This window comes from Miscanthus floridulus, chromosome 2, assembly GCF_019320115.1.
Source record: "Miscanthus floridulus cultivar M001 chromosome 2, ASM1932011v1, whole genome shotgun sequence".
NCBI classification, from domain to species: Eukaryota; Viridiplantae; Streptophyta; class Magnoliopsida; order Poales; family Poaceae; genus Miscanthus; species Miscanthus floridulus.
The window spans coordinates 174,231,940-174,304,028 of record NC_089581.1 but is presented as its reverse complement, the minus strand read 5'-3'; the positions used below and the strand labels follow the sequence as shown (position 1 = coordinate 174,304,028).

The following is a 72,089-nucleotide window of genomic DNA, read 5'->3' as shown; positions in this document are numbered from 1 at the left end:
TCAATCATTCTACCCAATTGTAATCTGCCACTCATTCTACTCGATTGTAACTAGAAAAATGTTAGATTAAGTATGAAATAAACTTGAACTGAGTCCAACATTCAATAATAAATCTTAAGATTTCATTAATATCTTATACCCTACATACAATCTATGGGTCTAGGAAATATGACATTACAACGATCCTCATAACTTGCTTTGCCTTGGATAAGGGTCATTTGCACCTATCTCAATACGTTCAATCAATGATTGATCTAGATGCAATAACATTCTTCCATTTGCATCTATCTCCTTAACCCATACCTGACTAAATAGGAGAATGGAGATAGGGAATAGCCTCATGAAACTTCCTCTAATACCCCCTAGGAGCAGTGGGAGGAAGAGGAGAAGTAGAGCAATGAGGATATCTATTCCCACATCTAGATTGCATTCGTGAGCCTGAATTGCTCTGGCTTACGAATGCAATCTAGATGATGCTCGGGCCCTTGGTCCAATGAAACTTCTAGAAGATCCATCAGTGCCAGGGCCCTTGCTCTAACGAAAACTCTCTATGGTTTCGATTCCACTTGCTCTAACCACATATAGCGATTCATAGTGGGACCGTACCATGGAGTCGTTCCTCCCTACCTTTGCGAAACATCCTCTAAGAGCCACGCCCAGGTGATGGCGGAAGCTAACCTTGAAGGCCTTCTCCCAGCAGCGCTAGAGTAGATGGGCATCTAGGGTAGCCATGGCAATGGGAGACTAGGAGCAATTGAAGACTTTCTCTAGTTTGTCTAATGGTAAGGGAGGAAAAAGGTTGGGATCAGAGCGCGCTTAAGAAGCTCGCCTTACCTTTGCTTAAATAGCCCCACCTCAAGATGCGAGCGGGGAAGGAACCATCAAGATCTGTGACTTGCATGGTTACCCATGTGGGTCACGAGCAATGACACGGCGAAGATGATGGGAAGTGGAAAATGAGACGGTTTACATTCACTTGCACATTGCATACTCATTTACTAAAGGCCAGTCTCAGTGGGACTTTCATTTTCATTAAATAGGCCACGTCTCCCACACGATCTTAGTGGAACACGCTTCTCCCAGAACGCTTCTCTCATAACTTAGGATGACTTAATAGACTATATGTACAATGGTTGTCCTTTTAAGTTGTCTCATAGTAGCCCATAATTCCTTAATTAATGTATAGAATAAAAATAGGAATGTGAGTTACGGGCTTGGAAATTGACACGAAAGTGTTACCATTCACACCATCTATAGGCGGTGGTGATGGCTACCGGTGATGGTGAATGGGTCCTTCGAAGACATTAGCACCTAATAACGATAGCCGTGTCATACAGTGTCATACATGTCAAAGGCGCACAAATGGTACATCCATCACGGCCACGGCCGTGGGCTGAAAGCAGACGATGAGGTCCTCTCGATCGTGAAAGGATAACCATGGCGGGAACCCCAGCTCTATCCCACACAGGCCCCCATGCCAAAGACACTGCTCCACTATCGCCCCCACATACAGGTGCCACCGTGTGGACGATGGCGACCGCTGCCTGGTTGAGGGCATCAAAGTGTTGGCTGTTTTCCACCAACAACTGGGCAGTGACACGGGCATTGTCGTTGGCATCCCAACGACACAGGATCACCTTCGATGTCTGTTAGGCCAGGTCATCATTGGCCCAATGTAACTCTGCCGCATCGGCCTACGTGACGTTGAACTGCTCCTCGATGGCAAGAAAACCCTACAACTAAACACATGACGTCGCATCGCACAAAGTGAAAGAGCAAGATCATGCCCAATATGACTTACCAGTGGACTGTGCTTGGACCTCGGCAGTCACATCCTTCGTCATGGCTGTTTCATGCTCTGACGTGACAAGCGCCATCTACATAGCATTGAGGCAAAGCTGCAGTGGTGGGTTGTTCTGCGCATGGATTCGGTGAGCGATTGGCCTCGCCAGTCACATCATGGCTTAATGGCGCCCACTCATGAGCAGTCATGCGCCGTGGAACATGGGCGTGCAAATCAAAATGGTATGGAAAAGATGGAAATGTGTAAGGCCTACTTGGTTCACGTCGCTACGTATGCAACCGTCGCTTCGCCTTCCCTCCTATTGCTTCACCTGCCTTAGCTATCCATCGCGGTTATAAATACACTAGAGTGTTACAGCGAGGGAGGCATTCGCTTTAGGTTGCCTGCTCTACCACTTCATTGTTCTTGTTCTTGCGTGCTTTTAGCCTTTTCTCCGCCCATCAAGATGGATCACGGCAAGCATCCTCGAGAGGAGTCATCGGTGGCTGGAGGGCCACTGTCATGTCTCCAAGCCTACCTGTGCGGGCAAGGCTAAGTTTTCATGCAATGTTTTGAGATTATGATTGACCTGTGCCGATCGATGACATTTCTAGGGCTATTTCCCACACCGCATTCGAAGAGGCCACTAGTGCCCCTCGTGTCATGACCCCACCGACGACGAGGTCGAGTTCTGTAAGCTCGTCCACTCGGCAAACGAGGCCCACCGGCACTACTCTGATGCCACCCGTGAGATGGGTCAGCTGGAGCGCTGCCTTGATGTTGTTGGGGGTGGCGCTTGCCGCCTCGAAGAGGGAGACTACCACCACATAGTCGGCGATCGCTGATGCCTAGGCCCGTTTCATGGGTGAGGGTTCTTTCCGTCTTGTCGTCCTATCTGACACCCGTAGCTTCTAATCTTCTCGTTGTCTTGTTGCCAGCGCTAGAGGAGCAGCTAGTGGCCTCTCACCATGAGAAGGAGGAAGCTCGCCTCCAGGAGTTCCTCCTGATGGAGGACCACAAGTGGGCTATGGTGGCGGGAATCTAGCTGGGAGCCAGCGTCGCCATCGCTACCATGTAGCTCTGCACCGACTAGGACTTCTGTCGGGTGGAGCCCGGGTTCTCGGGCCATGCTGGGCAAGCAAAGCAGGACAAGCTGGTAGGTGACTTCATCATCATCGCGGCCACTGTGAATGTGGAGGACATCCTCCATGGCGGTGGACAAGGGCCTTAGGTTGTACCTAGGGCTTTATTATAAAGAAATCTTCTTAGCTCGTATTTCTTGATTTCTTTTCTTTTGTGCACCGCCGTCTTGTCGTGCTTGCCAATGATCTGATCGTTCTAATGCTGTAGTCACGCGACCTTTCTTGGGGATCGACCCATGAGGCTTAGCCTAGTGCAACTTTGTTTTCATGACCGAAGTGTCATAGAATATATCCGATGGCATCGCACCCTCCATCGACCTCTTTTCTTTGGGTCGACCCACCCAAGGGGAATGGCCTGAAGTCCGGGTATGACTCCGTGGAATTGTAACACCCCTAGTGTTACGAGCTTGCTTAGCACCGCGATTTAGGCCTAAGTAAAATTTTTAAAACCATGCCACCCTCCCACCACCGTTGCGCCCGCTGTGGCCACTTTTGCTGCCACCGCGTGAGCACGAGCACGGAAGGCCACCCAGAGCTGCCCTGCCAGCGCCACTACCATTGTCCATGCTGGCCTGCCTACTGCCTAGAGCCAGCGAAGCGCCCTATCGCTGTGCATGGTCCCAACGCCTGGCGCCGCCTTCGGCCGTGTCGTGGCCGCCTTGGGGTCGTGGAGGGACCCACGCTAGAGCCGGCCATCCCATTGTTGCCGTGGCACACCTCCCCGCGTCGCCACCAAGGCCAGCGATTGAGTCCTCTTCCGTGCTCTGTTTTGAGAAGGGGAAAAGGCGAGAAACGTGAATAGAAGCTAACACAGGGTTTTAGTTGTGAAATACATGACTTAAATGAATAGTGTTGAGGTTCGGTGGGTGGATTAAGTGGAAGTACAGGGGCCTACTCACATAATGGTGCCACCACCGCTGGGCTAGCCTACGTGGGCCGGCCGCTTTTGGTTTGCTGGGCCGTGCCACTGTGCACCTGGGCCGTCTGCGCCACTGCCACGCCTGGGCCGCGCATCCACTGGACCGGCCTATGGCTGCTGCGACTAGGCCGCACCCCCTGCCCGCTAGGGCTGCATTGCCGCTGGACCAGGCCGAACGGGTCGTTGGGCCGATAGGGGGTGGTCACCGGCCTTTCAGTTATTTGAATACTTTTCTAATATAGGTTTCTAGTAAAATTGTAAAATCAATATACAATGGTATAGGAATCCAAAAATCGTAAAAAAAAACCAATTTTGTTAGTCTGCTAAAATCATGATCTACCTGTTAGTATATTTTGTTCACGTAGTCTGATAATATTCTTAGGAGCTATATAATTAATTTGGGATACTTAGTATTGTAAAAATATAAACTTATAGGAATTGTTGTGATAAATCGGTGATAGTGTTGACTCTGATAATTTTATAGTACAATACTGATATTATTAGCTACTCACTGTAATTTTTGTGGCTTTAGAATAATCAGTTTGCTAGGTAGCTAAAGATGCTCTATTTCGAATAAGGATTAAATCGATAGGATGAAATAAAGAAACAACTCGGGTTTGTATAACCAGAACAATTGTTGGGAAATAACGCCGGATTCGACAGCATGGATATGTGGCCTAAGTACGATCATCGTTAGAACTATCTCGTTAACTTGACAGGCGTAAATCGTATTTTATGAGTCACGATTGTGGTCGATTAAATACGTATTTGCATTACACCGCATTGCATATCATATAGGTACGATGATGGGTCAATGGATCAATTGAAGGATGATTGAAAATCCAAAGATGGTGTAATGGTATTCTCTCTAGGAGATGATGCAATGGGCTTTCTATTCAGTTGATGGTGGATGATCTGAAGATACAGATACTAACTTTTTAATATATCTTACCCAGGCAAGCCCCGGTGCATAACCCCTACTTTTCTACAGTTTAAATTATATTTGTGCATTAAGTTTTAAGGAGTTGAATGAAACCCACTTGCATATATATATATATATATATATATATATATATATATATATATATATATATATATATATATATATATATATATATATATATCTTTATCCTATGAGTCTTACTAGTATGATAGGATCGTGTAGATTGCTATGCTACAGGACTCCGGTAGAAGTCATGTGATGACTGTCACTCGCGAGAGATAGGAATTATATTATTGAATTATTATCACTTGGAATATATAAAAATGGTAGAAAGGAAAATGGTGACCGGGTAGGGATATGGTTTGGGTTTTGGTGGGTGTAAGAGGTTATGTTGTCGTGGACGCAGGGCATGGCTTGGTTACACTGTTTTCCCTGTGTGTGTCGGTTAAGGACTGATCGTTGCATAAGGCATCATGGGCAAGTCACAGACTTATTATCCCGAGCACATACTTGGGTATGGGTGCTTGGAAGACTTGTTGCTCTCTTGTCGTGGGTTCCAACTCTTTCCAGACCGACTGTCAAGGTTTCTTTTTGGTGGAGGAGGTCCTTGCACCGCACTGAGTCTAAGACTCGGGGGCGGGGGCTTGGAGTTCTAGTTTGGACGGGGACCTAGGACCCTAGGATAGGAGGGTGATGAGTTGGTCCTGCTTGTGCCTTGGGTACAAGCGGGGCGTGTGTTTTCAGGGTACCCAGCTGGGGGCATTGATTCGCTAATCGCCGGACGATCCGGTATGACTTGTTTCGTGTCTAGCACCGTAGTAAGAACTGAAGATGAAAGATGGAAGATGGGAAAAGAAAATCTGATTGCTTACCACCTGCTTGAAAGTAGCACAGATGCTTACATAGAATGGTTAGTTAATGAACCAATGCGGATATTAATAAAAATTAAATATAAGGACGCACGCTTAGTAATGCTTCCTGCAGATGCAATAAACCACAAGCCAGATAGCCTTGCATATCCTTGGAGTCTTTTCTTTTCTTCTATCTAGTAAGTCTTGCTGAGTATAATTGAGTACTCAAGGTTTTATTCCCCGTGTTGCAGGTGACAGGTGGAGTCTAAAGCTGACCTTTGCGTGTGGATTTCCTCCTGGTGGGCTCAATGAGGATTTCTTTACGCTGCGATCATAGTTGTTATTTATAACTCTCACCAAATGTTTTTATAAATAAAAGTTTTATAATCTATTGTCATAGTTTACATATCAATGCTTCCTCATGTCATGTTTAGATAATTATTTCCACTGTAATTCTGATCACATGTTTATATTCCGCTGTTGAATTAAATTGTTCATAACTCTGATAATATGATTACATTCCGTTGTTATAATAATAAATATTGTACTCTAATGTTGTATTAAAAGTGATGTAAGAAATGGTTAAGAATGATGTAAGCTTTATTCTCTCATTTGTGATCCTGATGGTAAAAATGTGGATTTTCGGGTTCTCCCCTGCGGTGTGCTCGACGGAACCAAGTAATTTAGTGTCCTCCCTTGAGTGCTTAGTGTCTAATGGAAGACGAGCACCCCTGGGAGGCATTAGATTGGGCAGTTCTACCACAGGTGGCATCAGAGCATAAATGAAGAAATAAAACTTCAAAACCTCTTTCTAAAATAAAATTTGACAATAAACTCTTTTCAAAAAGTTAGGGCGTCTTTATGCGAAGTTATATAAGTAGCCCTATTATTATGGTTATGTATCCAGGATAGATGACACCCTGCTAACTTAGGCAGGTTTAATCAAGTTTTCTGTAGGTACACTAACCCCGAGCATAGTCCAATAGTATCGACTAGCTATAGGGAGAGAACGATGTGTTAAAAATCTAAGAACAGTTGCCATATATGTTGGCAACAGTGGAAGGACGTATAGGACGTACATTCATACATATCCTATTTATGCATTATAGTATGCTTATTGCTTGTAGATACGCCATCCATAGGTGTCACGCGTGCCATATTGTGCACAACTAACTCGTTCCTGTTCCAGAGTTAGGTCTGCATTGTGGCTTCGTGCTCCACATTTGCCCGTGGTTCATGCCTATCGTGACCCATGTCTCCCTGTACCCCTTTTCTATGCTCTTGTCGGACCCTTGCCCTGCAGCCGTACTAGTCAGTATTGGCCTAGGACATCACTCGCCTTGAACGCGCAAAAAAATTTGGTCAATTCGTCATAGTGATCCCACGCGGGAACCCTGGTGGACCGCGCTAGGACCACTGAACACTCTACCTTTATAAGCAAAGCCTGACTTAGCCATCGATACCACCACTCGACACACTTTAGCTCACTTAGCTTTTCCTTTGAGCCAGCTTTTCACTAAGCCTTCCTCACAACCACCGCCAGAAATGGTAGGAGCCTGGGTTAGTAGTTACTGCCTAAACATTGAGGGTTTTCCCAGAATCCTGCATGCCACCCTGCAAAAGCTCAGAGTCAAAGATCATCCTGAGTATGAGGGCCATGAGTATGAGGAGCGTGGCACCGAGCGGTGTGAGGTTACCATTTACATCAGGAAGAGTGAATAGTTTCCTGACCTCACTGAAGCCTAGAGTGTGACCACAATTGGGTTCGCTTCGTCGACACCTACTAGGTTGTGGCTCACAAAGCCTTGTGGTACCTTTGCTAGATCAATGAAGAGCCCATTGCCTGTACCCCCATGAGGTTCTTTCTACCTTTGGACAAGAATTGATGGGCATGGAAGGCTCGCATGGAGGCCTTGCAAGGGCAGGATGCACAAGAAGATAGTCCTACCATAGTGCACTTGACAACGTACCTACTTGCTCTAGATGAGCAGTATGACTGGCAAGCCTTGGAGCTGAGGATCTGCCTCCGGCGAGCTAAGGAAGCTAAGATCTTCAACCGAATGCTCTAGGTGCAACTTGCCGAAGCGCATGCCAGTACCGCAGTCGTTGAGAGCTAGGAGACTGCCATGTCAGAAGCTTTGAAGGAGGCTAAAGACCGACATGTTCATCAGCTATGTGCGGCCTATCTTGTCGCTAGGGCCAAGCAGAGGACGCTGGCTGCTGAAAGGCAGGATGCCCCGATCTTGGAAGGGATCCATATCCACCCGCCAGAAAGAAGGAGAACCAGTGATGTAGAACCTCTAGCACCCCCACCCTTAGAAGTATCAGATGTAGAACCCTTGATTCCTCTCACTCAGCCATTGCCATGAAAAGATGTAGATCCGTAGCCTGGGTGGTAGAAGAATCCGCCATGCCCAGGAATGAGATGCGTGGCTAGAGTTGCTTAGTTGCCTTGGAATGTTGTACCCATAGTAGTAGTGCTTTTCGTCGCTGTCCTCCGGTATTGTACTCTTGCCATTGTTTTTCGTCCATAGTTGTTGAGATCGTCCAACCATAGGTGAATGTTGTGTCATGAATGGGAGCCTGAATGCCTGTATGTTGTACCTGTATAAGACCGTTCGGAATATGCATTTTGTTTATTTCATTGTGTGTATTGCGTCCATCGACTTTAAGTCCCATTAGACGTGCTTAGAGTTTTCAAGAGCGATGTTAAGTGAGTTACAAGAGAAGCTACCATTCAGATACCAGCAGACCAACCATGATTGGAGAAAATTGGACATTGATTGACTAATTGTGGTTGTCCCAGTAGAGCACTTGAATCTCTTTAATCAAATCTACTGTTGGATTTGAATTCCTTGTCCCTTGTTGTGAAGGGAACCCTTGTTGTTTGAATTTTCCCTTGCGATACTCCCCTTACTCTATGGTCTATGACCCCACCACCTTCATGGTGTGTAAATTGGTAGTGGTTGCCTGGTTAATAGCTTATGGTGCCACGACGAAACTGAGGGCTACCTATAGAACAGCTACCACATGGTGACGCTGCTCGGCACGCGCTAGTATCGAGGTTGTTGCCCAAGTACCTTTGCTAAGTTACACCGCCATACCACTTTTACTATAAATAATTTCCTTGGAAATGTTCAGGTGTTGAAACGGGAAATCCACAACGGGTTGATGACATAGTGTTCTCTCTAAAAAAGTTGGTTTGGAGGGAGGAAGTATGACATGGTCTTGTTTTACACGAAAGACGGATGTGGTCAAGTAAAGGAAAGAAAAAGAAGAGTAGTAAGGAAAGTTAACCTCGGGTAGTCGGGAGTGATTGTAAAAGTCTAAGTGGATGTCATGTCCCAAGCCCTGTGTTTAGTTGACCACGCTACGCATGCTGGGTCATTTCGCTGCGTGCCCCGCGAACGCTGTCTATATCGGGCATTTAGCACCCTATTTTCACATGGCCACAGCATCGTGTTGCACTCGTCGTGTTTGTGCATTGTGTGTTTCTCCTTTTCCCAGCATCTGGTTAGCTCTTGACTCTCATGCCTCGTCCCTCATACCAGACCCCCTTTTCCCTCTCCTTTTGTTCTTCTTTTGGGGACACGACTGTCCACATGCCTGCCTTGTTGAGCGGACCTCCCCCTCTCCTCTCCTTTATTTCCCATTTGCTCGCATTGGGAGCGCACCATGGTCGTGTTTATCCCCATAGCATGACCCGTCTGTGCATCCCATCCACGTAGTCTCCACTTCCGGTGTGTTGCGCCCCACCTCCGTTCACCACTATAAAATACCCTTGGTCCTTGCCCTTCTTTTTCTTCATCCCCATTCCCCTCGCATTTAGAGCAAAGCTACGAAATCTAGTCGACAGTGTGAAGCTAGGTTTGTCAGTCCAAGGTGATGGTGTAATCTGACAAGAAGAAAGGATCTGGTTTGTCGAAGAAGTTTAAGTTTCCTTTGGATAGTTCAATTTTAGGGTTCGCAATGTTTTACTTCTTAGTCGACTATTTCTGGATCTGTTAGACCTATGCTATGTTTTGGATACTCATTATCTTGTTGTTTCTCCATTGCCCTCATCTATCTTGACTTCTGGATTAAGTCTTGGTTGTACCTGGATGCTCTTAACCATGTATCCCTAAATCCCCATGTGGTTTAGCATTCGAAGTCATGTAATCGTTCATGTAATCCCTGATCTATGAAATGTAATCGCGTTTCCTCTCTTCTAGTTCTTGCTTCGAATCTTAGGATGAGATTCTTTTTAATGGGGGTTGGTTGTAACACCCCTGATGTTACGAGCTTGCTTAGTACCGTGATTTAAGCCTAAGTAAAAATTTCGAAATGAGTTTCTCGGATTTTTGATTTAAAACGTACTCGACATGATGAGTGAATCCTATGTGACTTAATGTTGTGGACTCGAATCAACGCCCAAGTTAAATTATTCAGTGCATAAAGATATTTAGGAATGTCGAACGACGATGCTAGCGAACGGTTTGTTCTGTTATATTAAGCACGAAAAGTAACTTTTTAAATAAAATAAAATCCATTAATAAATAGAACAATATATATTTATATATACTCATGGGTTTATTTTGTTAAGCATGAACTAACAAGAAAGAGAGCACAGCAACTTCGTTTATTTTTCTGGCGTGCAGCGTACTCGCCTGGCATTGCTATTGATCACTGCCTCATTCTCATCATGACTCTACATTTCTCTACATTGTAAAGTCTCCACATCCATCCGCATCCATGCTCCCTGGCCTTTGTTTTTGCTTCTCTCTCTCTGGCTTGATTGCTCCTGTCTGCATTTGCCGAGCCGCTCCTTGTTTTCACTCCTTCATTGCTTGTCTCTGTGGCCATGGTCTTGTCTGTGCCAACCGGCATGCCGTGCCAGCCACGTTGGGTCAGGCTGTCCTGCTGTCATGTTTAAGAAGTAACTGAGCCTGCACGCGTCTCCTTGCTTTTCCTCTATCTGTGTTTGCCTCTACCATTGTCTTCTCTGTCTTCGCGTCCTGCTGAGCTACGTCCGGCGCTGTGCTGCTCGTGCGTGTGCCCCCTCTGGACAAGTTGGGCAAGGCGTCGCTGCCCACATTAATAACTCGGCCACCGGAAGCTCTAGTTCGCTCTAATTGCCTCCTGTGCCATGCCGCCCGTCGCCGGTTTCCTCCTCCCATTTTGTTCTCTGCTACCAAAGGGGAGGCGTTCCAACTCCTGGTCGCCGCCCTACTTGTTCTCTCGCTCAGCCCCTGCTCTGCTTGCCTCGGTCGCTAGCGCGCGCCATGCCCACTACCCACGAAGGCGCGCCCGTGCCCCACTACCTTCATTGGCCCGCACTGGTCCAGTAGCGCCGTCGTGGCCACACTCCCGTTGCCGGCCGTCACGTGCGCATGTGTGCCTGGGTCTCATGCCATGTCCTCACATCAAACCAGCTGCTCCTTCATCATCAGGTGCGCTCGTGCCAGGTCCACCTGGTGCTGTAGCTACTCCTTGCGCCCACCGTTGTCTTGCCCCTCACGTGTGCGAGTCCCTCGGCCCATGCTGGGCCCGCTATACCTCCATCAAGCTTTGTGCCATGGCTAGGCGTCCCATTGTGGCCACGCCATGTCGCTCCCTACCGTGGCCGGTGTGCCGCCACCATGGCTCACGCGGCCAGGCTGTCGGGGGCCAGTTCTGGTGTTGCCGCGACCCCGCGCTGGACTGAGCCACAACATTACTCCTCCTCGCATCCCGAGCCATAGTGCCACCACCGTAGCTCTGCGGCTCTTCCCCTCTAGTCACACCATGGCTGTGCACCGAGGTTGCTGTGTCGCGTCCCCGTTTCCACCCAGGGCCAAGACCGCTGATGCCGCTACGGACCATGCCACCCTCCCACCACTGTCGCGCCCACCGTGGCAACTTCCGCTGCCACCGCGTGACCGTGAGCGTGCATGGCCGCCTAGAGCTGCCCTGCCAGCGTCGTAGTGCCACTGCCACCATCCGCACCGGCCTGCCTACTGCCTAGAGCCGGCAAAGTGCCCCACCGCTGTGTGTGGTCCCAACACCTGGCGCCGCCTTCGGCCGTGCCGCGACCGCCTTGGGGTCATGGAGGGACCTGCGCTGGAGCCGGCCATCCCATCGTCCTTGTGGCACACCTTCCCATGTCACCGCCTGGGCCGATGGATTGAGTCCTCTTCCGTGCTCTGTTTTGAGAAGGGGAAAAGGTGAGAAACATGAATAGAAGCTAATACAGGGTTTTAGTTGTGAAATACATGACTTAAATGAATAGTGTTGAGGTTCGGTGGGTGGATTAAGTGGAAGTACAGGGGCCTACTCGCATAATGGTGCCACCGCCATTGGGCTAGCCTGCGTGGGCCGGCCGCTTCCAGTTTGCTGGGCCGCGCCACTGCCCACCTAGGCCGTCTGCGCCACTACCGCGCCTGGGCCACGCATCCACTGGACCGGCCTGTGGCCGCGCGCCCCGCCCGCCTGGGTTGCATTGCCGCTGGACCAGGCCGAACGAGTCGTTGGGCCGATAGGGGGTGGTCGCCGGTCTTTCAGTTATTTGAATACTTTTCTAATATAGGTTTCTAGTTAAATTGTAAAATCAATATACAATGGTATAGGAATCCAAAAATCGTGAAACTAATTTTATTAGTCTCCTAAAATCATGATCTATCTGTTAGTATATTTTGTTCACATAGTGTGATAATATTCTTAGGAGCTATATAATTAATTTGGGATACTTAATATTATAAAGATATAAACTTATAGGAATTGTTGTGATAAATCGGTGATAGTGTTGACTTTGATAATTTTACAGTATAGTACTGATATTATTAGCTACTCGCTATAATTTTTGTGGCTTCAGAATAATCAGTTTGCTAGGTAGCTAAAGATGCTCTATTTTGAACAAGGATTAAATCGATAGGATGAAATAAAGAAACAACTTGGGTTTGTATAACCAAAACAATTGTTGGGAAATAACATCGGATTCGACAACATGGATCTGTGGCCTAAGTACGATCGTCGTTAGAACTATCTCATTAACTTGACAGGCGTAAATCGTATTTTACGAGTCACGATTGCGGTCGATCAATTACGTATTTGCATTACATCGCATTGCATATCATATAGATACGATGATGGGTCAACGGATCAATTGAAGGATGATTGAGAATCCGAAGATGGTGTAATGGTATTCTCTCTAGGAGATGATGCAATGGGCTTTCTATTTAGTTGATGGTGGATGATCTGAAGATACAGATACTAACTTTTTAATATATCTTACCTAGGCAAGCCCCGGTGCATAACCCCTACTTTTCTACAGTTTAAATTATATTTGTGTATTAAGTTTTAAGGAGTTGAATGAAACCCACTTGCATATATATATATATATATATATATATATATATATATATCCTATGAGTCTTACTAGTATGACAGGATCGTGTAGATTGCTATGTTATAGGACTCCGGTAGAAGTCGGGTGATGGCTGTCACTCACGAGATATAGGAATTATATTATTGAATTATTATCACTTGGAATATATAAAAATGGTGAAAAGGAAAATGGTGATCGGGCAGGGATATGGTTTGGGTTTTGGAGGGTGTAAGAGGTTGTGTCGTTGTGGACGCGGGGCATGGCTTGGTTACACTGCTTTTCCTATCTGTGTCGGTTAAGGACCAATCGTTGCATAAGGCATTGTGGGCAAGTCACAGACTTATTATCCCGAGCACATACTTGGGTATGGGCACTTAGAAGACTTGTTGCTCTCTTATCGTGGGTTCCATCTTTTTCCGGACCGACTGTCAGGGTTTCTTTTTGGTGGAGGAGGTCCTTGCACTGCACTGAGTCCGAGACTCAAGGGCGGGGGCTTGGAGTCCCAGTTTAGACGGGGACCTAGGACCCCAGGACAGGAGGGTGATGGGTTGGTCCTACTTGTGCCTTGGGTACAAGCGGGGCGTGTGTTTTTAGGGTACCCAGCTAGGGGCATTGATTCGCGAATCGCCGGGCGATCCGTTACAACTTGTTTCGTGTCTAGCACCGTAGTAAGAACTGAAGATGACAGATGGAAGATGGGAAAAGGAAATCTGATGGCAAAAATGTAGATTTTCGGGTTCTCCCCTATGGTGTGCTCGACGGAACCGAGTAATTTAGTATCCTCCCTTAAGTTCTTAGTGTCTAATGGAAGACGAGCACCCCTAGGAGGCATTAGATTAGGTGGTTTTGCCATAGGAACGGAGCACCGGATGGCCGCATCGCCGCTCGTGATAGTCCCATTGGGTCATAGGTCTCGACATAGAGGAGGTTAAGACCACTCCCGCCATCCATGAGGACATGAGATAGGTGGGTTTTATCGATGATTGGGTCGATGACAAGGGGAAAACGTCCTAGCTATGAAATATGGTCGAGGTGATCCTTTGTGTCAAAAGTGATTGTAGTTTCCGACCATTTTAGGAAAGCCGAGACAGCACCGCCTAGGGTGGCCGTGTTGACCTCCCTGTCCATGAGCTTTTGCCGATGTTTGGACTCATGCGCCGCCGGCCCACCAATGATCATGAGGCACCCTTTTAGGTTGGGATACGCATCCCTCTTTCTGTCATCGCCGGTGGATCTAGACGGCGCGCCCGCGCCGGTTGCCTTGTAGTCGCCCTTGAAATAACGTTAGATGAGGTCGCACTCTTCAAGGGGGTGTTTGACCGGGTAGCCATGGTTGCGGCATGGCAACTTGACTATCTTGTCAAAACTGACATGGTTGAGCTTGCCAGTCTAATGCTTGTGCGGTGCTTGTGGACCCTGTTGACTGCCACAACAAACTCACTGTCGCAACGCCGCTAGCTGACCATCTTGCCTTTCCCTCGTCGATTGTGGTTCTTATCCTTGTCCGTGGTTTGCTTCATCTGAGCTCGTGGATGAGTGCTTTATTGGTCATGCCAAAGATGAATGCTCCGATCACGTCCACATCCACGATGTCGTGAAGCTCATTGCACTGCATGGAAAAGCAACAGATGTACTCATAGAGATTTTCTCCCGCTATCTACTGGTAGGCTTTGAGATCCTAGGAGTGGAAAAGAGGCCATGAGAGGTGCAAGGATGAAGACAAAGCACTTCTTGGCGATGAGGAAAGATATAGTAGCTCACGAGTGTGGATTCAAGAGTGTGTGGATTGAGCCCAAGAGGTGCATACAGACCCTGACATAGGGCCTATGTTGTACCCCTTGGTACCACTTTGGACCATTTTGTCGTCTTCTTTCTCTTTTGTCTGGAGGATTCTTCGGTTTGGTGGGGTGGCAAGGCTCCCTCAGATCATCATCAGGAGAGACCTAGCGACTCTAGCTTGTCTGCCCCTTGCTCGGGCCTCTCTCCTGCTCCCAAAGATCGAGGAGCTAGAGGTGATCCCCACATCCAACCACGCTCCTATGTTCCTGCCTTGGAGGACCTTCTAGCTAAGGAGGGACATGAGGTCAATGTGGGTCGTTGTCGTACGCAGTGCAAGTGTGCAACGGTTAGCGCCTCCAACCTACGTAGTCGTTGTTTGGTGGCCAAGGAGACCTCTTTCTATGAGGATGCTACATCAAAGGCATCTAGGGTCCAAGCAGCCAAGCCTAACCTCTGCAAGGCTTCGGTGGGGCTGGTCAAAGCCCTAGAGAATGTTATTGTCCTTGAGCGTCATCTATGTGCTCATTTTTGTCCTCCTGGCTCCCTCGTCTCACCTAGGTGTGCGGGATCAAGCTCCTAGTTAGTCGGTAGGCACGAGCACCTTTTTGTTGTGTGATGTGCCGTCCTCTAGCAACTCCTATGGTGCTGAACCATGGAAGAGGTTGTGAGCAAACTAAAAAAAATATTTGGATATGAGTTAAACAAACAAGCTTCTTCTAAAGATCAGTGTGGGAGCGCTCCTAGCCATGGATTCTTCATGAGAATCACTTATACATATAGCCAAATGAGTGAAGTACAATTAGATTTCGATAATATACTCCCATCGCTCTCCATCCAATTTCTATCAGAATCACTCCATATTCACTTCCCACCTGTGGTGATTATGTGGTCCGCGGATATTGTCATAGAGGACAAAATTGATCATATGGACGTAAGGATGGGTTGTGCCAACTACTGAGTCCGACGTCTATCTAGCCTAGTTGGGTCGGGGACCTTCATAAATTTGGAGAGAGACCTTCATCAATTTGGTATAAAATGCATATATGCATCTACCCTGATCTACCAGGATTTAGTGATAATGGACTAGAAAACCAATATGTAACCAATCGGGTTAGGACTTATCTGTAACCCTACACTATATAAGGCGTGCTAGGGAGCCCCTAAACAAGGATATTGGTGTTGTTGCATTGATGATCTTATGCAACACCACACAACCATGAGACGACTGAACAACCAGCTCTTTTAAGTTACCTTATAGTAATTTAATTATCCTTAATTTATGCGATCAACAAAGATAAGTTTTGTGAGTTGCATGGCAACATTAAATTATATAACGGTGAAATAGCTGTGTCATAGTTCTAGGTTTTTTGCTCATGGGGTGGTTGCTTCATGAAACAACCACCTCGTTCTCTCACCTCCCTCTCTCTCCCCTCCATGTCATAAAAAATCATATGTGGCATTGCATGAGATGGCTTTTGAGACTGCAACATGCACTCATTTCAAATTGTAAGTCTTCTTACTTTTCTATATATATAGGTCTTGTTTGGTACAGCTCAACTTCACCAGTGAATCAGTTTTTTGTTTTATCTCTACAAGCAGCTCTACCAGTAAAGCTAAAGCTATTTTGGTGAACCGTTTGGCATAACAGCTCTGCATATAGATATCCTTAAAACATGCTCTCATAGAATTCCACACAGGGCCCACAAGTGTGAGGTGGACAAATGAAAGCTATTATTTTAGCTTCATCTCATCCCACTCCTATGTGAGAGCATGATTTAAGGAGCTTCAGTGGTGAAGTTGTTTGCAAAGGTCCTGTTTGGCAAAAAAAAAAGATTCAAACAACTCATGATTCATGAAGCTGGTGATGAAACTGTGCCAAACAGGCCCATAATGTTTGCTATGTATCTAGAAATAATCATACATAACGTACATCTAGGTGTGTAACAAAAGCTATGTACCTAAAATAGTAAGAACGAGAAATAAGTTGGAATGGAGAGAGTAGTAATGTAACCACTCTAATCGTTATTCTCTCCAATACTCTTTGACATATACGGTGCACAAGCAATACAATATAAACTCTGTGTGTTGTGCGCGCTCTCCATACCATGTTCCTGCACCAAAATCAGCCCATAGAGAATATACGGTGCACAAGCAATACAATATAAACTCTGTGTGTTGTGCGCGCTCTATATACCATGTTCCTGCACCAAAATCAGCCCATAGAGAATTAGTAAGCTAGAGCTAAGAACTAGGGAGCGAAGCTCTATCAAACAAGCCTTAAACTTTTTCTAGATTAATAACTCGGTTCATAAATGCTCAATAAAGTGAGGATCCAAATCCTTATTAAACTTTCTAAGTGATTCATAGCTAGACATATATAGACTTGAAACATATCTAGAAGTATGTTCCTCACTTCTTAGATGAAAAGATCTAAGGTCATGTTTGGATCATTGGAATTGAATTCATTTTAATAATTATAATTTAGACACAGATGAATTAAGCTAATATGGTTGTATGTGGAATATATTTGTACATTATTGTAGGTCATACGAGAGAGATAATTATGTGTTGCATTTGTACCGTAGGGGAGTAAATTGAAGAGCGTGTTATAAGTTACAAAGTATAAACATACCATGGTGATCTATAGAATCAATTTACATCTCTCAACCTATGAATTTGATATGGGCTTATATGTGAACTCTGGAAAATTCTGAAATATCAAATTTCAAGCCAAATAGTCTAGTTTATTAAGTAGATTCTAATTCCTCCAAAATGAAAAAATCCGAACAGCCCCTAAGCGAAAATCAGAAAATGGAAAACTTAGGGGCCGCTTGGTTCTCGGTGGAGCCTGCCCTCGCCTGGCCTTGCTGCGGTGGCACAGGTTACGAGAAGCTCGCACGTTCAGGCGAGCCAAAATGGCTCTCCCACGGGAGCATGCTAAAGCTTGCTCGCGCAGTTCGCAAGATGGCCAGGCAAGAGAACCAAACACCTTCACTTCCTCCTCGTCCTGGCTTGGCAAGGCACAATAATGCTTGGCTAGAGAACCAAGCAGCCCCTTAAGGATCCAAGCGCATGCATTTCGCTCCAAGACAATGTCACCCCTATTACTATTCCCTTGGTTTCTTATTACTGTCTCTGTTAGACGGCATTCAGAATGCATACGGGAACTCTTTAAGTATTTTTCCTGCTAACGTATTCCTGTTGTGAACGATAAGCTATTATGTCTCTCTGTGCCATCCACCTGGTGACGATGAAAGCCATTTGACAAACCAAGTCAGAAGTGTGATATGCATGCATATGTTAGGCCACATCAACGAAAAGAAATCACATCTGCCGGAATGGCATGCATCTTATGACTCTGCACAGAGACAGATGAAAATTACAATCACATTTGATGGCAAACATACATAGGGAAGTAGAGAAGGGGTAAAAAAAAGAGAGAAACCAACTTTCAGCTATAACCATAATATATCACATGCTCCATCCCATCGAATGTATGCATGCATGCACCCGCACCACACCGTGCACGCGCGCGGCGCGCTGGCCGTCCGCCGCTCATTTCTCGAACACACACAGTCCAAAGTCGCCGTCCCCGCCGGCGGGGCCGAGCAGCCCCGTCCACCTCTCCACTTCCTCCCTCCCGTCGCTGTTGAGGAACAGTAATGCCGCCATTTCATCATCCTCAACGTGGTCCAGCTGTGAGCCCACGTTGCTGGCGGCGGCCGTCGACGCTGCTGCTGCGGCCGCCTCCAAGCTGCCGCTGCACTCCACCGCGGGGCTGAGCTGTGACGCGACGAACTTGTCGAGCGCCCTCCAGTCCGTGGCCACCTTATCGGCCCGCGCCTTCTTGCCCGGCCGCCTACCGCTGTCGGCGCCGTCCACCACCTCATCAGCGGCTGACGCCTGGCTCTGATTAGCCGGCGCGAGCGGCGCCGACGGGCTCTCGAGCTGCGGCAGCTCGACTAGGTGGCTGGAGGAGTACTGCAGCAACGCGGCGGCAGCGCCGTCCATCTCGGCCTCCTGTTTGAAGCGCGCGCTCCTGTTGGACTGGCGCCTGATCTGCGCGTACGCCGCGTTATTGGGGTCCACGAACGCCGCCGCCTCCGCAGCCGCCGCCGCGCCCATGGCGCTGACCTCGCGGTAGGCGTAGCTGGGGTCCCATGCCATCGCCATGCTCCTTGCTGGGTACGCTGTTCTCTTCTTGAACGCCCGGCACACCACCCAGCCTTCTTCCTGCAGCACGCGGAAATTAAATTTGTTAATCAGGCGTGGAGTGAGATTTGCAATAGTATGCGGTGAAAGGAATTAGAAAAGGTTAATCAGAAAGTTTGCCTTTATTTATCGCCTATCTCCATCCACTGTGTGCGATAGTGGAGTGCCGAAGCATTACCATGAGTTTGATGAGTACTAGCAGTACTCCAGTAGTAGATAGTTGCATACAGCTCGTAAACAATGGCGCGTGCAAGAATGGTCACACTGGGGAAACCCTAATTACGACATGCTGCATGCGGATGCGCATGCATGCATCTATATAGGAAATGTTTTTGTGAGTGGTGAGGCCGGGATGAGGCCTGCATCTGCTGCCTAACTTTATTCAGAAGAATAGAAGTCTTTGGAAGTTTCAAGGGTCAAAGACTCACAAAAAGGAAACTTATCTTCTGAGAGCTAGAAAGCAATTAGCAACTGTGCTTGTGTGCTGCTTTATTTGCTATAGGTGTTAGGGTCCATCAGTACTATTACTGGCGCATGAGCATGACACGCATCTTGGACTTGGCAGATTTGTGCGCACTACTTTAAAGAGATCGATCTCTTGGTCTCTGAAACTGAGACATAAGCTTATCATATAGGAGTATATATTAACCTGAAGGCTGAGAACTCAAGATGGGGTATATATATAGATAAGGTAAACCAAGATATGATATAGTTAACTTCATATGGAGTGGTAGCAAATAAATTATGGACCAGTCAAGTTTAGTGTACTCTCAACTATGGCAAGTAGCCAAGTACTCTTCACTAGTACTGTATCAACTATGAGGGACTTTTTCTTTTCTTAATTGGCATGTTTCACTTTACATGGGTAATTTCGGTTCAACACTAATATGACATAAAAATCTTAAAACATCATATTTTTTGGACGGAGGTAGTAGAATAGAATTTAAACAGAAAAGTATGCTTAGTGCATCTAAGTTGAGTAATACTACATGGGTAATTTAATGTAGAGATCACTAAGGCCCTATTCGCTTGAACTTATCAGCTGGCTTATCAGCTAGAATCTACAATATTTTTCTCTCACAACAAAACAGCTTCAGCCGACTTATCAGCCAGCTTATGTATCGGCCGAACAGAGCCTTAAGATCATGGTGAGGGAGCTTGCCTGTGGCGGCGCATTCTCGTCGGTCTCGAGCCGGTACTCGTGCATGATCCAGTCGGTCTTCTGCCCGTTGGGAGCCCTTCCCTTGTAGAAGACGAGCGTCTTCCTCATGCCGATGAGGTGGCTTTTGTCGTGCACCGCCTTGTCCCTGCCCGTTGCCTTCCAGAACCCGGCCATGGTGGCCCTGTTGGTCCGCGTCCCCGTCGGGTACTTCCGGTCCTTGTAGCTGAAGAAGTACCACTCGTTCTGCTCCTCGTACCCGATCCCGCAATGTTCTTCAGTTTATTTGATTTGCAGCCAGGAAATTTAAGATCATCGTCAGTTCAAGCAGCAGAGCAGGGAGTTATATACATTAGAGCTTGCTAACTGCAAGCACATATATGTACTTGAACTGATCGAAATTAGCTGGTATACATACATACCTTGGAGATCCCATGGCTCGATGCGGTAGAGATCGATGTCGCGTATGACGTCGAGGTCAATCTTCTGGGAGGCCACCTTCTTCCCGAGGTAGTAGCCGACGAGCTCCTCGTCGGTGGGGTGGAACCTGAACCCCGGGGGCACGCATGATTCCATGGAGTCCATATGATCACCTCCACCACCTGCGCCTGCACCTGCGTAGTAGTATGTGCATCAGATTCAGCGACGACGCCTGCCGCTCCTCAGGCTCAGCCCCTAAATGATATAGCTCGCGAGTGGCATGCACTACTAAAGAAAGAAAACGACAAGTGTTCACATCATTCGATGCAAGCCTGCTGAATTTTTTATAGTGGAAGCGCCGGCCAGGGCAACACCCAACAGCGAGTGCTCGCAAGAGTGAAGAGGATATACTAGTATACTACACTGAATGAGTAGCATGCAGTAGTGTAGAGAGACTGAGAGAGACAGACTAGACTGAAGAGGCAGTGTAGTGTGTATGGGTTTCAGCGCTTTAGAAAAATGTAATCCAGCCAAGCCATGCCTGTTGGGTCTGCACTGTAGCCTGCACTCTAGTCTCTGTAGGACATAGGACAAGGTACGGCAAAGCGCAGGGACAATTATGTAGGAAAGCTACAGGCTTGCGAATGATAGTGTCGACTGTGGAATCAGAGGCATGTGGGCTATAGTCCGCAGGGAATTATAGCGGCAGCGCAGCCGCAGGATGCATGGTCTGGTCTCTCCTCTCCTCTCCTCTCTGCCTCTCTGGTGCAACTTGCAGTGAGAGGAAGTGATTTCTTCAGTCAGTGTACGTACTACCCTCTATACCTATAGAGATCATCAGTAGTGCAGATGCAGTGCTCTGCTGAATACTTATATAGTACATGCTAATACTTATATAGGCTAGTTAGGAGCTGCCAATCATCTCCTTCTCATGGTGACCATAATGGTGGCACAAAATGAGAATTAGAAATAACAAAACCTGAAGGCAGGCATTTGCTAGTTTTTGCCGGCCGGATCGGAGTCGGAGGTAGCGCATGCACACGGCGCTTGCATGCTTTGCTTTCCGCCGCCCGGCCGGGCGTCCTAGTCGTAGTAGTACAAGTAGTTAAAAAAAAAACACCAAGGATAACAGGCCTGGTCGCCCTGGTGGGGCTGCGACGAAAAGGCGAATAGAAACGTGAGGAAGGGCGGCCCTTTTCTTGGATCAGGCCTGCAAAGTTACACAGCACTGCACTGCCCCCCCCCCCCCCCCCCCCCCCCCCCCCGCGCGGCCTCTCCTCCGCCGCCCGAGCGCGCGGGCAACACCGGGCGGGACACGCCGGGAGGCAAGGCAAGGCAGGCATGCAGAGAGAGAGAGAGAGACAGACACCAGAGAGGGGAGCCACAGAAAAGGTACTAGGCGGCAGCCGGCAGCAGCAGCGGGGTCCCGCCGCCGGGGCACACACGAGACTCTCGGTTGGTTTGCCTGCACTGCCTCTGACCGCGCTGTCTCTTTGTCGAGGAATTCCCTGGCATTGGCACAATGGCACAGCAGGAGGAGAGAGCACCTCGTTCGGCGTTCGCGCCGTGGCCCTGCCTATATTTGCTGTGTGCGCCTGTACTACTACCAGTAGCTAGCTAGGAGCTGCGCCTTGCCTTGACCCTGCTGGGAGTGGAAGGAGGAGGAGCATTTTGTGTGGCTGGCTCATGGGGCATGCAGGCATGGCAACCCCCCTGTAGGATAGATGGAGAAGAGGAGCTATAGCTACTAGCTAGGTCTAGGCCAGGCCATGGGGAGTAAATCATTTTTGATGTTCCCCTTTGGCCTCTTGTGGGGTGCATGCTTGCTGCCTTGCTGCAGCATGCATATGACTGCATGAGAGAGTAGAGAGAACTTTCCATCCAGTCATCAGTGATGGATCTCCTTCCATATTTCCTACCCCACTAGGGAAATCATAAGTGAAAAAGGATCCTCTATTATATTTACCATGTCTTTTAGTTAGTATCCTTGTTCCAAATGTGGGATAGGAGATATATGTATACAAAGGTCAATTTGAGGAGAAACTGTGTCTCTACCCTATACTTAAAGGAAGAATGATATGGGGAAATATTGTGAAATGATCCAAGCACAAATGATTAATGAGACTCCTTATAATGTTAAGTTTATTAGAGCAAAGAAGATAGAAGATGGCATGTCCATGAAGGCAACATAATTGAATGAAAGTAACTTCATATGTGTGTGTGTGTGTATATATATATATATATCCTCTTGTAAAGATTTATCTTACTACAATCTAGTGTAAAACCTTCGTCCTATGTGTGTTCCTCAAAGGTCTTACCAAGTACCTACCCCTCCGTCCTAAAATAAGTTGCACAGCTCACTTTTGAAAAGTCAATTTTTTAAGTCTAACTAAATATTACAAAAATAGACTAATATTTATGATACATAATAATATTATTACATTAATAGTGAGTATATTTTCATAATAAATATATTAGCAAATACAAATGTTGATAATATTTTCTATAATTCTAATAAAAAGTTCTTCTCGAAAATGAGATGTGTGTAGTTATTTTGGGATGGAGAATACCTATTATTAACCCTCCATGTGGCAATGACACACATATATACATTGGACAAAGGAGCAGGTAATTCTAAGGTTAATTGCACACATAAAATTTTTAGCTAGCATACAGTTCATTTTCACATGATAAATAATGATATTTATAGACCTGTAAAGTACACCTACATATCTCGCACAATAGTTCTGTTGATTTTGAACTGATTACATAAGGTGGTGGTGAAAGTTTTGGATAGGTGACTCTGTCCATGTGTCTTAAATATAAGGCAAACCAGAGTGAAGGTAATACTATATACAGATGAATGGATGGAACCAATCGTGTAGGTGGTGAATCCTCGAAAGTTCTGTTACCAAAATGATGGGTAGGGCACACAAATTACAGTCACAGCTCAGGGAAAAGGGTTTACATGAAGCAGGGTGGCAGAGAGATCTAGTTGATGGTGGTCCTGGCAATGTAGAATGTCTTGTAGAGCCAGTCCATGCCAAAATGAGCTGCATATATATAGCTTATATTTTCCTACTAGCATCACATATTTTCGGTTTGTATATATCTGCTGTGTGTTTAGGCGCATATATACTCCTATTGCGCCAAATTAAACAGCACACGTGCAATGAAATCACACATTTATTTTGAAACGTGAAGGTGTTCAAATATGACTACATATCATGTATATATCTTTTTTAGTTTATGCTCAAGATCAGCCTATTCGCTGGTTGGATTCTGGGCTGGTTTGGGCTGGCTGGTGCTGGTTTGTTGTGAGAGGAAAACACTGTTGGCTGGCTGGTTTGGGCTGGCTGAAACCAACAAGCGAACAGGCTGGATGATCATTATGCAAAATATATATCATTCTGAACCTCTAGAGTCTTACCTCAAGTAATAACTAACCACCTTAAGAGTTAAGATTGAAAACTTGCCCCACCAAATTAGGTGCATACGGCAATGTAAATATTGTCGATTGCACCTAATCATCCATTTATCTTTTTGTGAAAAGTAAAATAAAGCAGATAAATGAATCGGTATGATCATGATATATATAAATGCTTTTTTTAGGGCGAGGAAAAATATGCATCATGCATTTTCTGAAAGAGAGATGAAAATATGATTGTACATGGGCTCAATCAGTAGAGCGTTCACACATGCATTCTGATTGTTTCTTCCAAAGGTAAAATTTGACTTGCCAATAAAAATCCTATTCTTTGCCTATTATTTTGGTAGCAGGTACTGAAGGAAAAATATTGATATTGGAATCTACTATAGTTCCAAAAAATCTCTAGATAAATACATGCATGCATATGAGTGAATTTAATGTCATAACCATATGATTTTTTTAGTAACTGTTGCCTGAAAATATAGGCATATCTTTAGTTACTTCTACTAAAGTGCATTGGTTTTCCTCTTACTACTCTTCTTTCATTGATCGGTCGATACACATATGGTACACAACACCGCGCCATGATGTAATAAGTTAATTAGGCTCTGACGGTGGGTCTGTATGTCTGGACTCTTAAAGATCGAAGAAGGTGGTGAAGAGGAAATATGGGGGAGAGAAGATACATGTCTTGGCATTCGTCTGTCAGTTATGATTCAAGCAGAAGGAATAAAGAAGGGATCAAATAGAATCAGATCAAAATGAAACACGGCCAAGCTAGCTAATAACAGATCAACACATACACCTCACCGGATTGATCGACCAAGCCATGTGCATAACCAGTACAATGAATTCGAAGCCTTGCATATGAAACTCACCTTGTTAGATAGAGGATCGATCTATACTGGTTAGTTGCAGAACAAGCTCTTGTCAGAGGAAGAGTGTGCGTATGTGTTCTTGATCTCTCAGAAGCTAGCAAGCTAGCTAGCTTATGTTTGGGAGAATAAATAGCATGAGGAGGAGAGGTTTGTGCTGGAGACTTGGAGAGGCATAGATAGAACAGAATGAAGGAGAAAGGAGGGGGGAGATGGTGGCGAGTATAAAAAAGGGACCAAGGAACGGGGTCGCCCTCCTTTCCGTCGCGCGTGGGCGAGGGGAATGAAGGCCTGTGGGCCCACGCGGGCCCCGCAGGATGACATCACGCCTCCTTCTTCTTCGCTACTCTTCTTCCCCTTTATTTCAATTCCTCTCTCTGCTCTGGGACTGGCCTCTTGGATCTCCATATATGGCCCATGCATGTACTGCAGTACAGCCACAGAACAAAAGAACATTGATAGCAGTAGCCTGTCTTGGATTGAGCCTGCCTGAAATATACTGCGCATCTTTCCGATAGCAATATAGCATTCGCTTTGCTAGCTAAAGCAAAGCCTAATTAGCTATTAGCGCAGCCACCAGTTTGCTAGCTACTTGGAAGCCACGTTTAACCTAGTTAGGGCTAGTATTATACATCAGTCTATATATACTGCGTGTATAATGTCGAGATTGAGCTCCGTAGATGCATGCATGATATTGTTATATTACTTTGCTAGAACTCTACCTGTTGCATTGTATGTGCTTAACTTAACATTTAATTTCTCGTTACTTATTGGCCTGACAATGGGCAATGACATTTAACTATGAGTTCTTAGACACTTTCTTTGAAGAACTAGCATTCATGATTTTTGTTGACATCTATCAACTAGTGCCAAGAGATCATAATAATAGAACATAAAACACATGCATGTTTGTAATTAATCTGTAATTAAGGATGTAATTCAGATTTTTCGTCATTTTCTTTCATGATGAAATGGCCAAATGGGGCATATGGAGGCATGATTGTAAAAATGCTTTTCGTCTGCGGCTAAGCCTGTTTTTGTTGCAATCAAGTGTGTGGCCTTACAAACGGTACCACGCTGTGCTTTCAGCTGTTTATAGAGGACCATGCTGCCCGAGTGACAGATGAACAAATTACACTCGGCTAACTGAGAGCTGCAGGCCCCGTACAGTTGTCCAGGACTCCAGGTATCATGATGAATCCACTGTATCATTGCACTAGCTAAGTTTCTGTTGAATGAACTCACAACTTGATCAGTCTGCAATTATATTTTGTATGTGATTTATATAAGCACAGGACCTTTTATTTAATCAAAGAACTGTTTTGATTATCTCATATAAATATATATAATTGATACTTCATGCCAACCTCCGATGCCTCAAGTTATTCACTCTGTTCGCTGATGCTGAAATTTGGCTTATGTTGATGCTTATGCTAAAATATTGTGAGAGAAAAATATTGTTCTATGACTGAAAAGTAGTTCTGAATTAGTTAATAACAGGCGGCAGTTGCATCACTTCCACAGAAACTGAAATATCTTCTCTGCTAGCTTGTCATGCAATACACAAGCCGGCTCATGCCTCATTCCTTGATTATCATGCTGTGTCCTACCTTGAAATTTGTGCTGTCAGCCTTAGAGCATGCTCCAAACTGATGAGGGACTAATTGCGTATGTTAGCCTTAGCCATTAGCATTTAATTGATTATACTTCCAGAAACATGATCAGTGCGAATTATGATGTCGATAGCACTGGGCGTAGGCATGCATTACAAAACATGCTGTGCAAAGTATGATGCCACCTACTATCACTGTTAAGGGGCAACAAGAAATCCTTGTTTGATAAGACTGAATCAAATTTGGGAACCCTCACATCATTCCGGTTCTCATTGCTTGCTAGCTAGCTAGCTGTTGATCAACTCATGATCAAAGAAAAGATATTTACAATGATGCAGTGAAAGCGACAGAACTTCACCTACATTAATTTGTGCACTGCCTGAATTTTCTCTCCTTATAATCTACTAATCTGTAAAAGTTTGCTAATAGTATGAACAATGCCACAACTTCTATATGCCCTGACCAACTTTACACTAGAATCCAACTATAACTAACGGTATCATTAGCTGAGTCAAGGAAATCTACAGAGTAGCTAGTGTTGATTATTAATGATCATTGTAAATGTGTGTCAATTCAACAAGACCACATATATATAAATGATAAAGGCAAGGGTAGTGGTCAAATTCTTGGGGTACGGTAGGGCACGCATATATCTATAGATCTTTTCTTTTTGTTCAAGCAAAGAAAGTTCAAAGCTTCACCTTTCTTCAGTAATAAAACCTACCTTTTTCAAGTTTACAAGGCCAGAGTCAATGTACTAAAAATATATACTTTCTCCGGACACAAAAGATGTAATTCTTATTTTTCGATGAGCTAGTCAAACGATTTAAAGTTTGACCAAAATTATATAAAAAATACTAACATTTATAATATAAAATAATTAAGCACCATTAAATTAATTATGAAATATGTTTTCATAGTAAACTTAATTGGAGACATAAATATTAATATTATTCACTATAAACTTGATCAAGTTAAGCTAGTTTGACTTGCACGAATTTCATAGTTGCGTTCTTTTGTGAATGGAGGGAGTACCTTTTTTGTGAATAGGAAATGAGAGCTCTCTATATATGCTCGCCCTCAGTCTCAAAATAAATCAACTTTTATACTATCTAATTACGTATATAGCCAACTTTTATACTGTCTAATTACGTAAATAGCCAGAAGTTGATTTATTTTGGGACAGATGAGGACTTGTCAAAAGCATGCACTTCAATTCTTGAACAAGTTGTTATTGTATCCATGTACATTGTCTTTTCTCTGCAAAATTTATATATCTTTGATGTGTACTTGACCAATAAACTATAGTACTTACATAGAAACATGAGCCGGAGTAGTTGAGCAAATAGATTTGTTAATTATATTGAATCCAATTATCTAGCATTGCCACTGCAAGAAAACAATGATGCGCTTTTGGTTTAGGGACCATGCACATGTGTCTACATCCAACATGCAGAACCCCTCAAGACCTAAAGATAGGTGTGTGAATAGGCAAGCGGAAAAGATTATGGTGGACACAGGGCCCCGCCGGTTGCGCAATTTGCTTGGCCTCGGCATCATGTTCCTCGCGGGCGAGTGACTGTAATAATTCCGCGCATACCGGCGCCGGCTCCTTCTGTTCGTTTCGTTCCTCTCTCATCTCATCAGATCCATGCATCCATCACTTAGTCGATCACTTACTGGAACCAAACAACTGACACTGTTAGCTTAGCCATTAGCTAGTAGTTTTGAGATGGATGGATGGCACGAGATGAGCTATGAGCCAAGCCGGCCGGGGCCGGCAGCTGGTAGCTAGCTGCTAATGATCATGCAGGCTCAAGAGCTATCTCACGCGCGCTGATCCCGAGGGAAGAACCTGCCGCATGCGAGCTCGTCACTGTCGGCGGACATTCCCTGATGAGAATGGAGAATAATATGCGCTTTTGCTCCCTGGGCGACACGTTTTCAGAGCCTTTCATTCAGCAAGGCTCGATCGCTAAACTGGTGTTAATTAATTAATTCCACCGGCTGTATGTGGTAGACCCATCGTCTCTTCTTCTGCTTTGTTTGCATTGGGCCAGGATTAGCTAGTGCGTGGTGCGGCATTAGGAAACAGCTATCAGGCCAGTCGGATGCATGCTCAGCTCGCTTTTCGTGTTATCCCTTGTGCTTCCTTTTTTTGCTTCCATATATGTCGATCGGCCAGATATTTGTGTGCTTCGTCAAGCGGCCTCCATGACTGTTGAGAACGCGAAACACTGAAGAAATGCACGGCCATATATTTTGCTGTTGTTCCTTCAGCCACAAATTAGGAATTATGTATTTAATTTGTAATGTCATTAACCTGCTGATGACGATCTACGGATCAATAATTCCAGGTAAAATAATCTGAAAAAGAAAACTAGACTAGCATATTGTGCGCTCAACGTATCTATGATCTAGACCATGTTCTCTGGACCATCCATTTATTCGTTCAAATGAAGTACACTAGCTTATACTAACTCATAGCGATCGAGCTCCCTAGGTACTCAGCAATGCAAAGCATATGAATGAATGAATTGTCCATGTGAGTGCCACCGTACGCAGCAGCCTATCACCACATATTCCATAAAGCGCTGCGCTATTCCATCTGTCACTGCAAAGCCTATCACCACATGTGGTGGCCGGGGCTCTTCATCCTCTCCTCTCCTTTTTCTTATTAGCTAGCTTCCCCATCGGCCTGCCTGTGGTGGAATAACAGGAACAGCAGACCAGCCGGCCGGCTGATCGATAGGAAAGCTGTAACGGCACGCCATGTTTTTTGTGTGCCGAGGCCGCAGCTGATGACTTGTCCTCCCGTCCACCAAGCATGCATGTAACAGCATCTCCCAAAAAGGGCACTTAACAATAACAGGATAAGCTTAGGCAGCTGCTACGCTGGTGCCGTACAGGTCTGCAAAATACAGTGTGTGGCCACCGATTGATATTTGGTCCTCCAGGTATATCGACCTTGTTTAAATATAGGGTGAAAAGTCTTGGGATGTCACATCGGGTGTCACATGAGATGTTTGAATACTAATAAAAAAATAAATTACAGAATCTGTCAGTAATCCACGAAACGAATTTATTAAGCCTAATTAATCCATCATTAGCGTATATGTTACTGTAGCACCACGTTGTCAAATCATGAACTAATTAGGCTTAAAAGATTTGTCTCGTAAATTAGTCGTAAACTGTATAATTAGTTATTTTTTAGTCTATATTTAATACTTCATGCATATGTCTAAACATTCAATGAGATAGAGAGTAAATTAAGGAACTAAACAAGACCTTACTCATCGTGTATATAGCGCAGGAACATATTGACAGAGCACCGTAAAGTGGATGCAGATTGCAGACGTGTTCGTCGGAGAAGAAAAGGGCCGGCTCGGCCGGGGGTGCAAGCAACTAGCCAAGTTGCATGCAGCACTGAATCTGGCGCTGTTTGATGGGGCGCCGGCCGCCACCGCCAGGACCCTACCGTACCATGCAGTACCAGCAACTTATAGATGATGAAACGATGCAACTCCCGGCCGGCAACCTCTGAAACTGGACACGTAGCGCGCGGCAGCTGGTACGGTCGCTGTCGTCGTCAGGGCAAAGAGAGGCAGAGATAGAGACGATCGATCAAGAGGCTTTACGTACAAGATACAGCAGCTAGCTAGTACGCAGTACGCGCACACAGCTAGCGTCGATCGTCCTTGTACTCGACGGCGTTTAGGGCTACGAGAATCTCCACTTTGCATTGTGTGCGATCGCGCATGGGCTCCTTCTGACAGTCGGTTATGTTGCTTCTGAACATGTGGCATGGCAGGTTATGAGCCCGTTCGGCTGGGCTAAGGCCCCGTTTAGTTGCCAAAAAATTTTGCATAGTAACTGTCACATCGAATCTTGCGGCACATGTATGGAGTATTAAATGTAGACGAAAAAAAAACTAATTACACAGTTGGTCGAGAAATCGCGAGACGAAACTTTTGAACCTAATTAGTCCATAATTAGACACTAATTACCAAATACAAACGAAATGCTACAGTGAACCAAAATCCAAATTTTTTTGATCTAAACGCACCCTAAATCGGCTGCTGCTGCAAACCAGCTGCTACAGGAAAAATCAGCCAAGTAACCAGTTTCATCCAGCCAACACCACATCCAACCAACTAACCAACCTCCATCCAGCCAACTAACTAGTATAGCTGTCGTTTGCTCCATTCAAAAAATGGCGCCAACACCACATCCATTGAACTCATGGCGCCAAACCAACAGTCTGTTCGTTTGGCGGTGGCTTGTCGTAAACGATCGTAAATTTCCATCCGGAATAATATTTTTCTCTCACATAAACTAGCCAACGGTACTTCTTCACGAACCAGCAACGATATGAACCAGCCAACCGAACAGGCTGCAAAGTCATTCAAATTACAATACAAGTGCATTTGATAACAGTTTGTCCAGGCTACTAACAGTCCATTAGAAGCTAATCCATTAGCAGTTCACTGCACATAACAGTTCACTACAAGCCATTATACAACAGTTCAAAATACACTTCTTGCTGCCAAATCGTCTAGCCTGCAGGTTGCACAAAATCAAGACTCGAATGCCGTCTTCTTGCCCCCTTTGTCCTCCGAGGCAGGCAGTCAAGAGTCCAATGAGCTAGAGAACTTGCAGGATCCATGGCCTAAAGGGTAAAAGGAGTAAAAAAAAGGATCAATCAGTAGGACGTGTTAACTGATCAAAACGCACGACAGAAACAAGATGGTCAATTGCTTGCGCTACTGGAAGAAGACACATGAGAACGACATATAACATAATGGTCAATTGCCTGGGCCAGCAGAAAAATAAAGACCGCGTTGTAAGAGCACTGGAATGATTACATGACTTACACTTTATGTGAATGCAGTTTGGCATCATTTTGTCTCAGTAGTAACAGAAAGAATTTGCTTTTGAGATCTAAGCAACATTGACCAACGTAACATTTACTAACTCACACAGCCAAAGCAGGTGACAAACCTAAGAACTGAACAACAAGTAGGAGCTACGCAGGCAAACAAGAAAGGTGTTTGTTCAAGATTGAGTTTGTAGAACTGATAAACTGAAGAAGTAGATCTGATATGGAACCTTTCACAGATCTCTAACTTAAAAGTTATAAATGTCACAAAGAGTACGATTTATTGTCTATGTAGAGAATGCAGGTGCAAATACAAGAGTATCAGCAATAAACTTCAGCCACATAAAATGGTAGTTACTTGTTACAAGGAAGCACAGCTAGGACGTGCAAGCACTGAGCACGTAGCAACCAGTCTAAACACCGCTTAACTGAAGCAATTATTTTCTTCTTTTCAAACTAAGAAGATTACTATATTAGCTTGGTTGGAGAACAAATATTTACGCACATGTAGAGGGCAGGCCAAACAGCTAGCTAGCAGATGCAGCATTTTTCACTCATTGTTACTAGAAGCAAAAGCAGTTTCAATTATCAGCTAGCGAGAGTATCAAGAAGTCTGAGCCATTTGTAGCCATGAACCTACATCATCATCTAGTACAGATGCTATGTCCAGGCTGACAAACTTGCAATCTTTCTATAAAACTGTAAATGTAAGAAACTCTTCAAAGAATGCAGGATCACCTTTGGAAAGAAGCCTATGGATCACCACAAGTGTCTCCAGGGCAACCTATATAACACAAGCAGAACCCATTCTTTATTAATGGCACAAATACATGGGACGGCTAACTTTAATTGAAGTACTTGGCATCTTAATTATAATCACCTTTGTTGCATCATTGTCCCCAGAGAGCCACAGATATGTACTCCCTCACTAATGACATAGTGGAATTAGCATTGATCTGAACCCAATCCGACGGGGGTATGTAGGCGAACCAACTCCAATCTCACGATTCCATAAAAAATTATGCATTGCAAAGCATGACATAATTATCATCTTTTGCTTTTCCCTATGACAAAATGGTACCCCATGCAATATGTGCCAACGGGCTTTGAGAACCCCAAATGTCCTTTCGACTACATTATGGAGGCTCGAATGAGTGAAGTTAAATTTCTCCTGTCGTGATAATGTGTCCATGTCTACACCCCTAAAATCGTCCAGATGGTACCTAGTATTTTTTAATGGAGCCATGTAGCCAGTCTCCGGTGCATATCCCGCGTCCACCAGATAGTACCGTCCTGCAACACATGCACCATTCCCACAATTCATTTTCGTTATCTTCAAAAGCAAATACAAAGATGGTTCAACTATTGCATGGCACTAATCACTAACCTTGTGGTGGATGCGGGAACGTTGGTTGCCGCCAACATTCTCTTAGTACGGCCATGTCATGCACTGACCCCGCCATCCCGGCCCCAACAAACGTGAAACGCATATCCATGTTCACAATGGCACAAACATTAATTGTTACATCTCCTTTCCTGTTTATGTAGTCAAGTTTGGCCTCCTTGTTCATCGACACTTTAATATGAGTTCCATCCAACGCCTCAATGCACCCATCAAAAAATGATGCATATGTTGAAAACTGAGCGTGCACTCCAGCATAACTACTATCAATTGGAACTAGAATACTATCTGCCCATCTACTAATAATCTTGGCCACATGAGTAACCTTCCTACTAATTGTATCTAAAGACCGTTCAAATCTATCCCTGCTCCTTCTAGTCCACACATACAATCCTAAAGTTTTTATGGATCCAGTCTGTTGTGTACCCTTCAATCCATACTCAACTAAAATATTGTGCAAATGCAGGAAAGCATCAGGAGACATACGCAGGTTTTCTTTGCACCTTTGTTCGTTTTGCAGATTGAGTTGCATCCACTGCCGCCCGCTCATCTTTGGGAAGGGGATGGCAGGGTTGACCACTGGAGCCGCATTGGCCACTACTGCTTTTAACCTTGCAAGGAGGACAGCAGCAGCCGCAACGTTGTAAATTGTCGTTCCTTCGCTGGAGGTGTCGTTGATGTAGGAGTCCTCAGAGCTGCTCATCTGCAAGAGCATGATAAGATAAGAAAGGGCAAATGATATATAAATTAGATATGGATGACAAACAAAATAGCAGTTTTTGTGAAGTTCAACACCACATGCCTTCTATTGCTAAGCCAAAATTATCCAATAGACTCAAAGGAACCCCCTAAATTTACTTGAAAAATATCAGAGAGCACACACCAGAGCTGTGCAGCAACGGCGCACTCAGGTTGTCTCTAGTAAGAACCTTGTTTGAATTATAGCAGTGTTGAGTAGATGCCATTTGAATTATACTGCCAAATCATAGCATCTTCCTCCTGACTGAAAACTATAGTAGAAGCCAAATTCAAGATTTCTAACCACTGTTGTTCCAAAACACCATTCTGTACAGTCTATAATACTGAATAGCTATGCAAAATGGTACCCAGCCAGTTATCCTCCCAAAAGCGAATTTTCTTTCCATCACCAGTCTATTAACTCTCTCCAGAGTTCAATATTGCACTTTCCAATGTCAAATGCATAAATTGTGTAGATTAGTGTTTTTGTTTTAAGTGTATCATATTACTTGAGCACCACCTTCAGTTTTTGAACGTGCACCACTGCAGCTGATGGGATGGCCCAGAGAAACAGCACCACCACTTAAAACTGGAAATGTAGGTCAGTGTGATAAGTCACAATAAGAGAGATATCAAGGTAACATAGAACACCAATTAATAGAGTCTTGTCTTGTTACGAGTTGTAGGTCAACCTACAACCAAGATATGTACATCATAGAACACAATTTATTTCGATTAGGGAAAAACAACGAGCACACAAAGTTCAGGCCACATGCCACAACACATCGATGCAACTAACCAAACAATGTCCAAGAAATATTACAATGACAATATAAAACAAAACGAACATAGGGCAAACATACATCCTCAACATGCACAATTCAAACATAAAACTAGATAGACTGCCGCAGAAGGAATGATCATTGGAATAACGACTACTTGGATCTGGCTCTCAGAACCTCCCAGCAGGCCTCAATCAAGTTCATGCGACCCTCTTTCGTTTCCATGCTCAGAAAGTTCCTACGGTCCACTGTGTTCTTGAAAACAACTAAAGTATGAGCAAACGTAGGATCAGACTCGGACAAACCATCTTGTTTCATATTCTACTTCACTTTGGCCATCTCGTCGTTGTGCTTGCTTGACCCCACCTTCTGCTGCTGCTGGTTCTTAATGAACTAGGTCAGGTCTTCAAGGCACTCTTCAATGGAAACTGTCTTCTTATTGGGAGGGCTGTTGATAGAATATTCTCTATTGGTTCGCTTGGAGGACTGGCCGGCACTGTGTGTACCTACAGGGTCCTGGGACATGTCATGTGGAGTTTCATTGCTAGGAGTACTCGGTGTCCTCTCGCGATGATGTCCACCAGAAACGAGCAACGTGCCCCTTTCACGGGGGGTGCGTCCCCAAAGAGTGAGTAGTAGGTCAAGGCATTTGGGAACTTTGGTCTGCTGAGCCGATTGGCTATTTTCCTGCACGTGTGCCATGGTTCCACAAGTTAGGACGAATACAATGGGACCATCCCTAGTACTGGGTAGTCAGCGGGTTAGAAAGAAAATAGGTGGAAGGAAGTACCCCGTTGCCACCCTAAAAAACGAGGGGTCAGCTGCGACGCCTCCTGTGGTCGGGTCACGGCCTAGGCCAGTGTGGGTTTGAAGGTCGCGCCAAGCGAAATATGACCGCTTCAGGTCATTCAACTTGTTCTACAGTTGTTTCTTGTCATAACCCAGCTTCGTTTTGTTTTCGAATGCTGGATACAGATTTGACCACCCGACAACAGTGAGGCCTCGTTGGTTCCAGTGCAAGAGGTTTTTCTGTTCTATGACTAATTCCAAAAAGGTCCTCAAGGTGGCTTTATCCCAGTTAGCACGGTCAGTGGACATCTGTTGCCATTTGCAAAATGTATGGTATGATGAATGCAGCGTACAAGAAAATTTGCAGCACTTGTAAGACTAAAAAATAGGGGAGTTAGGGCGTAAGAGATGGGGGCTTGCCTTGCCAGAAGTCTTCGCGCGTTTTGAATAGTGGATGCAGTGCCTGCCTTCAGGAGAGGAGCAGGACGAAGCGGACGACGCTGCCAATGTGGTGGATCCGGCAAAAAGGCTGGCGAATCCGATGAACGGAGAGGCGGATCCGTTGGCGGCTGTCGGGCTCACCTACAATAGGAGCATGTGGGGGTCAGATCCAGTCGGGGGTAGGGGTGGGGGAGGGGGGACGACGGCGGCGTCGGATCCGGAAGGCGGGTACGACGGCGGCGTCAGAACAGGTGGGGAGGGAGGGAGGTAACCTCGGATCTGGGGGTACCTGCTTGCCGTCGGACGAGCGTCGGCGTCGACGGGTTGAAGGGGGGATGCGGTACTGTAGTTCGACAAACTTGATGCTTTCGACGGCGCCGGGGCAGGAACGGAGAAGCGGAGGTCACGCCGGCGGCGACCCGCGCGGTGGAAACCCTAGGCGTGGGGGACGGAGGGAGGGAGGGAGGAACTGACAGGCGCGGTGGAAACCCTAGGCGTTGCGGCCGTTCGGAGTGAGTGAGTGAGGGACTGATGGGCGCGGCAGATACCAGATTAGCTTTACAGCCGTTCGGCTAGACTTGGGCCGCCGAACGGCTGGGCTGATCAGCCTAGCCATCAGCAGCCCAGCCAGCCGATTTAGCCCAGCCAAACGGGCTCTATGTTGCTTCGATCTGTACATATGTGGCATGGTAGCAGTAGCAGAAGCTAGAAGGCACAGCTAGCAATCACGAATTGGGGCACAGACGTCGCGACGGGGACTGCCATGGACATGTACGTGTTGTGCAGCCACAGGCCACTGCTATAGCTTCTTCTTCAGTGTATCGTCGTTGATGTGTTCTATGATCATTCAGAGATTCAGAAAGCAAGGTAGCTGTAAATATCTGGACCAGCGAGAGGGCAGCAAAGTCAAAAGCGGATAAGAACTTTCGGATGGAGCGTACTGCTTTTCCGGCGATGCGACGGGCACTGCAATGGATGCTGTTTGCTCGATCCATCGGTACTTGATCGCATCTGGAGATGGAGGGGAGGACCGGCGGAGGGGATATGCGTGCATGAAAGGTGGATCCATCATCCATGGATGAAAAGCTCTTGGTGCGGCCGTGAAGAACATTCACATTATGGCATGCATTTTGGAAACATGTACTACTCGAGTGATGTGTGTGTCATGCATGTCTTGGGGGGCTATACTGCTAGTAGCTACTCGCCTCTCGATCGCTTTGTGGTTCACTTTCAATAGTGGGCCGGCACGGCGGCGCCGTGCGTATCTCTATCTTCTCCGGTGAGATGTGGTTACCACACAACAATACACCACTGCTAGCTGCTGCTTAGTAAATTAAATTAGCTGACGAGGTCATGTGTATCCTGAGGGCATCACCGTACCCTACCATGAAGACGGGCTACACCATCCCTATCAGATGAATATTACTTTACTACTGCACTTTGTATCATTAGCTAGCACTAGTAGTTACTGCAAATAGATTATTGTGTAACTGTCATGTACACAGACAGTGACCCATTGTCGTATGTTAGTTACTCCACTAGAAGTTTTTCTTGCAGGTGATTTTCAGGAGGACGCACTGGCTTTGATTCTGAGCTTTGTTAATTTCAGGCGTGCCAACTTCTAAAAATCAGAGCAATGTAGTTCTTTATTTTTGCCTTTTAATTTTCGTAATGGTACACTATTCTGTTTTCCTCTTGAGTTGTACTTTTATAGACACATGTCTCTTTTTCGATGAGGTCTGAAGTCGAAACTTTTCGTTTATCTACACTACCTTTAGTCACTGCAAGCCCTCGCGCTCTTTTACACTACCTTTAGTCGCTACCTTGAGTTGTAATTTGATTCTCGACTTGAAATGAGAACAGACCACCGACCTCTGACCCTGATCGAGTCAATCAAATTAATGTGCTACTTGTACGTACGTTTACATGCAAATAGCGAGACAAAACTTCCCTTTGCATGCAAGAGCAGCATGACCCAAAAACTTTGGAGTCAGGAGTCACTCTCACTGAACTGTCCGAACATGCGTGCATGCAAAGTGCCATCCTGCCAAAAACAAGCAGAAATAAACATACAGAGAACAGAAACCAGAGATCGAGTGAACACGAGTATGCATGGAGTGTGCCCCCCTAGGCCCGTACTTATCCGGCCGGCAGCAAAGTGGGGCGGTGCAGTGCGGATGGGGACGGGGACGGGGACGGCTCGTCGATCGGCTGACCGCCGCCTACTCCTAGCCTCCTGACCTCCTCACGGCCATGCACGCCCGGGTCGCACCGAAAGACCCCATGGAGATCAACCGGGCGGGCGGCCGCCCGGCCGGCCCATCTGCCCGCCTCAATCATACGCAGCGCGCTCGCTCACGGCATGATTGGCCCCGGCCGACCCTGAACGGATCGATCGATCGGAGTGTGCGCGACGCACACCGGCAGCGCGCAGGCCCCGCCGCCCACCACCACCGCCGTGCGTGCGATGCCCCGGCCGCGCCCTACGCGTTGCGCCCTCCGCGTCTCGGCGGCCGGCTTGCCGCGCGCAATCCACAATCCAGTCACCGTCGGGCCGGCCCGCCCGCGCACCCACGCGCCGAGAGACAGTCGATCACTTAACGCCATGCAAAACTGAATCCACTGCGCTCGCCGCCGGCTCAGTGTTAAACTACAAGCTGCGGTATTGATCGAGCACATAATGTATAGTACGTATTGAGTTGTATGCACAAACTCTATAGTTCAACGTACAGATAGGCCACCTACGGATCGGACTGTCCTCTCGGCCCTGAAATCTCTCTGGGTGCCTTTTTCTTTGTCAATCTCGGAAGTGAACTGACAGCACAGGTTATGTGCGTTGCAAGTCGTTTTCGTTTGGTGAGGAAAGGCCGGTGGCAGGCATGCGCAAACAGCATACGACGGTAATATCCTACTAGCTTGGCGTAAGCGGCAAAAAGGCTAGGCTAGCTATGCAACCACAGTGAAACGTAGCAGCTTCGACACACACACGAGTACGAGAGTGTATGACAGAGTAACAGTACACTGCATGTGTAACTAGCTAGATAGCTACCGGCGGTACTGTCGTATCAGCTCCCCTCGAAGGAAAAGCCTGTTTTGCCTTTCCTTGTAAAAAGCGCTACCGATAACGATGCCGCGCGTGAGTGCTTATGGTTGTTATAACAGTACTTGTAACGTGCTGAAATTGTAAAATGCTACTACTGCTCGACCTTCATCAAACTAGTCTTCAATACAGCGTTTCAGGAAGAAAGAGATTGGGAGCTGGACTGATGGAGTATGTTTTTTTTTGTTGGCTCAGCACAGAGTGGCTGCCGGCAGCCCGGCACCACTGATGAATTTGGCGGCACGCTAGCTACCTGATAACTAGCAGCTAGTGTGATGTGCATGCATATAAGAGCCGGCCAGAAGAATGCATGCCTGATCTCTAGCTAGTGGATGGAGGGGTGAACGGCGGCAAGGGATGAAGAAATGGCCATCGCATTGCAAGTTCTATCACAAACAAGCCGTCAGGGAGCGATCATTAGGCTGATACAGGTGGTAATTGTTTTGGTCGTACGTGGCGGAAGGCCGGCCGGCGGCGATGGCGTTTGGTGAAGCGAAAGGGACCGGCGGACCGCACAACACGCACGTTACGTTGGGGCTGGCTGGCTACTGGTCATCGAAAAAGTGCAAAAAAAAAAAAAGGAAAAAGTCCAAAAAGGGTTGGTGATGTAGGATAGGGAGAGATAGATATATATCGGATAGCTAGATAGATACTTGTGGCACACTCTTACCACTTTTGATAATATACACATGTGATGTGAGCATCAAGCGTCTTCTTCTCCCCCCGCCCGCGTTCCATTCATATCTTCCTTTCCTCCTCCCTCTCATTCATGCATTCCTGCTCCTCGCGCTGTACTACATACATGCTGTGTGTCCCTGCATGCATGCGCATGCATGGCCTCTCTCGCTCGATGCTTCCAGGCCATCATTGCTCGATCGCCTCCACGCACTCCATTCCGATCCTGCCGTTCCAGGGGCATGCATGGAGCGCCATGGCGCAGAGAGTGCGTGGCTGCATGCCTCACCTCGAACGAAAGCTCGCTCGATCGCTCGAGCATGGCAATCAGTTGCCAGACGACCATTGCCATGGCAATGCTTCATTCATGCACGCACACGCGGTAGCTAGTCACATCGACTGCTCAAATATACATTGTAAAGAGAAAAACTACTGGATATATATTGTAAAAGGAAAAATGGAGAACAGAAGGTAGTGCGTGATATCATTCGTCGTCGTCGATCGATCGGCAGCTTCTTGATGGCCTGAACAACCTTCTTCCTGCTTGAATCATGTGTAGGCAGTGGCAGCGCCCCCTGTCGATGCGCGTTCGTGCGCCATCGATGGATCTCGTGGACTAATAACCGGCGAAATGATCGGTCCTCCATCCACACCGTCGTCGCTCATGACGACGAACAGACTAAAGAGACGAAATGATACGGCACAGAAAAGCACACGACGCGGCAGCAGCAGCTAGCTAGCTTGCAACGCTCATCATCGAGTGGGAACTGTGTGTTCGTCTCGCCGCTACCTGCTTTAGGCCTAATGGCAGACATCAAGTGGATCGCTACCCATCCTATACGCAATATTTCCCTCGTTCTGTATCATTCCAATTTCTAACATGGTACAAGTCAGATTATTTTAAGTTTGATCAAATTTCTAAAAAAAACATATCAATATTTATACACCAGATGAGTATCTGTTAGCGTCTAGATCTCCGGCACATGTGAGTCGACCACTCACCACTGTTGCCGACCACGCACTGTCGTTGTCGACCACACACTATGGCTAGAGGTAGAAGAAGAGAGGGAGAATAGAGCACACACACTCACAGCACAAGCACCAGCGTTGGCCGGAGCTGTGCAGAGGAGATGACAAAATTGAACCCACTTTCTTTACTGAGTTGCAGTGGCAAACTATATATACAACTCTACACATCTAATCCTAGTACACAGATATATCAGACTGCCATGCTGCTACAGTGACTAGATGTAACAGCAGGGCTGACTTTGGCGTCTGTCCCTGCTGTGGCTACAGTGCGACAGGAGAGCCATTCGACGCCTACCCCTGAAGGTGCTACAGTGCGATGACAGAGAGCCCTTTTCGACGCCGCTTGTCCCTGCCGTGCGTTCAAACAAGGGGAGTAACAGATTACTTAACAATTCTTACCCTAATCCTACTGCTAACCCTTGAACCCTCTTCGTGTCGATCATCTTCTTCAGCTTTGTGAGCCGAAGACGGCCGAGCAGCTTGGTGAGGACGTCCGCGAGTTGCCGACCAGTTTCGACGAACTCGATGACGATCTGTCCTCCATCGATACAGTCCCTAAGGAAGTGGAACTTGACGTCGATGTGCTTGCTCCGGTCGTGGAGAACCATATTCTTCGCAAGGACGATGGCGGATTGGTTGTCCACCATCAGTGCTGATGGGTGAGCTTCCACACCGGTCGGCTCGTCCAGCAGCCAACACAGCCATATAGCTTGGCACACCGCTGTGGCCGCCGCCACGTACTCTGCCTCGCACGTGGACAGCGCCACCACCTTTTGTTTCAGCGACAGCCATGAGATTGGGGCCAACCCGAGGAAAACGAGCACGCCAGAGATGCTCCACCGTCTGTCGACATCCCCCGCCATGTCTGCATCGCTGAACACAGTGAGCTGCAGCCTACTCCCACCGGTCTTGGGAAAGATGACCCCCTGATCCACCGTTCTCTTGACATAGCGCAGCAGCCGCTTCACCACAGCCTAGTGATCCTCTCGGAGATCCTCCATGAAGCGGCTGACGTAGCCCATGACAAACGCAATGTCTGGCCTTGTGTGGACTAGCTAACGCAGACCGTCGATGATGCTCCGGTAGAATGTTGCATCTATCTTCACCGTGGTACTGGCCTTCGTCGGCTTCAGCCGCTCCTCCATCGGAGTCACGCGCGGCTTGCACTCAGCCATGCCGCTCCGCTCCAACAGCTTTGAGGCGTACACGCTCTGACCGAGCATGAGTGCCTCCTTCCCCTGTCTCACCTCGATGCCGAGGTAGTAAGAGAGAGCGCCGAGATCGCTCATTCGAAAACAAGCCGCCATCTCCCGCTTGAAGCTATCGATGTCTTCCGTACGCGCGCCGGTGATGATTAAGTCGTCCACATACACGCCGACGATAAGCTCCTCCTTCCCCCATCGCCACATGTAGAGCGCATGCTCGGTTGCGCACCTCGTGAACCCAAGCTCGCCCAGCATGGCATTAAGCTTGGTGTTCCACGCTCATGGGGCCTGCCGCAGCTCGTAGAGCGCCTTGCGCAGTCGAAGCACCCTGTGCTCCGCTCCCTTGATAGTGAAACCCAGAGGTTGCCTGACAAAGACCGTCTCTGCCAACTCGCCATTGAGGAAGGCCGATTTTACGTCTAGGTGATGGGCGCGCCAGTCCTTTGCTGCTGCCAAAACCAGAAGCAGTCGGACAGACTCCATGCACGCTACCGGCGCAAAGACTTCGTCGAAGTCGATGCCCTCGCACTGGACAAAGCCTCGGGCGATGAGACACGCCTTGTGCTTGATAATGGCGTCGTGCTCGTCCCGCTTGACCTTGTACACCCATTTCAGGCCGATTGGATGATATCCTAGAGGTGGATCAATGAGCTCCTAAGTCTCATTTTCCTCGATCGCCTTCATCTCCTCCAGCATCGCCTGTTGCCAGTCCAGCGCGAACGTGGGTGGTTCCTCTGCACTGACGAGAAGCGGCTCTAGGTCATTGAGCAGCCGACCGGCCAGGCCTAAGGGCCCTGTGCCGCCGACAATGTTGTCCAGCCTATGGAACCGCACCTCCTCATCGTCGTTAAAGGCATCCACGAACTCAGTGATGACACTTTGTGGTGAGGCAAACTCAATCGGTGTCGGTGGAGTTTCCTGTTCCGCCAGAGTGGTTTGCACGGCACCTGGAGTGCTCAGCACCTCAGCTGCAGTGCTCGGCACTACTTCTGAACCGCTCATCACCACTCCTGGAGTGTTCGGCACCACTACAGGAGTGCTCAACCCTAGTCTTGGAGTGGTCGGCACCACTGCAAGACTTCTCGGCTCTGCTACGAGAGTGTTCGGCACCCGTCCTGGAGTGGTCAACACTAGTGCAGGACCTCTCGGTATCACTCCTGGAGTGCTCGGCATCCCTTCTAGAGTGCTCGGCACCGCCCAGGAGTGCTCGGCTCTGTTGCTGGAGTGGTCGGCACCTCCTCTCTAGCATCTCCACCACCATGGATGACCAAGTGCTCGACGACGAAGGTGCTGGTGAAGTCGCCAGCTTCCCTCGTGCCTGGACTGTTCCAGTCCCAAGCTGCCTTCTCATCAAACAAGACGTCGTGCGAGACAAGCACCTTGCCTCCACGTGGGTCATAGAGCCGGTATGCCTTGGTACCTTCCACGTAGCCTAGGAACACCATCGGTGTGCTCCTGTTGATGAGGACATGACACCCATGCATATGACTATGTTTGGCGCATGGTATGGAGGGGTAGGAGGCCAAAAAGGGTGTCCAAGTCAAGAAGGAGGTCCAAGGCTAATTCGGTTCGAGTCCCCGAGGTGGAGGCCCAAAGCAACTCAAGTTCGAGTCTACCTCGGCCTCCAGGACCAATCTGCCTTAAACTGGTCACCCAGGACGCATCCAGACTCTGTTTTCGACGATCTATATATGGTTGGAAAGCTAATTTGATAACGAAGCCAATCCAAGTGGTCTCATGTCAAAACACCTTCGAAATCAATAGGAATCATCGAAACAAGTTAGCGTCCAGAATCTACCAGGGTGCTGCGATATCGTCTTTTGGTCCGTTGGACCGTGTATCATGTTTGGGCCCATTAGGGAGCGCGTCCAGAGAGGTGACGCCCAAGACTCTATAAATAGCAGCCATCGCTCTCCCTAAGGTTTAGGGTTTTGTTTAGTTCTTGATTTCCTCATGAAATAGACATCATTTTGCTGTAATTGTGCTGCCAAGGCTGCTTGCTGTGAACTAGGGCTCCAGTTCTTGATCTTGTTCTCCTGTGACGATTAGTCCTTTCGAATAAAGACTTAAACTCCTTCGTGTTATCATAAGCCTCATATTTATTTATAATTTCAGATTGTGTTCATTCTATTCTTGCTTGTGTTCTCGATTCGCTTGTAGGAAAGCCTTCTCGGCGAGGTCAATTGCGTTCGCGTGGTTGATAACCAACGGAGCAGTGGTGTAACAGTTGTGGGGGTCCGAATCAGTCTTGGTTCGAAGCCTAGATCATGAACGTCGAGTCTCCACCAATCGATGCTATTATACCTTTTGGAAGATCAGGCCTAGTCTACATCAAGTGATATCAGAGACCTTGTTACCCGTTAGGTATAACTTTATTTTCCCCTTTAGATTGTTACTATTTTTGCATTACCTATAGTCCACAAAAAGCTAAAAAAATACACCGCCACATATTCCCTGTCCTATAGCCTTGTTGTGCCGTGCAATTTCGTCTTTGTTTCGCGTTGTTGAGTTTGTGTCCTAGGGCAAGTTCTGGTTGCTGGTTTTAAATCATTTTTAGTCCAGTTTATGTTTTTTCCTTTGTTTTTCATCATAATCCGTGAATACCTTCAAGTCTTGTTGTGTTTCCTTTATATCCATCAAACCCTAGTTCACGTCATCTAATTTGTTATACTTGTCTTCACTGTTTCCATCAAATCCTTGCTGTCTTGACTAATTTTACGTGCATTGTTCCTGTTTTGTCCTCTAATTGAGAGCCAATTCGTAAAACTGGTCTAGTTTTTGTATACGAACTCGAATTTCGACGTTCCATATATCAAAATTGATCAGAATTTTTTTTTGATCCGTCCGTCCCTACCTTTGCTAGGTTTGGAAATTTTTATTTTGGCCAAAAACTAGTCACAAGATCATCTTTTCGTGGTTACAAGCTTTTTGTCGATTTTGAGCACATCTTCTAAAAATTCCACAGGCCACGTCTTTCACTTATTTAAGCTCATATTTTCTATGATTACTTCTTTTGTACTCCTAAGTGAAGAAAAAATATCAAAAAATAAAAAAAAGTCAAAGAATCCCAAAAAAACAACGACAACCAAAAAATAGAAAAAAAAGGGCAAAAGTAGAACAATATCTAGAGGAGCACATAGAGACCGCCATTTGAGCTGTGTTTGCGTGTGCTGATTTCTGCCTTATTCCTAATCATATTTCTGATGTTCATATCACTTGATACATCTGGTACTTGAACATGAGTAGGCCAGCAACTAAGACAAGTACTTGGGATACTTATTTAGCTTTGCTATTCAGTTGCGAATTTTGCTATTCCTTGCTATTATATTAAGCATGTCCAAGCTCCACCTTCTTCTAATCAAGTACAGGTTCGCCTTACAACTATTACACTCAAGCTATAATAGTATCACAGTCACCGACCAATTGCACCGCCTGTTGCTTTGGTAAAAACACTTGTAAGACCGTGGTAAGACGCTTGAGAGTTGAGTGCCTTATTTTTCTTGTCCACAACCTAAGTAGTTGATAGGGATAATACTTTTGTGTTGTCTTTTGCTGTCTTCTAACAATGACAGGTTGTTCGTATCCACCGACTTATGATGGTATATGTGCTGATGAGTACATGGAGTGGAAAATTGTCATAGATAACATATTTGCTACTCGCTTTATGTGTCTAAGGAGGAAGGTAAAAAATGTAGCTATTGTTTTGCGACATTCTGCTTTATCTTGGTGGGAGTCTTTAGTTCATTTTATTAAACCTCAAATTTGGAATGATATAAAACTTCTTATGCGAGAAACCTTTGTTAATCCACCTCCTGTTTTGACTTCATATGCTGAGGTGCACCATTTAGAGGAAGAGTTTGTTGTTATTTCTTTTGCTATGACTAACCTTCTGCAGGATAATGTACATAAGCTAGATGATGACATGAAAGAAAATGAGGAGCTCACAACCTCATATGCAAATTTAGAACCATCACTTCACAATGCACCTATTACTCCTGCTAAGAACACAGGTAATACCTATGGTGCTACACTCACGGAAGGTGAGAATTGTTTTAATATACTAAATTCTTTCATAAACCATGTTATCATAGAGCAATTATTAGTGGAACCCTCTCTTAATTTATCTTTGTCCCATGATAATTTGCTTGATGTTCCTTGTGATAAAGATGAATTGGTTGATGATGCTTCAGTTTTACATATTTTGGAACCAACCACTTGTGCTGAAAATAAACATGTTATTCATATTGCTACTAAAACTGACGTGCTCAAACTGTTGTCTTATTTACATACTTTAGGTTACATTGAATTTAATGTTTTGTATAACCTAGATTGTTTGGAGGAGAGCCTTTTTAAATATGCTGATTTAACTTGGTTTTCTAAACACACATATCATGTTATTGACAAATATAACAACAAAGGACAATATATGATACATCGAGTATACGTTTATAGTAATATGAATTCTCCTTTTGTTGTACAAGATTATGATCATTTAGAGGATAGCCATAATAATACAAATATTTTCTCATGTTCCTCAAAGAAACAAGTTCACTTCCAAGAAGGGGAGCATTGTTGGTTGCTACCTATATCTGCTAGACTATCTATTCCTGTATTGTCTTTAGTTAGTTCTAATCTTTTGCAGGATAGTGTTGACATACATCGTGTGCATTCAGATCATGGAGTCTACATGCTTGCTAAAATTTTTATGCGAGATGACATGCTAGAAACTTGGAAATATGGTCATGTTCCTTCTCATAATTATTTCAGTTCTCTTTGAATTTGCAACCCCGTTCTCCTTTATGTTGTGCAGGATCAGTTTCAAGCACAATCGACGTCGAGGACGGCTTTTCGTTAAGAAGGGGAGGATGATGAGGACATGACACCTATGCATATGACCATGTTTGGTGCATGGTATGGAGGGGTAGGAGGCCAAAAAGGGTGTCCAAGTTAAGAAGGAGGTCTGAGGCTAATTCGGTTCGAGTCCCCGAGGTGGAGGCCCAAAGCAACTCAAGTTCGAGTCTGGCTCGGCCTCTAGGACCAGTCTGCCTTAAACTGGTCATCCAGGATGCATCTAGACTCTGTTTTCGATGATCCACATATGGTTGGAAAGCTAATTTGATAAGGAAGCCAATCCAAGTGGTCTCATGTCAAAACACCTTCGGAATCAATGGAAATCGTCGAAACAAGTCAGCATCCAGAATCTGCCAGGGTGCTGCGACACCGTCTTTTGTTCCGTTGGACCGTGTATCGTGTTTAGGCCCATTAGGGTGCGCATCTTGGGAGGGTGATGCCTAAGACTCTATAAATAGCAGCCATCGCTCTCCTTAGGGTTTAGGGTTTTGTTTAGTTCTTGATTTCCTCATGAAACAGACATCATTTTGCTACAACTGTACCGCCAAGGCTGCTTGGTGTGAACTAGGGCCCCAATTCTTAATCTTATTCGCATGTGACGATTAGTCCTTTCGAATAAAGACATGAACTCCTTCTTGTTATCATAAGCCTCATATTTATTTACAATTTCAGATTGCGTTCATTCCGTTCTTGCTTGTGTTCTTGATTCGCTTGTAGGAATGCCTTCTCGGCGAGGTCAATCACGTTCGCGTGGTTGATAACCAACGGAGCAGTGGTGTAACAGTTGTGGGGGTCCGAATTAGTCTTGATTCGAAGCCTAGATCGTGAATGTTGAGTCTCCACCAATCGACGTTATCATACCTTTCAGAAGATCGGGCCTAGTCTACATCACCTGTCCTCTAGCTTGGTAAGGATTGGCTTCATCTTCCTGACATGGTCGATGTAGCCGAATGTCCAGAGAAAGGACACGCTCGGCTTGCGCCCATACCAAGCTTTGAATGGTGTCTTGCCCTTCAGGGCCTTGGTGGGCACGTTGTTGACGATGAACACTGCTATGGTCACCGCCTCAACCCAGAACCTTGCCGACATGCTCTTGGCCTTCATCATGGATTGAGCCATGCCGACCACCGTCTGGTTCCACCGCTCCACCACGCCATTCTGCTATGGCGAGTATGGCATGGTGTGGTGTCACACCACACCTTGATCCGCGCAGTATGCAGCAAACTCCACCGAAGTGAATTCGTCGTCTTGATTAGTCCTCGGCACGCACAGCTTCTTGACGCTCTCTGCCTCCACGCGTGCCTTGAACTTCCTGATCACCTCCATCGCCTCATCCTTGCTCATCAGGAGTTGTAGCCATATGTAGCGACTATAATCATCCATGAGCAGGAGAAAGTACCGCCGACCACCATTTGTGGCTAGCGTGATTGGCCCGTAGAGATCGCCATGGACGAGCTCAAGAGCGTCCGCCGCATGATACTTGGCCACCTTTAGGAACGGTAGCTTCCTTTGCTTCTCGGCTAGGCAACTATCACATAGCTCACCTCCATGCTTGATCTGGAGCAGCCCTCGGACCATCTTCTCTAGCCGACCAAGTGCGTCGAAGAATAGATGGCCGAACCAGGCATGCCACAGCCACGGCTCCTCGGTGTGCCATGCTGCCAGGCACACCGGCTGCTCCACCTTCAAGTCGAGCAGGTATAGCCGGTTTTGGGACCTCTTTACCTTGGCAAGAAGGCGCTGCTCCTGGTCCTTGATCCTAAGGACGTTGTCCTTGATCAGTACCTCGCTACCACGCTCATCCAGCTAGCCAATGCTGATGATGCTTGAATGTAGCTGCGGGATGTAATATACATCCGTTAGCACATGGTGCTCACTATTCTAGCACCTGAAGAAGATGGTGCCGCGCCCTCGGATCGCCACCCTTGAGCCATCACCGAACTTCACCATGTCGATCATGTCATCATCGAGCTCAGAGAAGGCTGCCTTGGAGCCCATCATATGGTTGCTGGTGCCGGAGTCTAGGTACCACTGATGCTCCTGCTCATTGCCCACATGTCCGAGGTGGACTTGGGTGCGCAGTTCATCGAGGTAGACAGCTTTCAGAGCCTTCCTAGACCCTTTCACCACCATCGCCTCTCCCTTCTCCATGGCCTCAACATCATGCAGTGCACAAAACGTCACCATCAGGAGAGTGGCCTCATCATCATCATCAGTCTACGCCAGATGAGCCTCAGCCTTCTTCCCCTGCCTGCGATTTAGGCACTCCTTTGCCCAATGGCCTGTTTTCCCACAATGCCGGTAGATGTTGGGGTCAACCTTCTTCTTCTCCAAAGAAGCCTTGTCGCGGCGCTTGCCATCGCCACCACGGCTGGAGGAGGCTTCCCCGGAGTTCCTCCGGGCAGCCCACTCATCCTCTGTCAGCAGTAGCTTACCGCTATCCGTTGTTGCTGTCGTCTGCTCCATACGCTCGTCCACCGCCCACAGATGCCCTGACACATCCTCAATGGTGAGGGTGGACAAGTCTAGCATCGTCTCTATAGAGAGAGCAATCTAGATGTACTTCGCCGATATAGAGTGGAGGTACTTGGAGATCGCCTCTTCTTTATCGATGGTGACACCATGGCTCCTCAGCTTGCTGATAAGCGTCTGTATGTAGAGGGAGAAGTCCTCCACCATTTTACCATCCTTGAACTTGAGGTTGGCATACTCCTGCTTCAGAAGCTAGGCTGTCGCCTTCTTTGTGCGGTCGGACCCGACGCGCATCACTGCAATGGCCTCCCATGCCTCCTTAGCAGAGCTCTTTGCCTCCAATGGCTCTCTGTACTCCGATGGCACAGCAGCGAGGATAGCCTCCAGCGCTAACATGTTGTTTTCTTCGTTGTCGGTGTCCTTGTCAACAACATTCCAGAGCCATCGGGCTCTGAGCTTGACCTTCATGGTCACCGACCAGTCGCCATAGTTGGTGCGAGTCAGCGTTGGCCAACTAGTGCTGCTAACCTCCCGCACCATGTGCACAACAACCTCCTGTCGTGGCTAGGTAGCCACAACAGCACCGCTGCTGTTGCCCATTTTCAAATCATCCGTCATCGCCAACGGTTAGTCTGGCGATGGCGCTTGTACAGCTCTAATACCACTTGTTAGCCCCTGGATCTCCAACACGGGTGAGTCGACCACTCACCGCTGTTGTCGACCACACACTGTCGTTGCCGACCACACACTATGGCTATAGGTAGAAGAAGGAAGGGAGAATAGAGCATACACACTCACAGCACAAGCACCACCAGCGTTGGTCGGAGCTGTGCAGAGGAGATGGTAAAAACTGAACTCGTTCTCTTTACTGAGTTGCAGTGGTAAACTATATATACAACTCTACCAAATTTAATCCTAGTAACACAGACATGTTAGGCTGCCATACTGCTATAGTGACTATATGTGACAGCAGGGCTGACTTTGGGTGTCTGCCCCTACTGTGGCTACAGTGTGACAGAAGAGCCATTCGGTGCCTGTTCCTGCAGCTGCTACAGTGCAGCAGCAGGGGAGCCATTTTGGCGCTGCGTGTCCCTGCCATGCGTTCACACAAGGGGAGCAGCAGATTACTTAACAGTACCATCCATTTTGTCATGTAATATATATATATATATATATATTGTGTCATAAATATCGTTATATTTTCCTCTCTCTTCAATGGTGATCAACATTTTGGCCTCGACTCCTTGCTCACGCTGGTATGTTGGCAAATTTAGAAGGAACGCAATGCAAGGTGCTTTCGAGACTCCACCTCAACTACGAACAAGCTTCTCCAGATGGTAAAGGCCCAAGCTGATCGATGGATCGATGCCAGCGCAAAGGTGCTTGGAGCCTTGGCACGCTTGTAAGCAAGAAAAAGGGTCCATAGAGAGTGTAGAGCATTTATTGCCAAAATGTAGCCCCTACAAAACACTAACGTGGCCGGAGATCGGCATCCTTGTATTTTAAACTCTCTATCTCCTTAATATAATGATACACATTACTTGTGCATATTCGAGAAAAAAGAAGTGCTTTTTTCAGAACAGATGTAGTACAATATATGCTGTACATGCATTTACACAACAATATGCAACTAGTTAGTGCTCACAAACTTCTACCCCATCTTTGATGCAGACAAACATGACGATGTTCGCAAAACCTCGATTCCATTTTTGAAGCTTTATGGCCCTGCTTTGAAGGCTATGAAAAGAGGCAGTGATGCAGGGATGTGAGTGCCACGATTCAATCATCAATCCTTTTGCCAGGTTGGACTGTTTGTTTAGAGCGAGTTGTGAGCTAGGAAGCAAAGAAATTTGACCACATTGGGCAGCAATTGTTGGTGGCGAGAGAAGTCATCCTTCAGCTCGATCGAGCACAGGAGTGCAGGCAGTTGTCAAAGGAGGGATGTGGTGCTAAGAAAAGAGCTTATGCTTAAATGACTAGGGTTGACTTCAGTAGAAAGAACCATCATCTGTCAAAGATCCTGGTTAACTTAGCTTTGTGAGGGATATGCTAATACAAAGTACTTTCATACAATGGCTCATGTTCGCAAAAGAAGAAACCACATCGCAAGTATCAACTCGGGCAATCAGATGGTGGTGCTGCAGGAAGATAAGGAGTAGATATTCCTAGAACACTTCATTAACATTTACCTTAATTCAGTCTAGCTGCTCTAGTTATCTGGTTCTAGATTATGTATTAGGCCAGGCTTTTGTAAGGAGTTCAAACTATTCAAAGTCTAACAGTGTAAGGGATCAAAACTATCTGGATCCTTGGTTTTGCCAGATATAAGTTCCAAGCACCACTATCTACCTATCTTAATGAATAGTTCCTTAACTAGAAACTAGAATGTATTTTGCTAGAACATCAAAGGGGTTAATGCTAGCAGAAAATGTGATTGTATCAGAAACTAAGTGTCAGACTCTATGTGTGATATTGTTTGCATTTAGGAAACAGAGAAAGAGTTCAAAGACATTGCTTTCCTTAGGAAGATTCTACCAAGTAACTTTGATGCTTTTGAGTTTGTCCCTTCAGTAGGGGCATCAGGGGGAACTTTAAAAACATGGAAAAGTTGTTTTCCAAGGAATTTTTGTAAATTGAAACAATTTTGCTTACATTGTAAACTTCACCTCGAAGCATAGTGTCTGTGGGTTCGTAACCATGACGAGCATCATGGTTGTCCGTCGAAAGTCGATGTGTGGGTCCACAGTGGCTCGGGCACTCAAAACACACAAGAGGGACACGACGATCTATCCTGGTTCGGGTCTCTGAGCCCTATGTCCAGTAGTATAGTGTTCTTTGTGTTAAGGAATGTCCAATCAGGGATTACAATGGTGGAAATCGAGAGAGTTTAGTAGGGATGGCTTGTTGCTATCCTAGTGCTTGTTGGAGTTCTTCCTCAACGAGTAAGAAACCAGCCTTCTCTAGCTAAGGTTCTCTAGTTCGTCTCTTGGGAATCATCCCCCTACCTACAGAAGTCATTCCTCCCCTTATACTATGCGGAGGGACGGTGTATAAGTCGGTTTGGGTTCTAGTCTATGGCCTATGCATCGGGTGCATGAGTACCTTTGTCGTGATGTGGATGGACCTCGCCTTGTCGAGTAGTAGGGAGGAGTCAACAGAGCCACAACCACCTCCTGACACCGCTGCCCCGTTCTGGATCTTAACCATTAGGAGTTGTCTACCATGGTGCGGCCTCTCTGTTAGGTGAACCTTCTTGAGACTTCGTTGCTGGCAAGAAGCCCCCACCTAGAGGGGCTGACAAGTAGGCTCTAGAGCCCTTCGCCCCTAGAGCTAGTGAAGCCTCTTGTCCTGTTTGTGTCATGTCGGTTGCGTGACCCTACCGAAGGAGTGGCTAACAAGGCCTCGCGCTCGTTCAACAGGTAGACAACGTGGAATCTCCGTACCTGCTAGGCCTCAGATGCCTAGCAGGTTAACTGTGGCTTAGGACATCAGTTTGTAATTCGAGCGTTAAACTAGGTAGGTGCCGGATTAGAGTCAGGCTCGGGCTATCGTCGCTCGGCAGTCCAGGGCCTCAGTGAGCCCCTGAGCCCCGAGCAGTGGCCTCGGGTGTGCTCAGACTCTTCCTAACTTCTTGCTATAAGCACAATCAAACCCTATTTGTGGGTTTTGGTGATGATGACCACATAATTAGGGAGCTAATGGGATTTGGTAAGCAGGTAAAGTCTTTATGAGGATAACACATACAATGGTGGAGCCCTTAATTATAAAAGGACGCAATGTTGACTCAATAGCATTTAAATTCTTTTATGTTTTGAATTTTAGAACGCCGCACTATAAAGGGTATACAATACACAAGTTTTAATGTGTAACCAAGTTCATGTTACCACATATGTAAACGATGATTATAGTTTCACATGATGTCTACAACCCAAGTCTTGCCAACAAGGAGATCGAGTTAAAACAAGTAAAGTCAATGGAAAACAAGCATAAGCACACAAAAAACACATGATTTATACTAAGGTTCGCACACAAAACCAAGATGTGTGTACGTCCTCGTCATTGAGGATATCACAAAGTCCTTAAGTCTCAACTCTATTTTCTTCTCAAGCGGCTGCTAAGATCGAGCTTGAAGGTTCTTCTAGAGTGAATCAAGCAATAGTGCAATGCTGAAAGTGCATCAAGACCCCAAATGAGTTTTGACGATTGAATGTCAAATAATTAAAGCACTAATTAGTTTGATGAAGCTTTGAATAGGTTTCGTTGTAGATGATCATGCTAAACTTATGTCACATCTCAAAGAAAAAAGACAAGCAAATTGGTAAAACAAAAAGAGACAAGAGAAAATGATCTCTAGTTTTAATGATGGTTTGCTTCACTAATTGACTAATTAGTTTGACCAAGCTTTGAATAGGTTTTGTTGCAGATGATCATGTTAAACTTATGTCATATCTCAAAGAAAAAAGGCAATCAAATTGGTAAAACAAATGGAGACAAAGAAAATGATCTTTAATCTTAATGATGGTTTGCTTCCCTAATTGAGAACATATTATTGGTTCATTGCTATTGGTCAGGATCCAAATACTATATGATCCAGACGCACGACCCATGATTCATTCAAGTTGAAACAAGTCGCGTACAACGATTGTAAGGAGTGATTCCAAGACGTATTGGGTTTTGTTGCAATGCACGAGCATATTTTCTAGTTTCTTCTAAATTTATGCAGCAATCATATACATTGGATGATTTTAGGCTTGCTTGGTAGAACTCCTCATGCTCTGGGTTTTCTGCGGAAACTGATTCGCTAAGGACATGATTGGTTGTTGAGGGGTAGGTGAGCCAGGATGGAGGGCGGCCTAGGCTAATGGGAGGCAGGATATGAGTGTGCACTTTGGTTTATTTGGTTGCAACTTTATTGGTGATATTGGATGGGAGCCAGTTTATTTGGTTTGCTGGATGTATATGAGTTTGATGCATTAGCTCATGTTTGGTTTGCTGGTGGGGTGGAGTTGCTGCTACCTCCTGCACGAATTGGTGAGGTTACCTCGTGAGGGGGAGACACCAGAGAAGAGAGGGAAGCAGAACGGAAGAGGCAAGAACAAAGATAAACTCCCACACACAAGGAAGAGGCGGCGCGGCGGCCATGACTCCCATCCTAGGACCTAGCCCTAGAGCACGCCAAGACCCCTGTCTTGTTCATTCGAATCCTCCACTCTAACCTCGCCAGCATTTGGCTATGGGGTTGAGCATTAGGGGCGATGGGCATGGTGGCCTAGTCTCCTTAGGATGGGGAAGGGAATGGGTTGGTCGAGGGGGTAGCTATAGTGGTGGGCAAGGTTCTGGTGCGACGAATTAAAGCAGGGTGGGCGGCTGCCGGAGATCGAGGACGTGGCAGCGCTACTCTGCTCGGTTTGCTTTGGGGGAAGAACAGAGTTGGGGGTAACCTTATCCTCGCACCTCATCTGGGAGGATGGCGTCGTCTCCCAGGCGGGCCACTCGTCGCACCACACCGTCCCGACTCACATGGGAAGCCCGATTTCTGCGTACGCTGCGAGCTTGCATCGGGGGCCTCACTACTATAGAAAACTTAACCGAGGCGGGCAAAAATGATTAACCGAGGCGGGCATCCCATCCGCCTCTGTGAAAATGTCACGGTTAATCCGACCTTAATGGGGGCGGTTGGTTGTCCGCCTCGGTTAATCAAATAAAAAAACAAAAAATGAAAACTCATGGATTGGCCCAGTGAGCCTATCCACGGGCCATTGCCACCGTTGCTCGCTGGATCCGGACTCCTAGCCATTGGATCCGGCCTCCCCTCCACCAGATCAATCCTCCCAACGCCGGAGTTGATGAAGAGGTGGAGTAGGAGCACTGGAGGAGAAGGTGCGCCGGAGGAGGAGTGGCGTCGCTGCCTCGGTCGTGCCCACGCCGCCACCGTAGCCCGCCAGATCCAGCCTCCCCCCCACCCGATCCGACCTCCCCGTCATCGGATCTGGCCTCCCCACCACCGGATCTGGCCTCCCAACGCCGGAGTTGACGAAGAAAAGAGTAGAAGCGCCGGAGAGGAGCGGTGTCACCACCTCGGCCGAGCCTACGCCGCGTAGCCCGTTGAGCCCGCGCGCGCCTGTGGTGGTAGAGGGAGGCGCTCGGGGGATAGAGTGGGGGAGGGAGGCGCTCCGCCTGCCGAGCTCGCGCCGCCCTCGGTGGTGGAGACGCCCGCTGTTATGGAGAGGGAGGCGTTCTACCCGCTGAGCCCGCATCGCCCTCGGTGGTGGAGACGCCATGGTGGTAGAGAGGGAGGTGCTGGGGGGAGAGAGTGGGAGAGGGAGGCGCGGTCTCGCTCGGTGAGAGGAAAGGGCGAGCCTACAGGCAGAAGACGGCGCCGCTAGATCTGTTTGGGAGGAGAGTGAGGATAGAAATCCTAACTTCCCTTTTTGTACTTGGTTGCGCCTACGGGCCTGGTCTGGGCCATCTGGGCCTCGACCTTTTTTTTCAAGACGGGCCTTATAAGGGGGGCGCCTCTGAAAATGGGGGTATTTTTGGATGTGGTTATTTTTTAACCGCCTCTGTAAATCGATTTTGCGAGGCGGTTAAAAATCCCCGCCTCGGTTAATCCCAGGCATTAACCGAGGTGGTTCAAATATTCGTCCGCCTCGGAGGCTATTTTCCAAACGCCTCGCAAAAGTTTTTCTATAATAGTGCCTCAAATGCACGGTCCGGTGCATCGATTTCGTTCAGCACAGGGAACCAAACACACCGATAGTGCATGGCATGGTACCATATGCCCTTTGGATGGGCTACCAATCACGCCCTGACTGGATGACAATGACTTTGTGCGTAACGTGAATTAGGATAAACTACTTTTTTTTCCAACTCCTAGCTCCTACTTCATTTTTTAAGACTCCTACTTCATATGAGAATATCAATTCACAGTCAAAGAAGAATCACTTGTCGGTATGAACTATTAGGTGGCCTTCATGGGATTCACATAATCAAAGTAGAATCACTTGTCAGTATGAAACTATTAGGTGGCTTTCATGGGATTGGAATTTTTCCCTCAAAACAGGAACCCTAGTGAGCGCTGAGCAACCCTACCTTTTCTTTTTCTGTTACCCAGTTTGCGCTCTCACTTCATCTCTTCAGGCAACGCCTACGCCAGGGGCCTAGGTCTTCTTCGAGCCCAGGTCGCGCCGCCCTACGCCAGGTGCCCTCTGCCGACGACGAGCACCACCAAGGCACACCCTCCTCTTGGTCTTCCCTTCCTTCTGCAAGAAACCGAGCATCCAAACCCTAACTTACAATTTGAGTTCTGATCTAATCTAATTACAATTTTTAGGAGAATCTAATCTATTTACAAATGTATATGTATACAAGTATTATCAAGCTTCAAGCGGTGGCGGATCCAGTGGGCTGCACGGGCATGGCCGGGCATACCCTAGGCCCAACCCAACAATAATAAAAGCATTATGTAAAAAAGTTTTTTTTAATCCAGGCCATTACAACTCTGCCTGCTCGTCGCTCGCTCTCGGCGGACGCCGCCCCCCAAGCGCGCAGCCTCGCTCCGGCGCTCCCCTACCGGTCTGCCCCCCGGCTTCCCGGCGCTCCCCTACCGGCCTGCCACCGGCGCTCCCCTACCGGCCTGCCACCGGCGCTCCCCGGCGGCTCGGTGGCCCCAGCCGGCCAACCCCCGCCCCCAGACCCGGCCGCCCCGTACCCGTCCCCGTCCCCGTCGTCCCGGCCGGCGCCCCTGCTCCCAGCCCGACCGCCCCTTACCCCTTCCCCGGTATCCCGGCCGGCCGTGGCTGCCCTAGCCTGGATCCGCCCCTGCTGGTGAAGTGGTGAGCAGCTATGCAGCTTGTTCCATGTTCCCCTCTGGCTCTCCCCTCCGTTCTCTTCCTCTTAGCAAGTTTTTCCCAACTCCCTAACCCTAACTTTTTTTTTGTATATGTGATCTAATTTGTTAGCTTGAAAGGATGGAATATACCCAAAGACTTAGCCTTAGATATGAGTGCTTGAAAAATAGCTAGCCTACCCCAACTTGTTTGGGACTTAAAGGCTTTGTTTTTGTTGTTGTTGTTGATCTAATTTGTTAGCTAGTTGTTGTTAGATTTTTCCTTCATTTAGTTCAATTGATGTAGCTTGTACATGTATGCAGTAGGGATTAGGATGTATTGGTCGATTACTTAATACTTATGCATTATGTGATTTTGCGATTTGGTTGTAGGATTTGTAATTCTATATGATATTTAAGCTTCTATCTTACATATTTCAAGCTATTAGGATGCTGTTTGAACTATTTGTATTGTAATTTAAGACTTAGTATGCTATTTGGTGTTTGTATACCGAATTATGGGACAATTTTATGGTACTTTACTGAATTGCTAAATGGTTTTTACTGGTTGGGATGTGAAAATTTTGATTTGCCATACCCCATGAAAAATCCTGGATCCGCCACTGGTATTATGCCTACTAACTTCGATTGTTTTGCAATAATTATCGGATGTACATGTGTAGACCCATGTCCTTACTGGATCCGCCCCACTGTTGGAAGGAATGGTAAGGTGGAGCATTCATGAAGTGGGTATGGCATGTGAGCAATGTTCAAAACGAAGAAGAAAAATGATTGGGTATTACACGGGAATTGTATCATTATGTGCTAATCGGGTGGTGGGGGCGTTCCTAGTTCCTAGCTTGCATAGGCGCCGTACTGCCTAGCGCCCAGGGCACCGAAGCGTAAGCTAAGCATGATTAATCGTTTGTGCTTACTTTTTTCTTTTTTTGTCTGTTGAAGCAAGATCAGGCAATACCAGCACAAATAAGGGTCAAAATGATGGGTTCTAAAGACATAAACAAGACTTCCAAAACAAAGAAAAGCAACTCTTATAGAAATGATACACTGTATGATAGCTTATCCTTCATTAGAAGGCCAAAAGCAACTAAATCACAAATAAAATAAGCTCAAGGAAACTAGAGAGAGTGGCATGCCCTGCATTACCGGCGTACTCATACACAAACTGCCTGCTTGTGTAATCCCCATCCTTTGTGTAGGTGGAGCATTGCATGCAGTCACACCACATCCGCTGGTTCTTATACGAGTGTGCACACGCGCAGCTGTCGCTGCCTTCCATGAGGCTCTCTATCCTGCCTCTGAGCCTGAGCCCAAGCCTAGCAATGATGTGAGGAGCAAGGGGTGGCAACGAGGCGCACACTTTTTTTTTTCTCTCGAACGCGCAGGAGAGCTGCGTGTCGTTTCATTGAAGGAGAGCACACTTGATGAGGAGCTCGCGTTCCCCTCGCAGCCAGCGACGATGCTAGAAGAGCTCTGGCGCGAGGAGGCTGGGTTCCTTCTGGTAACCCTAGCAGCCAACCCCTTATCTACCCTCCTGGGTTCTCGCTTTGTTTTGTGCTTCTGCCCTTGTGCTTGGTCCCGCACTTTGTTTTCTCCACGCTCATGCCTCCTCGCTCGCTCTAGCACTCTGTTTTTTGCGCTTTCCTGCCCACACGCTTGCTCCTGTACGCCTGCCTGCACTTGCTAACGTTCAATTAGCCACACGGAGCCTAAACAACGTGGCGGGGTTCCAATTGCCGCTTAATCGAGCCTAGGCATACGTTTAGTAACAATTTTTGGAACACTGCCTGTTGTGGCAGAGGAAAGAGCCTCGGTCGAAGAGTCTTGTTTTAGCATGGGTATAGGTGGAAGGGCCTGTAACAGGGATGAGTATGAAGTGGTGCCGTGGGGAAGCAGGGGATAGTGTGGGGGAACTGGGGATTAGCTTCTGTGGATGGTAGCACTTGACATGGTGATATGGCCTACCATGGATGATTGGTCGGGAACAGTATCTGGATAGGGGGTTGCATTTTTCGCTAGGGCATGGGGATGATGTGAGTGGAGGTGCTTGATGGGCTGTTTTATTTGGGATTGAGCTTTAGTTGGCTGATTGCCTGACTGTTGTAATGGCTCATTTGTACTCCTATTTTCCCTTTCTGGCTGATATTTATGTCTGTGTTTTTAAAATACAAATTTAATTTAGTTGTGTAGGGCGCCACCTCCCTTCGTGCCATAAGTACCTAGGTGGTATGAAGTGGATGGTCTCCTTACCATACCTTGCCGCCTTAATAACTTCCTCAATCCTCTTCATACCTTATCCCTCCATAATTTCCCACACCATCCCTAAGCTCCCTACCCAGCCCCTGAATACCCTCCCTCGTGACCCTGTTCCTCTTATCCATATGTGATCTTCTAGCCCTACCTCCTGTCTTCGCTGATTAGAGATCTGTTACAGGCATATGCTTTACTAAACTTACCAGATCTGAGATATTTTTGTCATACATAGTTTAATTTTGCATCTAGGATCAGTTCATGTCTAAGCAATGTCCACTTTTTGTGTCAGGTCTGTTGCTACTTCTCTGGTGATGCCCGGAATTGGGAACAAAACTGAAAGATAGGAGGAACATATATCAGTTTGAGTGTAAATAGAGGTTTGCCCTGCTTGTTAATTCCCTCCTTTGTCGTGTACTCGTGTACAGCTGTGTCTGTATAGTTATTTTTTTAATGATGACTGAACCTGGACAGTTCGAGTTGAGATGTCTGATTGTGACCTATATGTGCCAAATGACTCATTTTGACAGTTCCTGCATTTCTTTAGCCATAACTGGTATGAAACTCCCATCTTTGTTCAGTCTTGCTAGCCTTCAATGCCGATCCATTGCCTGGTCTTAAGTACATTGTGCAACATAACATTGTTTTACCATACTGCATACACTAAAACTAGTTATTCAAGTTATTAGCAGGACTGAATTTTGTTGCGGGGATGGATCTGTTTATTATGTACCCTGTCTTCTTGATTGTCTATATAATAGGATCATTTTGAATTTTCAGCAAAGCTCTTGAAAGATTAAAGCCTGTCAGCCTGTGGATAGAATTATAGTCTTATCGTTTGTGTTTCTTTATTATTTCAGAAAATAGGTATAACTGTGAAAACTGTGTAGAATTAGGTTACATGACAGAAACCTTTTAGCATACCTTTTACCAATATTGGTATACTGTGATTTGTTTTTTCTAGACCAAGTAGTAAATTACCCACCTTTAATCTTAATTATTTATATGTCTGTCCATCATTCAGGAACTTCCTTATGTTTGAGGATTAGCTTATTGAGCAACATACAGCAACAGATAGGTATAACTCGTGGCATATGAGTTCCTTAGCATGGGTCTGATTGGTTGCCTACACAATCCCTTATCGAGGGCCCCGTAGTGCAATTTGCCCTTGTTTGGTTACCTGCAGAAGCTCATATGCAGACTAGCAGTCTAGCACTGTACTCAAAGCAAGCCCAGCCTGCATCCCATAATTCGGCCAAATCCTGTGTATCCAGCTATGCACCCTCCCTCCATGACCTGCTCTGCAGCCCAAGACTCAGTCTGACCACTTATGCAAGAAACCAATCACATCCATAACACTTACAATTTCCTATTGAGACTAACCAAACAACAACTAATTGCATAGCCTTATGCAGGTTAAGGATATTTTGCATAACCCCCTAATACAATGCAATACTAACGCAAGGAACCAATCAGACCCTATGAGTTTACTTTCTTATTCGTGTTTGATTTATTTGAATTCTGAACAGCTGTTGCATGGTGCCACATGTGCTGTAACAGATGACTCCAAAATGGAGTGCACACTCTTCAAATAGCTACAGAGAACTATCTTCACATGAAAATGGAGAGTGCAAATCAACCTTAACAGAGTCAGTCCCTTCACCTACAAGCTGTTTTGGTTTACACACTGCGAACACAATGTGCTCCCTATCTTCACAAAAGAAGGATGGCAATGTTTATAAAAGAAGGAAGATGGATAAGGATTCAAATTCTCCTATAGCATTTGAAGAGGCTAAAGAAATGGCAGCCCAAAGTTGCACAATTTCTGATGATCACTCGTCATTAGTGCTACCCATTATCTCCTCAGAGGCATTGCTTTTAAATTCAACAGCACGCATGGCTGATCCTATCCTAGATTGTGAGGAGCCTGCTGATGTTTCATTGGAGCCAAATTCTGGTACGAATGATAGATGCTTCGTTTCAAGTATGTCTCCATGTTCCATGACTCTAGACAAAAAGAATGCTGCTGAATGTTTCTCATCGAATATCGGCCCTACAGAATCAATTACTGAGCATGTTTCACCAAGAGATCTTTGCATTGCCATACTGATAAAAGATGGACTTATAAATGAATCAAGAACAAGAATGTCACATAAAGAGGAATTCAGTCACAATGATGCTAACCCTTTGTTGGCATGCAATAATTGTGGCTGCTTGGAGCATTCATCGAAGATGCTGATATGTGATTCTTGTGAAGCAGCATTTCATTTGTCTTGCTGCATCCCTTGTATTAAAGAGCTGCCTACTGATGAATGGTATTGCGCTCCATGCTTGTGTAAGAAACCCAAGAGTCTTTATGGCAAACTCTCAGAGGGCAAGATCAAGCCTTCCAGGAATACTAACACAAGGCCTCATGGGATGAGTCACATAGAGTACATGCTGAAGGATGCTGAACCATATGTTACTGGGGTTCGAATTGGTAGAGATTTTCAGGCAGAGGTGCCAGAATGGTCTGGTCCATCATCCAGGTGTGGTTATTTATGCAAGACATTAACCTTTGCATTAATTATGGAATTGGGTCATGTAAATTTGGGTGTGTCAAAATTCAGTTTCTGAAGATTGCTAGTTTCCTGGAGACTATTTGTTTGTTTTTAATTTTTTAATTATCATGACCACTATGATCTACTCCATCTGTTCCAGAATTTAAGTTGTTTTTCCCCTTAAGTCAAAACTATGCATTACTAGAAAATTAAGCAAATTGACAACCAAACTAACTAATAAGTAAGGGGTAAGTTAGTCTTTTGCCAGACTGCTTATTTGGTTCTAAAATTGCTTGGATACCTTGTATTTCAGAACGGAGTATTTGTTTAATTTTTTTTGCTGTAGTTATCTATTCTATCTGATAGCTACTTGTACCATTCTCTCAAAAGGAACAATGTTACTTTCTATTTAGAAGATATGATGAGCGTATTAATATTGGAACTTTATCTGCTACCTTTTTTCAATGCCATTTCTATCTTTGCATATTTTCAAAGTACGTGCCATTTCTGACCTACAGTATTGGATGCTTTTTCATCACTGATCGGTTAAATCATTTAAAACATAACTAAATATAATTAGTGGTATAAAACGACAGATTTAAGGGGTGTACTTTTTTTTTTCCTGATAATAAATATAATTGGAAAATGTAAAAATGAACTGAAACAGTTATACAACATTAGAGCATGTATCCAAGCAATGGGTGCTAAGGATAATCAATGGGAGAGAAATGAATTAGCACCGGTACTGAGTTCATGGCATTGATGCTAACGTTTGCACCAGTCCTGACTTCAGTTTAGTTAAAAATTAAGGGGAAGTATTGGGTGCAAATAGTATTTTAGTGTGCAGACTTACTCTCACTTGTCGCATCCAATGTGAATAGACCAGGGACAAGGGATTCTTATCTCCCAGACTCCCATTTGAGCCATTTATTAGATTGAATCCAAGGGGTGAGATTGAGTCTGTGCATATGTGCACCAATATACTCTTGTGCACCCGGTACTTCCCCAAAAAATAAATATTTTAAGTCATCCTAGTGCCTATAAGAGGCTGCTAAGGGATAACGTGGTTGCTGCTAAGGGAGTAAAATACTACTCCCTCCTTTCCAAATTATAAGACGTTTTGGCTTTTCTAGATACATTGCTTTTTTCTACGTATCTAGACATGGTGTATATCTAAATGCTCAGCAAAAGCTATGTATCTAGAAAAGTCAAAACGTCTTATAATTTGGAATGGAGGGAGTAGATAACTGCCGTTAGTACCTAAATTAAGGGACATGTGTACATGCTCTTAGGTGAGTAGGGCTAAGCAACAACCATACATTTGCATGGACAGTTATGACATGCTAGTTTGACTGATGGTGAAATCAGTTGGTTCTGGTGTTTGCCAAACTTATGATATAGCTTACCGAACTAGCATCTATACAATTTTTTTAGCATTGATTTAGGATGCACCTTGACAGGCATAAGATCTTTTTTTTTTCTTTTCAAACATTGATTACCTGTCCTTAGATTCAAAAACCAATTCCTTAATGGTGCAGCCTTCAGTGTATGAGCTTCACATATATGGTTTATGTATGCCACTCTACTAGTCTACTTAAGATGAAATTTCTTACTGGTTGGAGTTTCAATGTTTCTTCTTATTGGTAAATATTTCAGTCCATGTAATGAAGGGTGGGCCTGGTGCAAGCGGTATAGTCTTACCGCCTGTGACCGGAAGGTCCCGGGTTCGAGTCGCGGTCTCCTCGCATTGCACAGGCGAGGGTAAGGCTTGCCACTAACACCCTTCCCCAGACCCCGCACACAGCGGGAGCTCTCTGCACTGGGTACGCCCTTTATTTCAGTCCATGTAATTTGTGATAAGTTATCATGTGGTATGTTAATTTTGTTGTTTCATACTGTCATTGTCTCTGGACCCTTTCATTAATTTGCAATGCTGATGTTTATATATTCTGTAATTATTTCTGCAGCAGTGATGGTTACTTTGACGAGCCCTATGAATTTGGTTCTGCAGAACTAACTACATTTAATGTAAGATTTTACCATTGAATTACTAGTGTTCCCCATAAGATGTCTCTTAAGCTTCTTTTGTACTTGCGTAGTTGTGCAAAATGAGTAATCAAAATCATTCTTCCATTGGTAATTGGATCCAATGCCGTGAGACCTTGAATCTAGGAGACTCGGACAAGCAAGTTATCTGTGGAAAATGGAGAAGGTACATAAATTTTCTGTTTTATGAGTTCCTAGATATATATTTGTCTTGGTTAGTATTTATTTATTTTCGGGCCTGGTGCAAGCGGTAGAGTCTTACCGCCTGTGACCGGAAGGTCCCGGGTTCGAGTCGCGGTCTTCTCGCATTGCACAGGCGAGGGTAAGGCTTGCCACTGACACCCTTCCCCAGACCCCGCACAGAGCGGGAGCTCTATGCACTGGGTACGCCCTTTTAAAAAGAATGTAACAACTCAAATCTAAGATAATTTTAATTCAGAATTCCCAGTTCAGCAGCATTTTTTCTGTGGGTTATGCCTAAAGGTGCTAATGGTCTGTGAACCGAACCGTAACTGTCCCAAACCAATCACGTTTGCCCTCAATGCCCACTCCACACCGCCCCATTTATTCTCCCACCAAAATCAATCCACACCAAACCGCATGCATTATTAAATCCAAGCCAACCGAATCCAGGACCTCAAACCATAATTTCAAATCAGTTTAAGAGTGTAGCAGAGCAAACTACGGGCCTTTCTGAACACGACCAGCGGCATGGCGAGCGACCCCATCTTGCCGGTGGAGCTGGACACCATCCTGAACCCCGAGTTCCTCAACATCAACAGCAAACGACCTGGGCACGGATGTCAACAGGCGCATCTCACATCGGTCCTAATGGCTGGCTACTACGACAAAGACGGTGCCGGCACCTTCCGAGAGCTGTGGCTAGGCACAACAGCCACATGCAAGCCCATGTAGGGACGGCCAGTCCAAACAGCTGGCCATGAAGCTAGCTCCTGCGTAGTGGCGAAGCCCTGGACTCCCCTGCTCTCAGGTGGCGACGTCAAGCCTCGCGGCGGCGGCGACTCCGGAGGAAGGCATCAAAACTGGCCAGACCCAACCAAACCGGATCGATCCACTTTGTCTTACTCCAGACCAAACTGGACCACTAGGCTTCTGAGCCCATTTTCCACCATACCAGATTGACCCAAAATAAAAACCAAACCATGAAATCCGGGTTCGGCCCAAACCATTAGCAGGTTTAGTTGTGACTCAATGAATGTTGGGAGCTTTATAATTTGTCCTTTCCCATCATACTACAATGTGGCTAGCAGTGATTTTATCTGGGAAATTGGTAGAAGCTGGTCAAAATATGGTTAGCTAGTCGAACTTGGTCCATTTATGGCCATACATGGTATAAAAATAAAATGTTTATGAAACATATTAATTTTTTTGTGGGCAATTGCTAATTTGCTACTGCTTTGAACTGTGATTGCAAAACATCGCACGAGAATTGCAAAATGCCACTAGAACTGTCATTCGAGTTAACTTGACCACTTTTAAAATATATGAAATTTAGCATAAATGTTGTATAGTACAATTTACCAGATCATATTGGTTGTGGAGCTAGATGTAACTAAAAATTAAGGGCTTGTTTGGTAGAGCTCCATCTAATTCTGATTCTCTATGGAAGCTGATTCTGTGACTGAAAGTGATTCTCTTTGATTCTGTAGCATAAACTCTCGAAATTACGATGGAGAATCACTTCACAGAATCAGGAGAAGCTACTTTTTTCAGCTCCCAGCCTCTTAATTTATTTCAGAGAATCACTTCACAGAATCAGCAGAGAATCACTTCTCTCTGAAAAACTGTTTGGCAGAGCTCCTGCTAGATTTAACAGAGAATCAGCTCCGGGAACTCTGCCAAACAGTGCTAAGTGATGCTCTTGCCTTTCTGTGGAGCATCCCTTTTTTATCTTTTTGCTATGTTTCTTCTTTCTTCGCTCTGGCAGAGGTAGTTTATTCTTTCAGTTTCCTCTTAGTTCGACTGAAAAATGTGGAAGTTTGATGCCAGCATAAGTTAGCTTTTCCTTGACCATATCTTGTGCATTTATGAAGGTACACTGTAAATATTTTGTTCTTGTGGAATATCCTGCAGGGCGCCCCTATATGTTGTACAGTCAGATGATTGGGATTGTTTTTGTTGTCTTCTTTGGGATCCAGCCCATGCTGATTGTGCTGTTCCACAGGTAATGTTTTACTTATTTTGTTACAGTAATTACTTAAATGTGTAAAGCATCTGCCTCGTTTAAAGGCCTGTTTGGTTCATGCCCAAACTTGCCACGCCGAACTTTCGGCATGCCATAGAAAGTGTGGCGAGCAAACACGAAGCCACACTTGTGGCAAGTTTTGGCAATAAATTGAGTCTATGACGTGTGGGACAGGGTGCTAAGAAAGTGTGGCATGCCATAGTTACAGCAGTGAATCAAACACATGCCTAAGAAACTGTGGCACGCCTGACTTGCGGCACGGCAAGTTTGGGCATGAACCAATACATGTGCAGGGTGGTATAGACGTATAGTACCCTAATTTGAGCTATGCAGTTGATGATTTGATACTTGTTTCTTATTACCCTAACTTGCATGGCAAATTTATGAAAGTTTCAAATTTTAATTATTTTGTTTCTTATTATATCCAACTATCCGATGACTATCTTGGTAAACAAAGAAAGGGGTGGTATACTACCCTAATTTGAGCATTCCATTTGATGATTTGATACTTGTTTCTTGTTACCCCAACTTGCATAGCATAATGTTTTTATGACAGTTTCAAATTTTAATTATTTTGTTTCTTATTATAGCCAACTATCCGATGACTATCTTGGTAAAGAAAGAGATCTATTATTTTACAGCAATGTTTAGTTGCTCTTGCTCCAATTGTTACAAAATCACTTTTGAACTGTAGTTTTCTTTGCCAATTCTACACTTGTGTTACTCTAAAGATCTGTCATGATAAGATGCGTAAAGATTGAATGCCTGGTATTGAACTGTCTTGAGAAGACCAACTCTGAATTCCTAGCTTGTATACAATTGCCAGGTTTAGATATTGCATACTATTTGTCCAGCCCATCTGGGTACAATGCTTGCGTAATTGTAAAGCTAAATATTAAAAAGTCACTATTTCTCTAAACAAAGGTGCTCTAGCAGCTAGAGCTGGCTTATTCCTAACATGGCCCTCAATATGTTGGACAATGAAGAGCGGTAAGAAACTACAGCTAGAACTGATTTTGTTGCCACTTAATAAGTATTTAACCATGGCTCGAGTATTTTCTTGAATAATGGCTCTATTTGACATATTTTGTGATTATCTGAATGAGTATCCGTGCATGATTTTACCCACAACGTGCATTCTTTTGGTCAGTGGAACTATGCTATTTCCCCCTTTAGATCTTTGATATTGCCATTCTTTCTCTGTTTGGGATGAAATGGAACCAATAAGAGGTCAAGAGGGCTGTATGTATTGAGGATTCTGTTTCAACCAATACATTGAGGTTTTGTTTTTCTTTGAATATACCATAAAAATGATTGATATTTGATAGTCTGCCCTAGTGGTTATCGTTGTCTAGCAAGCACTTCAGAATCATGTTTGTATCTTAACCCCCTATCAGTATACAAAACCTCTGGATGGTCTTTTTTATGTTCATGTTCATAATGTGATACATAAGGGTGGGCATAAAAAACCGAGACGAGACTGAAGTACCCGAAATTTTGGTCTTTGGGTATGGATATCTGTTTGGGTGCAGATGGTGGAACACCGAATTTACTTTAAGTTAGTTCGGTCATATACCTTCGGCACTACTACTCGGGAGGAGGAAGATATTAGTTTGGAAGGTCAAGTAGTGCCTAGAAAGGATACCTTTCGATATCTAGGATCAATACTACAGAGAGACGGGGATATTGATGAAGATGTTAGCCATAGAATCAAAGTAGGGTGGATGAAGTGGCGCCAAGCATCTGGTGTCCTATGTGACAGAAGGGTACCACAGAAGCTAAAAGGCAAGTTTTATAGGACGGCGATTAGACTTGCTATGTTGTATGGTGCAGAATGTTGGCCTACGAAAAGACGACATGTTCAACAGATAAGTGTCGCGGAAATGCGTATGTTGCGTTGGATTTGCGGTCATACAAGAAGGGATTGAGTTCGGAACGATGATATACGTGATAGATTAGGGGTAGCACCAATTGAAGAAAAGCTTGTCCAACACCGGTTGAGATGGTTTGGACATGTCCAACGGAGACCTCCAGAGGCACCGGTGCGTAGTGGAATCCTAAGCCAGGATAGTAACGTGAAGAGAGGCAGAGGAAGACCGAAGTTGACTTAGGTAGAGGCAATAAAAGGAGACTTGAAAGGATGGAATATACCCAAAGACTTAGCCTTAGATAGGAGTGCTTGGAAAACAGCTATTCACGTGCTTGAAATTTGATTGCTTCTGTTGGGTTTCAACTCTAGCCTACCCCAACTTGTTTGGGAATTAAAGGCTTTGTTGTTGTTGTTGTTGTTGTAGTTCGGTCATATACCTTCGGTAACCGAACAGACCAGAGTCTAATCCTTCCCCTTTATTCTCTTAATTAACTTCTCTTCCCATCCACACGTGATGCATCCTTATTCAGTTAGCCTTCATGTACATTCTCTCCTGTCCGTGTCTGTTCCTCTCATTTGCATGGGTGCGCTGCCACAGGCCACTCCACCATCCTGGCCATGGCACCGGCCTCTCTCGATTAATCGCTTTGTCACATCATTCACTCTCTGCAGACTTCCAAAGTAGATGCAGACTGACCCATGTGTCCTCGAACAAGATGGTGGCTAGCCCTCGACAGTGCCCTCATGGAGCACGAGACACGTTAAGGAGAACCATGAGATGTGCCCTCGTGGAGTAAAACCAGCGTGCGGCCATGAGCTGCTGCTCACACCCTTGCTTGACGCCTCCTGCACACTGCGACAGCGGTGCGCAGGGAGCTCGAAACTCCACGCGGTGGTTCCGCTGGATGGCATCTCCACTCCAGCACAGCGTTGTGGCATCCTATCTCGGCAACTCCGGCCCAAGCTCCTCCGAGCTCCCCATGTCCTTGTGAGCATTGGTAGCTCGGGTTCATCGGGCACCCGAGCCAAAAAAGTGATACATTTCCGGGTGCCAATTCTTAAAAACTCAAATTAAAAAAGGACAAAAAAAAAGCCAACTCAAAATTTGGGTTAAAGACAGAATGCCCACCCCTAGTTCCACAGCATGGCATCTCCACTCCAACAAAGCGCCATGGCATCCTGTCTCGGCAACTCTGGACCAAGCTCCTCTGAGCTTCCCATGTCCCAGTGCGCATTGGTAGCTCAGGTACATCGGGCACCCGAACTGAAAAATCAGTTACTTGAATTATCGGGTAGGCAATTTTGTGATAGCTTTTTGGGTGTCAATTATTAAAAACCGAAATTAAAAATACTGAAAAACCAACCTGAAGTTTGGGGCAAGACAGAATGCCCAACAGTACACAAGATACTGCTGACATTTTCATCAATTATCCTGTTTTTTTGAATTTTGTATTCCAATGTAGGAGTTGAAGACTAGTGAAGTACTGAAGCAGCTGAAGTTTGTAAACATGGTATGTTCCAATCCTACAAACTATTCCATTTTTATTTAGAAGTATTTTGTTACTGGTTCTAGACTAAAAAAAATGCAGTATTGACCTTTTCTTGCATGGTTGAGAAATCTATGAAATTTGGTAAGAGGCAAGGAATGAATGCCATGAATCTGTTACATTTGGACATGGGCTAGCCTGTTTGTTTCAACTGTCTACATAGTAATCTGTAGGGGGCTTGATCCTTACAACATAGTAGTCATGGATATTTGAGCACACTTAGGGCGTTGGTAGGCTGGATGGGAGTGGGGCCAGGCTTGCGGGCTGCACGAGCTGGTGTTTGGTAGGCTGAGCAGGGTTGCGGGCCAGGCTGGCACACTCCTTAAAGCAGCAAAGATGCTGCATCTGGGGAAATGCAAATAAGGTTTGTTTTTACTGGGCCAGGCTCGAGCATGGAATGGATGGATGATTCAATCACCACCTGTCACTTTTCGCGTTGTTTTTTCTCCTCCACAAGTGCTTGTCCATGGTGGACGACTTGTCCTGCTCATCGGCTCCCTACTCCGGTCTTCCTCCCTCTCTCTTGTTGCATCCCACCCCAAACCTCTACACTTGACTGTGCAGTGGCCGAGCCAGGCATAGTGCTCCATCGACCTCAAGCTCTGCAGTCTAGGGGAGTTCATGGAGAGCAGATAGGATGGAGCTGGTTTTGGGTGAAGGCTCGCATGGTGGCGTTGGGGAGTGCCTTGCTGAGGCCGTCGAGCAGCCAGACACCCATGTTGATGAGGACCCTGCCACGACATCGGTGAAGAAATCGTTTATCACCTCAAGGGCGGCGGCGTGCTTGCAGCATTGACGAGCATGGCAAGTGTGCACGCGACGTCCACGAGTGAGGCGAGATGCGTGCGAGGCTTCTTTCGATTTGTCGTGTTCCATTCTCGTTTGTGCTCGCAAGGTGTTTCTACAAAAAGGCTAAGAAGTAGCAGGGAATAGAAGAGATAGTATGGGTGGTTACTCCACCAAATATTAGTGCAAGGTAAGCATAAACACTTTTGTACAGCCTGCCAAGCACCAGATTCTCTCAAGCCCAGCTCCATAGATACATTAAACCAAACAAGGCCAGTTGCACCAACTCAACCTGCCTTATCTTGGCCTGGCCCTTCTCATCCAGACGGGCCACACTCGTCCAGTCTAGCAATCACGCCTTTAATGGGGCTGGGTCTTTGCAAAATAGTAGGTAATGGGCGATATAGATATAGTTGTTGGTTAGAATTGCTATTACCATTATGCTAATGCTTTTCAACCGTTAAAGCTACCGTATGATGTTCATGCTGTTAAAACACCATGGTTAGTGTAGCAGAAGTCTTCCGACAATACAGACATTATCAGTTTATAGTACATTGTTGTTTTTACTGATCTCTTGTGATTTGGTTTAGGACATTTCTAGACAAATCCTACTCAAATTATGGTTTTTACTTTGTAAATATTTTGTATTTAAGTATATCAGTCTAAACCCAGTTGTCTAATTTTGTCCAATGATTGTTTTAGTTCAAACTGACACTCCTTATGCCAACCATATTCAGCTAAAGAATCAGCCGGTGGACCAAAACCAGAAGCCTGCTTAAATCCCAGTACCAGAGTGGGTGATTCCTTAAGAGAAGGATACCCATTATGATTGTATGAATGAGTTGCTGTATGTGGCATTATCTTGTAGCTAGCCATCTGTAATCTATAGAACATGTGGGAATTATGTTGTTGTAGCCTGTTAAACGAAATGATCGTTGACGCCTCCCCCTCTGTACCGCCGTCTTCTATAGGGTTTTGGTACACAAGAGTTGTACAACATAGATCTGTCTGCGCAGTTCAGGGAGCAGCGTGTCGCTACTGTTGTAATCGCTGCCAAACGATCATGTGATCCTGCGCCAAGTTTTGTTTCTTGGTAACTTCTGGATGAGGTTGGATGACTGAAGGGGGAAACCAATTCAAAGCATCTGGTATTACGCTTGCTACTTCATGACGTTATCTTACAAGGGATGTCATTTTCTAATACACTGCCGAGCGTTTATGTAAATCTGTAGATAGTTGTTTGGTTTGAGTGCTATGCATTTCATGACGAGGCATCTTGCATTGTCTACCTTCATTCCTCCCTCCCAGGAACAAAATACTGGGTCTAGAGCACAAAATAGTACTCTGATCTGAAATTGCAAAGCCGTTGATTGTCTTCATATCTTGTGCGGCTAAGTGTAAAGTGTAGTGAGTTAAGTCACGTTGTAACTCTTATATGGTTTTCGTGAAAGCAGTTTTTCCTACAAAATAGTACTTACCCCCGGTGCTCTGATGATCTGAAATTGCAAAGCTGTTGATTCTCTACATTTCTTGCGCTAAGTGTAGTGGTGAGTCAAGTCACATTGACAGGAAGTTATCTACACGCAGTTGACACGCCTGAGCGATCAATCCATCACGCCAAAACATCTCCCACACCCAGGCTGCTACACGCGTGGCACGCACTGTAGCCATATTTTGATGTGCGGCCTGTATATATAATAGTGTGAACGTATGAGCATCAGTGACAGACAAGGCGAAGTTACGGGCCATCAGGACTGTCGCGACCAAAACGATCCCTGTCATCAGCTAGGCTGTACGCTGAAGAAGCCGCATCCCATGTGGGCTTCGTTTTTCCCCGTCCGGCCGTCCCGGAACTGACGGATCGGACGGACGGTGCACAGACACCGCAGTGATTCCGTTGCCGCCTCAGGTCAGTCACGAGCAGCAACTGCACTATAGCGAACTCCTGGCAGCGCGACAGGAGCAGTCAATGGCACGGCAGCCTGGCAGCAGCAGTAATTCCTGGGTGGTGCAACTGCAACTGCAATAGCAGCGGTGCATGCCAGTCACAGGGGAATGCCGGCAGGTATAGCTAGGAAGCGTGCCCGTGTACGGCGGACGGGTGGACGGAACGGTACGTCTCGCTCGCGCCGAGCAGCGACCATGCATGTGGTGCGAGCACCGAACC

At 45.9% G+C, this 72,089-nt stretch overlaps 2 protein-coding genes across 5 annotated transcripts; one reads left to right on the top strand and one right to left on the bottom strand.

The window, feature by feature from the left end:
- Positions 1-18,232: 18,232 nt before the first annotated feature.
- On the bottom strand, positions 18,233-25,010 carry LOC136540739 (NAC domain-containing protein 105-like). The gene is made up of 4 exons (XM_066532753.1): positions 24,859-25,010; positions 20,553-20,744; positions 20,134-20,405; positions 18,233-18,992 (listed from the first exon to the last, which is right to left on the bottom strand). The coding sequence occupies exons 2-4, from the start codon at positions 20,713-20,715 to the stop codon at positions 18,315-18,317; spliced, it is 1,113 nt and encodes a 370-aa protein (XP_066388850.1). The 5' UTR covers positions 20,716-20,744; positions 24,859-25,010; the 3' UTR covers positions 18,233-18,314.
- A 31,309-nt stretch (positions 25,011-56,319) lies between these two features.
- Positions 56,320-71,079, top strand: LOC136535761 (uncharacterized). 4 transcript variants are annotated; one of them, XM_066528152.1, is made up of 9 exons: positions 56,320-56,666; positions 59,220-59,307; positions 59,952-60,005; positions 60,488-61,455; positions 63,438-63,495; positions 63,567-63,679; positions 65,608-65,698; positions 69,053-69,100; positions 70,660-71,079. In XM_066528152.1, exons 4-9 carry the CDS (start codon positions 60,488-60,490, stop codon positions 70,699-70,701), a joined length of 1,320 nt encoding a protein of 439 aa, XP_066384249.1. In that variant the 5' UTR covers positions 56,320-56,666; positions 59,220-59,307; positions 59,952-60,005; the 3' UTR covers positions 70,702-71,079. The 4 variants fall into 4 exon arrangements, with proteins under 4 accessions (XP_066384249.1, XP_066384247.1, XP_066384248.1 ...); XM_066528150.1 differs by having other exon boundaries at positions 63,435-63,495; XM_066528151.1 differs by lacking the exon at positions 59,952-60,005 and having other exon boundaries at positions 63,435-63,495.
- The last annotated feature ends 1,010 nt before the right edge of the window (positions 71,080-72,089 follow it).

What these genes read in the sequence shown, in the direction of transcription:
- LOC136540739 (XM_066532753.1), bottom strand. Translation starts at nt 20,715, where the DNA reads ATGGACTCCATGGAATCATGCGTGCCCCCGGGGTTCAGGTTCCACCCC. An exon ending in CGAGCCATGGGATCTCCAAG is followed by an intron (nt 20,406 to 20,552) that starts GTATGTATGTAT and finishes AATAAACTGAAG; the next exon opens with AACATTGCGGGATCGGGTAC. An exon ending in ACGAGAATGCGCCGCCACAG is followed by an intron (nt 18,993 to 20,133) that starts GCAAGCTCCCTC and finishes CGCGTGCTGCAG; the next exon opens with GAAGAAGGCTGGGTGGTGTG.
- LOC136535761 (XM_066528151.1), top strand. Translation starts at nt 60,488, where the DNA reads ATGACTCCAAAATGGAGTGCACACTCTTCAAATAGCTACAGAGAACTA. An exon ending in ATCTGTGGAAAATGGAGAAG is followed by an intron (nt 63,680 to 65,607) that starts GTACATAAATTT and finishes AATATCCTGCAG; the next exon opens with GGCGCCCCTATATGTTGTAC. An exon ending in AGCTGAAGTTTGTAAACATG is followed by an intron (nt 69,101 to 70,659) that starts GTATGTTCCAAT and finishes AACCATATTCAG; the next exon opens with CTAAAGAATCAGCCGGTGGA.